This window comes from Salvelinus namaycush, chromosome 2 (assembly GCF_016432855.1).
Source record: "Salvelinus namaycush isolate Seneca chromosome 2, SaNama_1.0, whole genome shotgun sequence".
Taxonomy (NCBI): Eukaryota; Metazoa; Chordata; class Actinopteri; order Salmoniformes; family Salmonidae; genus Salvelinus; species Salvelinus namaycush.
This window is the reverse complement of record NC_052308.1, coordinates 18298591-18370679: the sequence shown is the minus strand read 5'-3', so window position 1 is coordinate 18370679 and position 72089 is coordinate 18298591. Positions and strand designations below refer to the sequence as shown.

The following is a 72089-nucleotide window of genomic DNA, read 5'->3' as shown; positions in this document are numbered from 1 at the left end:
GTTTGGAGTTTGGTATGAAGAAAAACATGCCAGCATTTAGGGAAAATGTGCAAGTTCATCACAAGTCCAGCTGTGATTGCAATAGTGGTGGGGTGAACAGAAAAGTGTGGTTCAACTTTACACTGCTGCTAAGCTATGGCAAAACAAGTCAGTGTTCATATACAGTTCATATTTGTGTTAACACCCAAAGTTTTAACCAATCCAAGACTCAGTTGTTATTCTTTTACCCCTACGAATGTGAAAAAAATGCCATTCTAAATAAATACTGCACAGACAGTGTATGGCATATGAAATAGCAACTACCCAAACAGAGCAGTTCTTTCTCTCCATTGAAGCCTGTCGTCTGTCGCTCTTGATCAACATCTCTTTAATTAGCAGGACCATTAGAAGCCAATTGTTGCTAGGTGACAGCCCACCACGATCCTGTCCCTATCGCTGAGTTGTTGGGATCTGGGCAAATCCCCATGGCTCCAGTACTCCAACCCTCCATGAGGTGACAGTGGGAACTCAGACCCTTAAGAGAGTGGGCAACAGAGGACCGTTTATGCCCCTCCAGCCCTGCTGTTTCACTGCCATTGAAGAGTAGGCCCATAGAAAACCAGGCTCTGGAAGTAAAAATGACATTCTTCTAGTGTTCTTCTTGTTTGTGTCATTATGCAGTTCTCCAAAACGCAAGAAAAATGTCATTGTAGAATGCCGTAGAATGCCACAGAATGTCAAAGATTGCCATAGCGCGGAAACCCAATTTCCAGGAATATGGAATGCAGTATACAACAGACAAATATCTCCCTTATCTGCTCTGAACTTCCCTTTCTGTAATCTCTCTACGGTACGATAATTTCCCAACTTATCTGTGTGGTGTGTCTGACCTGTATCTGAACTTGTTTACTCTGTAGCATTGGTCAGTTAATCATTCAGGCGCTAAATAGGTTATAATGACAATATCCTGCAGGAGATTCAGACCAATCAGTCATAACCCACTAGTCTACTAATAAATAATTATTTGTGAAGCAAATCTGGTAGAAAAGGACATGCATGTCACGTCTGCTGTCTGTCTATCTTCTAGTAATTTGACTCTTATAGAATATATCCACATCCTAGTATTGATCTGACAGAGAGAAAGACACAGTACACTAAAACCTGGAGTGTAATTAGTGTGAGAAATGGGAAGAATATAAAACATAAATGTTAATAGATAAATATAGCAGAACATTCAAGTCTAATTTACAGTATCCAATATCTTCCCACATAACAAATACTACAGTTTACTATAGAATACTATAGTACTAAATTTAGAATTCTATAGAATTCTGTAGTAAAACTGTAGTACACCGTAGAATCCTATACTCCACACTGTAGTATCCCTCAAACATGTAGTGCATACTACAGACTTTTGTAGTATTCTGTAGTGTACTATACTACACACTCTAGTATCCCTCGATCATGTAGTGCTGCTTACTTTAGAATTTTGTAGAATACTTTATTACACGCTGTAGTATCCCTCGATTGTGTGGTGCTTACTATAGAATTTAGTAGTATACTGGAGAATACTATACACTGTAGTATCCCTATACTACATTGTAGTATCCCCCTCGATTGTGTAGTGCTTAATATAGAATGTTTTAGTATACTGTAGAATACTATACTACACACTGTGGTATCCCTTGATCACGTAGTGCTTACTTTAGAATGTTTTGATCGATTGGACTGCTAGCCAGCTTTACTGCTAGCTGCTAGCCAGAGGTGGTTACATGTACTTAAGTACATTCTTGGAGGATCTAGTACTTTTCTAGTTACTCTCTGTGGGCTGCACTTGCACTCTTACTCAAGTAATTTCTGAAGGAAGTAATTTACTTTTTACTCCGTTACATTTTACCAAATCACTTCCGTTATATAGATTTATATTATGATATAGTCGCTGTCGGATGAAAAGCTCGTAACTTCAAATTTGGTGATTTACATTCATATTATTTTTTACATGAATCGATACTATTGGTTCCCCTTTATGTCTTTATGAACGTTTCACGACCCCTTGACCAATGAAATGTATTCAAAATAGTCCATTGGCTTTCGAAGTTGTCTGTCAAACCACGTATCTCAACCACGGCTCTTGAAGTGAAGTGCACGTCTTCACTCTTGAGGAGATTTTTGTTCGTAGGTTCTTAGCCAGACACGATCAGAGGTAAGTTGCACTTTATTACCTTCGCCTTTGTAATATTATATATTTTTGGAGAAACATCAATATTTCTCAAATACACTGAAGAAAAATATAAACACAACTTGAAACAATTTCTAAGATTTTACTCAGTTACACTTCATATAAGTAAATAAGAGATTTTAAATAAATGAGGTGCTAATCTATGGATTTCACATGACTGGGAATACAGATATGTTGGTCACAGATACCTTAAAAAAAAGGTAGGGGCATGGATCAGAAAAGCAGTCAGTAGCTGGTGTGAAAACCATTTGCCTCATGCAGCGCGACACATCTACTTTAAAAACGATTTGATCAGGCTGTTGATTGTGGCCTGTGGAATGTTGTCCCGTGGAATGTTGTCCCATTCCTCTTCAGTGGCTGTGCGAAGTTGCTAGATATTGGCGGGAACTGGAACACGCTGTCATACACATCGATCCAGAGCATTCCAAACATGCTCAATGGGTGAAATGTCTGAGTTTGCAAGCCATGGAAGAACTGGGACATTTTCAGCTTCCAGGAATTGTATACTGATCCTTGTGACATGGGGCAGTGCAAACATGAGGAGATGGTGGCGGATGAATGGCACGGCAATGGTCCTCAGGACCTCGTCACGGTATCTCTGTGCATTCAAATTTCCATCGATAAAATGCAATTGTGTTCGTTGTCCGTAGCTTTTGCCTGCCCATACCATAACCCCACTGCCACCATGGGGCACTCTGTTCACAAGGTTGATATCAGCAAACTGCTCGCCTACACGAAGCCATACACACTATCTGCCATCTACCCGGTACAGTTGAAACCGTGATTCATCCATGAAGAGCACACTTTACTTGACCACTGAAGTCAGTTACGACGCCAAACTGCAGTCAGGTCAAGACCCTGGTGAGGACGACAAGCATGCAGATGAGCTTCCCTGAGACCGTTCCTGACAGTTTGTGCAGAAATTCTTCAGTTGTGCAAACCCACAGTTTCATCAGCTGTCCGGGTGGCTGGTCAAACAATCCCGCAGGTGAAGAAGCCGGATGTGGAGGTCCTGGGCTGGCGTGGTTACACGTGGTCTGTAGTTGTGAGGCCGGTTGGACGTACTGCCAAATTATGATTATTTATTTATTACTTACATGATTCTTATCGGAATACCTACCTTGATGTTTATTCCATGCTGAAAGGTGTCTGATTTGCATACTAGTAACATGATTGATAGTGACATTTCGATATTGTTATTTGACTGTTTTATCACTTACCTGATCCTCTTGATATTTCCTTCTGAGTTAAAAAATAATTAATCACACTTGGTGTAAATCTTTTTAGTATGCATTCACCATCACATGTACTTGAAATTATAGCGAAATTAATTTTCATTAATGTCATTCATTTACCTTTTTATGAAATTGAGCACATTGATAGATATTAAGTCAACATTGAATAGGACCGTAGTTTAAACTGTACAGCCTACACACACGCATTCACTTCTGCTTTTCTACAGGCAGGCAGGCAGATACTCAGAGGTAAGCTGGCAGGGTGTCATGCTTTCAAGAATCTTTTAAGAATGCTTTTAAGAATCTACATGTATCTGCTGGGCTTGGGTTGGCACTGCTAGTAGTGCTAAGAGGGGTATGGCTATGAGAGTCAAAGCCCAGAACAGGCAATCTGTGTTGGGCACCATGACAGAGAGAGAGACCTTACAGCGCTGGGAGATCAGCCACACCACTGTGATGGGAGTGCAGGTCATCAACTTGAACAGTCTTTCTCTCTCTTACTGAGTGGTCTCCATTTTCTCTGATTGCTGTTTCGCTACCTCTCTCGTTCACTCTCTCACTCTATATACATATTTTTTGTGTCATTGAGCATTGATGTCTGGATAGATGTAAGATGAAAGAGGGGAAAAAAGCATAGACCACAACACACAGAAAAAAACATGTTTTGTTTCAAATGTCAATGCCGTTCACAATGCTGTGTAGTAAGAAAGGACTGTCTATTGATTTTAGAGCAGTGAGAAGGTATAGAGGAGTCAGAGGTCCCAGAGTATGTCATGAATAGGCCTATGGATGACAGCAACCAGAAAGTAATATAGTGGACTCAAATATCAGCCCTTTCACTGTGCTATTCTTGTCCTGTGCTTGGCGATCAAACTATACCTTCTACAGATTTTTGGGGAATAGGGATTGTAGTCTATTGGTAGTGTGTTACTTTCATAAACTATCTACAGTACACAGGCTACTGCTATAAACTGTGTGTGTGTGTGTGTGTGTGTGTGTGTGTGTGTGTGTGTGTGTGTGTGTGTGTGTGTGTGTGTGTGTGTGTGTGTGTGTGTGTGTGTGTGTGTGTGTACACTGCTCTGACTTATTTGATGAGCAGAGACAAAATTAACAAAAACACTAATCACACCTCAATAGCAGCCCTCCATCTCTCTACCACCAAAAAAAATGGTGACTGCATCTCCCTAAGGGGGCCAAAGGCACTACATGAATTGAATTAGCAGTCTCAAAGAGGAGAGGTGAGAGGAGAGTTACAAAGAGAGCTCAACACTTTCTATCTTATCCTGAGTATAATGGCATTTCACTCTGAAGAGGTCTGATGTGGGATATTGGGGGGAGATATTGAATGAATTCTTTATGAGTTTTAGAGGCCATATGCTATGATTGAATAAACTCAAAGTTGATTAACAATTGAGAAGGATGGTTTTCTTCCTTTCTGATAAAACAAAACAAGGGTCCCACCACCAAACCTCAGCGGTGTGCTTCCTGCTGTCTTTTTCTGTCTAATAAGAAAACAGGCTCCTAATTAATCTGGCATCACCATAGAGATTCAGAGACAAACACCGGTCTGTGGATCACAAGTCCCGTAGCCCTTGTTAGGACTACAGGAGAATTTATGAGCAGGGAAAAAAGCTTTACTTCTATGCCATTGTTATTTGCAAAAATGCAACATAATCCTTTCACATTTTATTTTTGTCATATTAATGTAATTGAATCATGAAGAAAAAAACTATGGGTGAGCAGTGGTGTGTATTTATGGATGTCAAGGGGAGCCAGGATTCCCCAAAAATTGGACCAAGAAAAAAATATTTTAAAAAACATACACAATAATTTATTTAATCTCTGAGTTTGATAAATGTCCTTCAAATCGCAAGAGGCTAAATATACAGTATCTCACCGGAGAAAGCATCCGAACTAACAAAACAGCGCCCCCTCTGTCTCAGTATGTGTAGCCCATCTCGTTGACGCTGTCAGGTCAGAAAGGGTATGACACGGTTGTCAGCAAGCATTTGGCCTGCCTTGATAAAACATATATAAAATATAGCCAATCAGCGTTGAGCTAAACTGAGCGAGCTCAGCTGTGAATAGTCCTGGCACACCAAAAAAAAGGGAAGCCAGTTTGGATTTGGCTTCACACCAATCACATTACATCTGAAGCCAAACGTCATTGACAGAAAAAAAATTGAATTGTTGAGTCTCGTTGTGTTGCTGTCCTCAGGTGGCTAGCTAGCTAGCTAAAATCGGCCTTTTCTTAAATTAGCCAGGGATATATATAGGGATTTGGACTTGTGGTTTTACCTAATTCTCCATACTAGCCAATGATTTATAACGCAGATTCTGATCAAACCATAAATTCATACATTGTGCCCCTGGCCAGATAGGATGGAAGTGCAACATGTGGTTAGATGTAGTAGGCTAATGTTACGTAGCTGGGCTGGCGCATCGTTGCCCATGAAAGGCAGTTAGGCTAGCGAGCAAGCATAGGAAAACAAAAACTAAAAGTGTATAATGTGTGACAGAGTTATAGACCGTTTAGCAGTGGTGTAAAGTACTTAAGTTAAAATACTTTAAAGTACCACTTAAGTAGTTTTTTGGGGTATCTGTACTTTACTTTAATATTTATATTTATATTTTTGACAATTTTTACTTTTACTTCAATACATTTCTAAATAAAATAATGTACTTTTACTCCATTCAATTTCCCTGACACTCAAAAGAACTCGTTACATGTTCAATGCTTGGTAGGACAGGAAAATGGTCAAATTCACGCACTTATCAAGAGAACATCCCTGGTCATTCATATTGCCTCTGATCTGGCGTACTCACTAAACACAAATGCTTAGTTTGTAAATGATGTCTGAGTGTTGGAGTGTTTATTTACTGTCTATCTGTAAATAAATACAAAAATAAGAAAATGGTGCCGTCTGGTTTGCTTAACATAAGGAATTTGTAATGATTTATACCTTTACATTGACTTTTGACACTTATTTTAGCAATTACATTTACTTTTGATACTTAAGTATATTTAAAACCAAATACTTTTAGACTTTTACTCAAGTAGTATTTTACTGGGTGACTTTCACTTTTACTTGAGTCATTTTCTATTAAGATATCTTTACTTTTACTCAAGTATAACAATTGGGGACTTTTTCCACCACTGCCGTTTAGGCAACATAAAAGAGGAGGATGGCTTTGGAGTTTCTCTACAAGTAGGCTGAGTCAACATGTTTTTTCTTTGAGCGCACACACACACACACACACACACACACACACACACACACACACACACACACACACACACACACACACACACACACACACACACACACACACACACACACACACACACACACACACACACAGAGAAATCAGTAACATGAACAGCCACATCATATTTAGCTTACGTTGATTGGAGTAAATCGTTATTGGTATCTTTTAGCTGTAACTGTATTAGACTAAGCATAGGTGATTAGGTGATGTTAAAATGTTGTAATGGTGCTGGAAGAGTGGCTGCAGCGCCTGTTTTCTTTGCAACTTGCGGTTATAAATCAATAGTTATTTAGTAGTCCGAAAATGCCGTAAACATTAACTTGCTCGACCATGCTGTATGTCACGTAACTGTTTGTGGACTTCACCGGACATATGTTGCTCTCCGGTTTTGTGATGAAACAAAGGTGTGGTTGAATTTATTCTGCTCACTGTGTCTTCTTATTGTCTCAGCCTTAGGCCTATACAGTTGAAGTCGGAAGTTAACATACACATATGCTGGAGTCATTAAAACTTGTTTTTCAACCACTCCACAAATTTCTTGTTAACAAACTACAGTTTTGGCAAGTCGGTTGGGCATCTACTTTGTGCATGACACAAGTAATTTTTCCAACAATTGTTTACAGACAGATTATTTCACTTATAATGCACTGTATCACAATTCCAGTGGGTCAGAAGTTTACATACACTAAGTTGACTGTGCCTTTAAACAGCTTAGAAAACTCCAGAAAATGATGTCATGGCTTTAGAAGCTTCTGATAGGCTAGTTGACATCATTTGAGTCAATTGCAGGTGTACCTGTGGATGTATTTCAAGGCCTATTTGCTTGACATCATGAGAAAATTTAAAGAAATCAGCCAAGACCTCAGAAAAAAAATTGTACATCTCCACATGTCTGGTTCATCCTTGGAAGCAATTTCCAAACGCCTGAAGGTACCACGTTCATCTGTACAAACAATAGTACGCAAGTATAAACACCATGGGACCACGCAGCTGTCATTCCACTCAGGAAGGAGATGCGTTCCGTCTCCTAGAGATGCACGTACTTTGGTGCGAAAAGTGCAAATAAATCCCAGAACAACAGAAAAGGACCTTGTGAAGATGCTGGAGGAAACAGGTACAAAAGTATCTATATCTACAGTAAAACGAGTCCTATATCGACAACCTGAAAGGCCCAGCAAGAAAGAAGCCACTGTTCCAAAACCGCCATAAAAAAGCCAGACTACGGTTTGCAACTGCATATGGTGACAAAGATTGTACTTTTTGGAGAAATGTCTTCTGGTCTGATGAAACAAAAATAGTACTGTTTGGCCATAATGACAATCGTTATGTTTGGAGGAGAAAGGGGGAGGCTTGCAAGCCGAAGAACACCATCCCAACTGTGAAGCACGGGGGTGGCAGCATCATGTTGTGGGGGTGCTTTGCTGCAGGAGGGACTGGTGCACTTCACAAAATAGATGGCATCATGAGGGAGGAAAATTAGGTGGATATATTGAAGCAACATCTCAAGACACCAGTCAGGAAGTTAAAGCTTGGTCGCAAATGGGTCTTCCAAATGGACAATGACCCCAAATATACTTCCAAAGTTGTGGCAAAATGGCTTAAGGACAACAAAGTTAAGGTATTGGAGTGGCCATCACAAAGCCCTGACCTTAATCCCATAGAAAATGTGTGGGTAGAACTGAAAAGGCGTATGCGAGCAAGGAGGCCTACAAACCTGATCCAGTTACGCCTGCTCTGTCAAGAGGAATGGGCCAAAATTCACCCAAATTATTGTGGGAAGCTTGTGGAAGGCTACCCGAAACTTTTGACCCAAGTTAAACTATTTAAAGGCATTGCTACCAAATACTAATTGAGTGTATGTAAACTTCTTACCCACTGGGAATGTGATGAAAGAAATAAAAGCTGAAATAAATAATTCTCTCTACTATTTTTCTGACATTTCACATTCTTAAAATAAATTGGTCATCCTAACTTACCTAAAATAGGGGATTTTTTACTAGGATTAAATGTCAGGAATTGTGAAAAACTGAGTTTAAATGTATTTGGCTAATGTATCCGACTTCAACTGTATATCAGGTTGTCAAGCAATATGAACTAACAGGATACAGCAAACAATGCAATTATCACAACACATAGGTTATAATAAGACTTTTTTTCCTGACTTGTCTTCCCCAGTGATTTTACCCACACACCACTGCTTTGGGTGAGGAAAGGATATTGTATGAGAGCAAAATCAGAACATAGCATTTAGCATGATTAGAGTTCCCTCTGCTGGAGACAAGAGGAAAGCATTGAAGTTAAATTAAAATGCAGATGACCTTAGTAAATACCTTCTCTCTCTCGGTCTCTTAGGAGTGGCGGTGTTGGGATGGAGTCTAAGCCGGAGCTGCAGCGTGTCTTGGATGCCAGGAAGAGGGAACAGATCATCAAGCAGAGGAAGGAGGAAGATGAGGCCAGAAAGAAAATCTCCCCTCTGGAACAAGAGCTCCTCAAGAGGAAGGAGAAGCTAGAAGAGGTAGGAGAGATCATCAATCGGTCAATACAATTATATTGCTATAGAGCTTTTTACAATTTAATCTAATCGAAATTGATTGAATAAACTCCCTTTTGTTTCTGATTCAGCTGGAGAAGGAGCAGGGAAAAAAACAGGAGACCGTGAGAGCCCCAGAGTTTGTCAAGGTCAAGGAGAACTTGAGACGGACGTCCTTTCACAATAATGGAGAGAAAGAGGTGTAGGGACAAACCGGTCCAAGTATACCGTTGAGTTAGAATCTGCTGGAGTTTGTACACTTGTGTGTATTATGCGCGTGAGTGGACACAGAACTGCTGTGTTGTGTTGCTCTGACTGCACAACTCAAGACAACAGCAAGGAACTTCTACCTACAAGGACTGGTTGGCAAGCCATGACACAATGCCTTCACTAACCCACTCAGAGCGGAGACACAGCGGGAGAGACAGAGAGAGACAGAGAAGGAAGGTTGACTCTGCAATGGGCTACTGTTACAGGGATAGGTCAAACTGTGTCTGTGATATCTCAATCCAGAGTAACTGACATGAGAGTGTTAGGGTCAAAAAGGACAACATGGACTCGGGGGTAGACGTAACATAGTAAACGTAATTCCGGGGCACTCCAAATAGTATGATATGTTACGTTTCGTATGGTATGAATTAATTTGTGGATGTCCATCATCCATTTCGTATGATTATTACGAATGACAATTCATACGATATGTTACGGATTGCAATTTGTACAATATGCTAAGAATTTGCTAAACATATGACATGATACGAATTCCAATTTGTTGTCGCTAACGTTAGCTAGGTGGCTAGCGTTAACTAGACTAACGGTTAGGGTTAGGGGTTAAGGATAAGCTTAGGAGTTAGGTTAAAGGGTTAGGGGAAGGGTTAGCTAACATGCTAAGTAGTTGCAAAGTAGCTAAAAAGTAGTAAATAGTTGCAAAGTTGTTCATTAGCTAAAATGCTAAATGTTGCCCGTGATGAGATTTGAATACACAACCTTTGGGTTGCTAGACATTCGTGTTATAGGCCTACTCATGCATCCCGACCAACCACCCTACTTTTGTTTTTACCTTAAGTAACCTTCTGTCTTATGTAACCATACCAAACATAACATATCATACTAGTGTCAAATTTACGTTTACTATGTTACTTTTAGTCTATAAGACCAGGCTGAAGAAGAGGGGAGAAGCTATTCACTAGTGGATGTAGTGTTCCGTACTGCAATGACTCTAGAAACAAGGACACGTAAGATGTTAAGAGACAAATCCAAAGTTGGTTGTTTATCTCAAGTGTGTCACAAAGCAGTGGTTACTTTTCATCTTAGGCTGTGTATATCCAATAGCAATTCTCTAGGTTACAGTATAAGAAGCACACTGTACCTGCACACACAATCAGTACAGATTGTTAATAACAGTAAACAATCAAATGTTCCTCCTACTAATGGCATTTATCTGCAATTCAAGGTCACATGTCTCAAAGTGAAATCTCTCACTGAGAAAGCACCTATCCCTAACAGTGCCTTCCTAGCTCTAGCTGCATGTCATCCTAATCAAAAAGTTCAAACCAAGGAACGCTATCTTTATGAAATGGTGGTGCGTGTAACGCTTATACCAACGGTATACTATCAAACCACATGATCTGAGGAATCAGATAGAGTATTTGTACAGTATGTAGGTGAGTGTGAGTGGTTGTGTGAATGCATGTTGCAGACATGTAGCTCAGTTGGTAGAGTATGGCGCTTGTAACGCCAGGGTAGTTTGATTCCTGGGACCACCCATACGTAAAATGTATGTGCGTGTGAGATTGTATAAAAGCATCTGCTATCTGTAGCATACGTTATATTATAGATATAGATGTTTCTCTAACCCCATTTCACAATTTTTTTGTAACATATACATGTTTTGAAAAGGGATATTTATGTTTTGTGCTTAAGGTCTGAGACCAGGTAGATATTCTCACATTTGTAATTGTATCACAGCGCTTTTTAAATAGTATTATGTAGCGATACAAAATAAAATGCAATCATTTGAATGTTATTTCAATAAGGCACTTTAGAACATTGAAATTATGTATCTGAACATTTATTTTACCGATCAATTATGCATTTGTCAATTTTTAAATGTCTTTAATATGTTTTTATCCTGATTGCATATACAGTGGGGCAAAAAAGTATTTAGTCAGCCACCAATTGTGCAAGTTCTCCCACTTAAAAAGATCAGAGAGGCCTGTAATTTTCATCATAGGTACACTTCAACTATGACAGACAAAATGAGAAAAAAAATTCCAGAAAATCACATTGTAGGATTTTTAATGAATTTATTTGCAAATTATGGTGGAAAATAAGTATTTGGTCAATAACAAAAGTTTATCTCAATACTTTGTTATATACCCTTTGTTGGCAATGACAGAGGTCAAACATTTTCTGTAAGTCTTCACAAGGTTTTCACACACTGTTGCTGGTATTTTGGCCCATTCCTCCATGCAGATCTCCTCTAGAGCAGTGATGTTTTGGGGCTGTTGCTGGGCAACACAGACTTTCAACTCCCTCCAAAGATTTTCTATGGGGTTGAGATCTGGAGACTGGCTAGGCCACTCCAGGACCTTGAAATGCTTCTTACGAAGCCACTCCTTCGTTGCCCGGGCGGTGTGTTTGGGATCATTGTCATGCTGAAAGACCCAGCCACGTTTCATCTTCAATGCCCTTGCTGATGGAAGGAGGTTTTCACTCAAAATCTCACGATACATGGCCCCATTCATTCTTTCCTTTACACGGATCAGTCGTCCTGGTCCCTTTGCAGAAAAACATCCCCAAAGCATGATGTTTCCACCCCCATGCTTCACAGTAGGTATGGTGTTCTTTGGATGCAACTCAGCATTCTTTGTCCTCCAAACACGACGAGTTGAGTTTTTACCAAAAAGTTATATTTTGGTTTCATCTGATCATATGACATTCTCCCAATCTTCTTCTGGATCATCCAAATGCTCTCTAGCAAACTTCAGACGGGTCTGGACATGTACTGGCTTAAGCAGGGGGACACGTCTGGCACTGCAAGATTTGAGTCCCTGGCGGCGTAGTGTGTTACTGATGGTAGGCTTTGTTACTTTGGTCCCAGCTCTCTGCAGGTCATTCACTAGGTCCCCCCGTGTGGTTCTGGGATTTTTGCTCACCGTTCTTGTGATCATTTTGACCCCACGGGGTGAGATCTTGCGTGGAGCCCCAGATCGAGGGAGATTATCAGTGGTCTTGTATGTCTTCCATTTCCTAATAATTGCTCCCACAGTTGATTTCTTCAAACCAAGCTGCTTACCTATTGCAGATTCAGTCTTCCCAGCCTGGTGCAGGTCTACAATTTTGTTTCTGGTGTCCTTTGACAGCTCTTTTGTCTTGGCCATAGTGGAGTTTGGAGTGTGACTGTTTGAGGTTGTGGACAGGTGTCTTTTATACTGATAACAAGTTCAAACAGGTGCCATTAATACAGGTAACGAGTGGAGGACAGAGGAGCCTCTTAAAGAAGAAGTTACAGGTCTGTGAGAGCCAGAAATCTTGCTTGTTTGTAGGTGACCAAATACTTATTTTCCACCATAATTTGCAAATAAATTCATTAAAAATCCTACAATGTGATTTTCTGGATTGTTTTTTCTCATTTTGTCTGTCATAGTTGAACTGTACCTATGATGAAAATTACAGGCCTCTCTCATCTTTTTAAGTGGGAGAACTTGCACAATTGGTGGCTGACTAAATACTTTTTTGCCCCACTGTAGATGGCCATTTGTATTTTGGTGTTTTTTCGCCAAATATTGTTCTACTTGTATGAAATATCTGCCTTTACTGACTCCTGCAGCCACTTAAGATGTTTAATATTATAAAACTGTACATGTTATAAACATGAATACATTCTTTCTCATTTCTATTTCAGTCTCTTCATTGCATAGAAGCACGAATATATTAATGTATGAATATTTCAATAGCTTTCACAATGACAGAATGATTGTTATGAATAACAAAGGTTTGTACTTCAAATTACTATGGTACATGTTTGAGAAGAGAGGTACAAAGAGCTGGAGAAAATTGTATTCCTTTCTAAGAAAATAAATAAAGGACAAACACTGCATTGATAGTTGCACTGTGACCTTTCATTTGGTCTGATAATGTCTGGATCATTCCACAAAAATAGTGGCTTTCCTGTCGCCCGCCTTAACCACCTGGAAAATCACTTAAAAAGGTCAGATAATGTCACGACTTCGACCGAGGCAGGCTCTCCTTCCCGTTCGGGTGGCGCTCGGCGGTCGTCGTCACCGGCCTATTAGCTGCCACTGATCCTTTTCTCCCCCTCCCTATGTGTTTATTGGGTTCACCTGTTTTGTATTAGGGTGTAATTAGTTGGGCTTATTAGTCAGCCGGCCCGCACGTTTCTTTGTGCGGGATTGTTTGTTAGTAAGAGTGGTGTTTGTTTCGTTCTTCGTGTTTACTGGACTGTGTTCGTTTCCCCCGTGTCTGGGGTTGTTTGAGGAGTACACCCAGTGTGTTAGTAGGGTGGCCTGGTTTCTCCGTGTTCATTAAAGAACAGTTGTTATTGCACCTGCTGTTTCCCTGCGCTTGACTACGCACTCCGACACCCAGGCCTTACAGATAATAACACAAAATATATGTTTTTGTTTTAATTTAAGTGTATTATTGTTAATAAAACATATGTAAGACAGTTAAATTGCAAAATATTATTGTATACATCGTAGAACAGGGTTTCCCAAGCTCGGTCCTGGGCCCCGCCTGGGTGTACGTCTGTTTTGGTTTTTGCCCCAGCACTACACAGCTGATTAAAATAATCTAAGCTTGATAATTCGTTGGTTATTTGAATCAGCCGTGTAGTGATAGGGCAAAACCAAAATGTACACCCTGGTGGGGCCCCAGGACAGCGTTTGGGAAACCCTGTCGTAGAACACGGTCAGTATCATGAAAATGGCTTGTCCCTCGGGTCATGAGTCGTGGTTTAGTGACATATTATTGAGTTAAAATGAATTGTTTTATGTCATAATACAAAGGAAAGTATTACAGTTATTTAGTAGATTACCTGAAAAACGAAAAGATCAACTAAATATTGTAAATAATTTACAGGGAATACCTGTCCCTCAATTTCATGCCACTGGTGTTACCCCCATTATAAAAACAGCCATTTAAAAAAAAATGTAACATCCTTTCCAACTAATTCCTGGGTCAAAGGTTAATTGAAGGTGGGGCTGTTATGAAAAGCACATGGTGAGTCTGCACTCTCTCTTCATATGTTAGCAACTTGATTATTAATTTGGTAATTCCATGCGAAGCATTAAGATGTGTCACTGGTGTTACACAGTTTATACTAAAGGGAACAGGAAATTTGATTAAAATATATTATCAAATCACATGATTAAGTCATTTATTTACAATTTAAGAAGTGCGGTTTGAACAACTGTGGCCGCCATCTTAGATATTCTATATTTTCTGCAGATTTGTCACTGGTGTTACCATCACTGGTGTTACTGTTCCTGCTGGATGTAATAGAATAGTCTGAAGATACTGTCAATGGTGCTATTATAGAAAAATGTGTTTTGTTTAAAGTAAATTATTACTAATTTTTAAAAAATCTCAATATTATCAATGACGTTTTCTGTCTTAATTATATATGCAAAGTAAATAGTCAAATTACTTTCTGGAAAGCCTGAATTGTCATTAAAATATACAGTAGGTAACACAAGGCAACACAATCAAAATATTAAAACTTCTTGGGGATAGGGTGCAGAGTTTTCACTTATGGAAAAATAGCGTGCCCAATTTCAACTTCGTTCTACTCATCCCCAGAATATAAGATATGCATATTATTAGTAGATTTGGATAGAAAACACTCTGAAGTTTCTAAAACTGTTGGAATCATATCTGTAAGTATAACAGAACTTATATAGCAGTCAAAACCCTGAGGACCAACTTTTTTTTTTTTAAGTCACTGTGTGTTCAAGGAGTTATTATAGGCAGGCCAGAATTCTAATCACTTTAGTCGCAGTTCCTACTGCTTCCACTGGATGTCGCCAGTGTATGGAAAAAGATTAAGGTTAATCATTTGAGCACGGAAAAACACCAGGAAGTAGAGTGTCTGGTGTTTTTGTTTGATTGTTGCGCAAGACTTGAAAAGTACCGTGAGTTTGTTTATCTCCTATATTGAAAACAGATTGACCCGTCTTCAATTTGATCGATTATTAACGTTTACAAATACCTTAGGTTGTATTACAAAAGTACTTTGAAATGTTTTGGCAAAGTTTAGAGGTAATTTTTTTGATATTTTGTCATGACTTTCTGCAACTGGAACGCTGTTTTTTTCTGGTACAACGGCGCAAAATAAATGGACAATTTGGATATATATGGACGGAATTAATCGAACAAAAGGACCATTTGTGATGTTTATGGGACATATTGGAGTGCCAACAAAAGAATCTCGTCAAAGGTAATGCATGTTTTATATTTTATATCTGCGTTTTGAGTAGCGCCGGCATGGTTGAATAGGCTACACTCTCTTGTTGACATTTTGCTATCATCAGATAATAATAGCATCTTATGCTTTCGCCGAAAAGCCTTTTTGAAATCTGACATGTTGGCTGGATTCACAACTAGTGTAGCTTTAATTTGGTATCTTATATGTGTGATTTAATCAAGTTTAATTGTATATAATTTTTTTGAATCTGGCGCTCTACATTTTAACATGGCTGTTGGGACGCAAGCGTCCCACCTATCCCAGAGAGGTTTTAAGGGGCTAATTATTATCTAAGTCAAAATAAATCAATAATAATAGAACAACCCGTCTATAATCATCGATTGTTTATTGAATGATGTTGAACAGGAGATGAATAATATTATTTGGTGAGCTAAGTTACAGAGACAAACACACAAAGTTCTAGCAAACAACGTTCCATCAGTATGCATCATCAGTGAGTTTGCAACAGTGTATTGAGTTTAGCGTCCCTATTGGGTCCATTTAGGGAGAGCCAGGGAGCTGTCTCTTTTGCCAAACAACCTGAACACAGTGCACTCATTCCACTTCCTATATAATGTTACAAACCAGAAAATGAGACGTGAGCAGCAGTGTCGAGGCTGGAATTCTGAACTGGTAACACCTGAACAGGTAACAAACCAAAGCCTGGGAGAGTGAGTGGCAATATGTAGCCTCTCCAACTCCGCTAAGCCTTCATTAAGATTGGGAGATGGTGGCAGTACAAAATATATTGTCACCAAAATTCCATAAACGTGTCTGTCGTGACATTTTTTGGGGGGGAGTTGTGCCTTCAGTTTAATATCCCAACTTTGACCAACTTGCAAATTCTCCAAGGTATCCAATGGAATGATTTCATGGGAATAGGATAGTCAACTGCACAATATAATGATTCAGACTCAGACCCTGACCTAAGAATAATTGATTGCTATGAGTAAAACAGAGAGAATATCTTGTTTGAATATCTTGCTCAGGCAGAAGAGACAATTGCAGAAAGCTTTTGTTAAGCATTGGGAGACACCATTAGACATAGTCCTCTGTGCCCTCACTAACTTCTTTGGCCACTTAATTATTGGGGTAGAGTAACGTGACACTCTGCATCACAAGAAGACTCTTTGTCCTCAAACCACTATCACCCTCCTGTGTGCTTAATCCTAAAGAATCTTCAGGATCCGATTTGTACTACTCCGCTACACAGGAGCCAAATTGTTTCAACTAGCCTTGGTGACAACCTGGTCTCAGAGCATTTCATATTATTCTGTACGTAAATCCAAGACACTCCATTTAGTATGTTATGTATTAATGTGTGAATGTCCATCACCGATTTTGTATGATAACTTGCTCTTCTCTACAGCAGTGGAAGTAACCTATTTTATATTAGACTGTAGAAACCAATAACTAACGACAAGCTAAGCCAGATTTGCAAGTTAAAAGGCAAAGACAGAAATGTGTTACTTACAACTAGCCTGTAGCATAACTGTTATGATGATGAAGATATTAATACACACCATGTTACATTCGTGTCTGCACTTCAGTTTGTCTATTGAAGTATTGTGTGATTTTCTATAATTTTTTACTTATTGAAAAAAATCGAATCACTTATACAAAGTGATATGAAGCTGCACATGGCGCATTCACAGGTTTTTCATGTTTTGTACACTCAGTGTATATGTGTGTTTGTCTGTGTGGGTGTGTGCATGACTGAGTGCATGTGTGCTAAACAAGAGGAACAGGGCCAAAGAGGGTGCTCTATTTCTAAGCACTGTCCTCCATTTATCCATTCCTAATATTGAGTTGCACCCCCCTATTGCCCATTCACCCTCTGAATAGCACACATACACAATCAATGTCTCAACTGTCTCAAGGCTTAAAAATCCTTCGTTAACCTGTCTCCACCCATTCATCTACATTGAGGTGGATTTAACAAGTGACATCAATAAGGGATCATAGCTTTCACCTGGATTCACCTGGTCAGTCTATGTCATAGAAAGAGGTGCTCTTAATGCTTTGTACACTCAGCATAGATTCATGCTACACACACTACACAACTGATCCTACCAGACTCTTATTATACTGCTCAATTTATACACCCATCCCCCCTTCCCCAATACACATGTAAATATTGGACTATAAGCCTTCCTGTATTATACTTATGCTAAAATGTTTATTTTATTCTACTGCCATTTACATTATGTTCATATTCATATTTTTTTAATATCTTAATGTTGTTGCATTGTCGAGAAGGAACCTGCAAGTAAGCATTTTGTTGGACAATGTATACTACATAGTGCATTCGGAAAGTATTCAGACCTCTTGACTTTTTCCACATTTTGTTACGTTACAGCATTATTCTAAAATGGATAAATAAAACAATTTCCTCATCAATCTACACACAATGCCACATAATGACAAGGTTTTTAGAAATGTTTGCAAATTTATATTAAAAAATACCTCATTTACATAAGAACTCAGACGCTTTGCTATATGCTGTTTCCATTGATCCTTGAGAGGTTTTTACAACTTGATTGGAGTCCACCTGTGGTCAATTAAATTGATTGGACATGATTTGGAAAGGCACACACCTGTCTATATAAGGTCCCACAGTTGACAGTACATGTTAGAGCAAAACCAAGCCATGAGGTCGAAGGAATTGTCCATAGAGCTCCGAGACAGGATTGTGTCGAGGCACAGATATGGGGAAGGGTACCAAAGAAAATTCTGCAGCATTGAAGTTCCCCAAGAACACAGTGGACTCCAACATTTTTAGATGGAAGAAGTTTGGAACCCCCAAAACTCTTCCTAAAGCTGGCCAATTGGCCAAACTGAGCAATCAGGGGAGAAAGGCCTTGGTAAGGGAGGTAGCCAAGAAACCAAAGCTCACTCTGTGGAGATGGGAGAACCTTCAAAGAACGACAACCATCTCTGCAGCCCTCCGCCAATCAGGCCTTTATGATAGAGTGGCCAGACGGAAGCCACTCCTCAGTAAAAGGCCGCTTGGAGTTTGCCAAAAGGCACCTAAAGGGATCTCAGACCATGAGAGAGAGAGACTTTTGAAAAAAAGCTGTGGAGTAAAATCGATACAATTTTACTTAGTTCTATCACTATCAATAGTGGACTTGTTATTTGTTGTCATCGGATAATACATTTGACATTTGATAGTTAAGTAACTTAATACATTATTCCTACATAAACTCAGCAAAAAAAGAAACGTCCCTTTTTCAGGACCCTGTCTTTCAAAGAACTTCACAGATCTTCATTGTAAAGCGTTTAAACACTGTTTCCCATGCTTGTTCAATGAACCATAAACAATTAACGAACATGCACCTGTGGAACGGTCGTTAAGACACTAAAAGCTTGCAGACGGTAGGCAATTATGGTCACAGTTAGGACACTAAAGAGGCCTTTCTACTGACTCTGAAAAACACCAAAAGAAAGATGCCCAGGGTCCCTGCTCGGATTCACGTTTATCGTCGAAGGAATGAGCGTTACACCAAGGCCTGTACTCTGGAGCAGGATCGATTTGGAGGTGGAGGGTCCGTCATGGTCTGGGTCGGTGTGTCACAGCATCATCGGACTGAGCTTGTTGTCATTGCAGGCAATCTCAACGCTGTGCGTTACAGGGAAGACATCCTCCTCCCTCATGTGGTACCCTTCCTGCAGGCTCATCCTGACATGAACCTCCAGCATGACAATGCCACCAGCCATAATGCTCGTTCTGTGCGTGATTTCCTGCAAGACAGAAATGTCAGTGTTCTGCCATGGTCAGCGAAGAGCCTGAATCTCAATCTCATTGAGCACATCTGGAACCTGTTGGATAGGAGAGTGAGGGCTAGGGCCCCCCAGAAATGTCCGGGAATTTGCAGGTGCCTTGGTGGAAGAGTGGGGTAACATCTCACAGCAAGAACTGGCAAATCTGGTGCAGTCCATGAGGAGGAGATGCACTGCAGTGCTTAATGCAGCTGGTGGCCACACCAGATACTGACTGTTACTTTTGATTTTGACCCCCCTTTGTTCAGGGACACATTATTCAATTTCAGTTAGTCACATGTCTGTGGAACTTGTTCAGTTTATGTCTCAGTTGTTGAATCTTATGTTCATACAAATATTTACACTCGTTAAGTTTTCTGAAAATAAACGCAGTTGACAGTGAGAGGACGTTTCTTTTTTTGCTGAGTTTATATTAAGTACTGTGTTATTGCAAATATTCCTCTGTGTTTTTCTTTTTGTTAGCTCTGCTGAGGAAATCCACAGATGCTGACTTCCTGAGACCAGTGAGAGAAAAGTGTTTTGCAGGGTGTTTCCCTGCACGCTACAGTATGGGGGACAGTGACGCTGAGGAGCTAGTGGAGGCCAACTTCGTGAGTTCAGGCTGGCAGACACACGTTGAAGTATAGACAGTACATATGGGTCACTCAATATCATAGTATTACTCAAATTACAAAATACTGCACCTGAGACCAGCATGCTATGGTGTTCCTCCTTTTAGAATGGCTTAGTTAAAGCTAGAACTAATCAAATCTGTTTCAGCTAACTGGGTCTCTCCTGAAAAATAGATGTTTATCTCTGTAACTATATTGGCCATAAACACTGCAACGTGGACTCAAGGACACACAAATGAGCGTAATATGTTACATTTGGTATAGTATGTATTAATTTGTGGATATCCATCATCCATTTTTTTTATTTTTTTTATTTAACCTTTATTTAACTAGGCATGTCAGTTAAGAACAAATTCTTATTTACAATGACGGCCTACCCCAGCCAAACCCTAACCCAGACAATGCTGGGCCAATTGTGTGGTGCCCTATGGGACTCCCAATCAAGGCCAGTTGTGATATAGCCTAGAATCGAACCAGGGTCTGTAGTGACGCCTCTAGCACTGAGGTGCAGTGCCTTAGACTGCTGCGCCACTCGAGAGCACAATCCATATGATATGTTACGGATTACAATATGTTCCAAATTTGCAATTTGTTGTGGCTAATGTTAGCTAGGTGGCTAACGCTAGCTGGTTGGCTAACATTAGTTAGACTAGGGGTAAGGGTTAGGGTTAGGAGTTAGGTTAAATGTCTAGAGTTAAGGGAAGGGTTAGCTAACATGCTAAGTAGTTGCAAAGTAACAAAAAAAGTAGTAAGTAGTTGCAAAGTTGCTAATTAGCTAAAATGCTAAAGTTGTACGTGAAGAGATTTGATCACGCAACCTTTGGGTTACTAGCAGTTTGCATTATAGCCCACCCATCCACACCAACCAACTACCCTCCCTCCTTTTGTTTTTGCGTTAAGTAACCTTTTGTCTTATGTAACCACACCTAACATAACATATCATACTAATTTGAGTGTACCGGATTTTCGTTTACTATGTTATGTCTAGTCTATGATGTCAAGCTAGACTGACAAACATTGCTCTGTAAGTTGATCCTCCAGGGCAGTGGTGCAGCTCCCACTACCATGCTCTGACATACAGGGGAACAAAGACAGCTCAGGACATTGACCCTGACATTGTTACAATCTGTTTCATTTGCACCAGCCTCAAATATCACATTTGATTTCTAGTATGAGAATCGTTACTAGTCCTGAACTTGAACAACTGTGGCTAACTCAACAGACAGTAGTAATATGGAGTACTTCATATTCTGTAATACAGTAAAGCCTGCTATGTGTAACACAATTTGTGAGGATTACATTACTTTTTCAATTCACAGGAGGACAGTTCAAAGATGCTGTTGAATGGCGATACTGTGGCATTGGTGAAATCGGTAAGTTCCATGTTTTTCAAACTTTTGATCGAAAAGAAGGTGCCAGTCCATAATTTTGTTTTCTGTGTCTTTTTTTCAGAGCCCTAGCAGTGGGGCTATGCTGGAAGGCTCGGAGATGTAGCCCTGGGGTGTAATGTAGCATCAGGCCAGGCCAAGGCCAGGAGAGCTGGAGCGGAGAGAGAGAGGAGAAGCATGGGTCTTATCTATAACGAATGATACAATGCAAGGCCAAATATTCCACTTTATTCATCATTATCTCTTGGGGTGGGAGGAATCATTAAACAAATATTTTTCTCTTTGAAAGTTAAGTGGTAAAACGTGATCTACGAGAGGCAACTTGAAGTGCAATAATAATATTATGTGGTGCAATGGAAAATGTCGTTTTTGCAAAACATTTTTTGAAGAGTAATGTTTTGGAATGAGCCAACTCCCAAGTAAAATTGTTTACTTATGGGAATTTATAATGTACAATTAAATTCACCCTAGGCCGTATTACCTGTACTTAAATATCCAGCTTACTGATTTACAAATAAATAGGCAGGCCTACCTTGATATGTCTGTGTCAGTATCTCAATAAATGAATATTTTAACCAATTGTTGTCATTTGTATGTGGTGTCTAAGATAATTAGTTATGTAGATTGGGGGAATGCTATTAAGTGTAAGGCAATATTATTTCACATGAAGAGAGCAATGGAAAGAGCTATGTAAGCTTGTAAAGAGGAAAACACAATATCTGCAATATAGAATGAAACATCAGTACCTCGGAAGGCAAATTGCCTTTTTGAGAAATCAGTAAATCAGAAAAATATGTGTAAATCTAAACTCTGCTGCCATCATCAGGCAAAAGATGAAACCATTCTTAGAACCATGACCCAGAAAGGAACCTCCCAGATTTCTGAAAAGATAGAATAACTACCCTAAACAATACATAATTCATTCTCACTGGAAATTCCTTTTCCTACCAGGAGAGAGAAACCACATGTGAATCTAACCTACCTGCATCTGTCCATTGTTGTCCCCAGCTCAGTGAATGAGATTATGTACATTATGTATTTTATTTGTTTTGTTTCCTGTTTGGACCACAGGAAGAGTAGCCATCAGCTAATTGAGGATCCCAATAAAATACTAAATACAAAAAATACTAAAGCATGTTGACAGGGGGGCTTGCAGGTCCAGACAAGGATATCAGGGAGAACTACAGTATAGACACCTGACACTGTGTTCTGACAATGTTCCTACCTGTTGCTGGTGAGATGTTTCTAGGAGAACCCAGCCAGGAAAGTATGGAGGCTTGTCAGCTATACCGTGGGAGAAGAAACGCTCTAGAGAGCTGGGAAAGGGACCAAGTCTGGAGTTGGGCTGGGCTGGGAATGGGAGAGGAGTTTTAAGGATGGAGGTCTGAGCAGTGGCGGTTCTAGACCATTTCAACTGGGGGGGCCAAGCTGGGGCCAGTTGTACTGTTAGAGGGGCCAGTTACATTAGACGTTATTGTTGTCATATCGTTTTCTTCACTGCATTGCAGGCATTAGCAGGCAAAAGACCATGTTCATAATCATCATCGTTGCCACTGTCTAATAACGGATGTAAAAAAAGAACGATAGCAAAAATTAGCTATGTAAAAATTATTTCATACTCCACATTTAGGGGGGCCACAAGGGGGTCCACAATTTTTGTCACAGGGGCACTGGCCCCCCCTGCCCCCCAAGAACCGCTAGTGGGTCTGAGAAATAGGAACACCACAAAAACAAACAGGAAGCACAAAAGGTACTTTGATTTTCTAGAATGTAAACTGCTGGCGCCATTGTTAGCCCTCTGTTTTATTGAGTTAGGGTGTTAGTCCCATGAGATAAACATGTAAAACAGTACTATGGACCAGAACACTCAAAGGGATGTTGTACATTCATTTTCATTTTATCCAATTATTCTGCAGGAAGTCTTTTCATGCTCAGTGCCATAAAGGATTAGCAAACTTTCTTTCTGTTATTGCTCCAGAAAAACCAATGGGTCAATGTGACCGACTGGGTCCAAACCAAGGTCTCCTACAAACCTGTATTAGACCGCTGAGCAAACGTTAAGGTCTATCTGTCCGTCCGTCTGTCGGTTGGAAAAAACATATAACACGGTTGGCTGCCGCTGACTATCTACTACGCTACTGCCACAAGAGGGCAGAAACGCGCTGTAAGTATTTGCCGCTATAATTGCTCTCAACTCTCAAATTATGTGTTTATAGATGTTGCTGTCTAATAATGGAACAGTGAAGTGTAGGGTTGAATTCCTGCCAGACTAGATGTGCACGCATTGTATCGTATGTATGGAACGCCGTTTGTGCTCTTGTGTGTCAAAAAAGATACGACACGTCAAATAACACTATTCTATTATAGAATGTTGTGTATGCTGAATTTGCACGTGCAAGCGCCACCACTATGATCACTGTCAAATATGTACAATACTGCGGTTGGTAATAAAGTATTTGTTCGACCGAATGGGGAAACGTCTGTGTGAGCTTTGAAAATAGATCAAGATTAGAGGTCGACTGATTAATCGGAATGGCCGATAAATTAGGGCCGATTTCAAGTTTCATAACAATCGGAAATTGGTAATTATGGACGCCGATTTTGCAGATTTTATTTTTTATTTTTTACACCTTTATTTAACTAGGCAAGTCAGTTGAGAACACATTCTTATTTTCAATGACGGCCTAGGAACGGTGGGTTTAACTGCCTTGTTCAGGGGCAGAACGACAGATTTTTACCTTGTCAGCTCAGGGATTCAATCTTGCAACCTTACAGTTAACTAGTCCAACGCTCTAACCACCTGCCTCACGAGGAGCCCGCCTGTTACCCGAATGCAGTAAGAAGCCAAGGTAAGTTGCTAGCTAGCATTAAACTTATCTTATAAAAAACAATCAATCAATCAATCATAATCACTAGTTATAACTACACATGGTTGATAATATTACTAGTTTATCTAGCGTGTCCTGCGTTGCATATAATCGATGCAGTGCGCATTCGCGAAAAAGGACTGTCGTTGCTCCAACGTGTACCTAACCATAAACATCAATGCCTTTCTTAAAATTTTTAAACCTGCATATTTAGCTAAAAGAAATCCAGGTTAGCAGGCAATATTAACCAGGTGAAATTGTGTCACTTCTCTTGCGTTCATTGCGCGCAGAGTCAGGGTATATGCAACAGTTTGGGCCGCCTGGCTCATTGCGAACTAATTTGCCAGTTTTTTACGTAATTATGACATAACATTGAAGGTTGTGCAATGTAACCGGAATATTTAGACTGATGGATGCCACCCGTTAGATAAAATACGTAACGGTTCCGTATTTCACTGAAAGAATACATTTTTTGTTTTCGAGATGATAGTTTCCCGATTTGACCATATTAATGACCTAAGGCTCATATTTCTGTGTGTTATTATGTTATAATTAAGTCTATGATTTGATAGAGCAGTCTGACTGAGCGATGGTGGGCACCAGCATGCTCGTAAGCATTCATTCAAACAGCACTTTTGTGCGTTTTGCCAGCAGCTCTGCTGTTTTTGAATTAAAGCCTATCAACCCCCGAGATTAGGCTGGTGTAACTGATGTGAAATGGCTAGCTAGTTAGCGGGGTGCGCGCTAATAGCGTTTCAAACGTCACTTGCTCTGAGACTTGGAGTAGTTGTTCCCCTTGCTCTGCATGGGTAACGCTGCTTCGAGGGTGGCTGTTGTCGATGTGTTCCTGGTTCGAGCCCAGGTAGCGGCGAGGAGAGGGATGGAAGCTATACTGTTACACTGGCAATACTAAAGTGCCTATAAGAACATCCAATAGTCAAAGGTATATGAAATACAAATCGTATAGAGAGAAATAGTCCTATAATTCCTATAATAACTACAACCTAAAACTTCTTACCTGGGAATATTGAAGACTCATGTTAAAAGGAACCACCAGCTTTCATATGTTCTCATGTTCTGAGCAAGGAACTTAAACGTTAGCTTTCTTACATGGCACATATTGCACTTTTACTTTCTTCTCCAACACTTTGTTTTTGCATTATTTAAACCAAATTGAACATGTTTCAATATTTATTTGAGGCTAAATTGATTTTATTGATGTATTATATTAAGTTAAAATAAGTGTTCATTCAGTATTGTTGTAATTGTCATTATTACAAATAAATAAATAAAAATCGGCCGATTAATCTGTATCGGCTTTTTTTGGCCCTCCAATAATCGGTGTCGGTATCGGCATTGAAAAATCATAATCGGTCGACCTCTAATCAGGATCAAACATTTTTGATACATATGTTATTAGCAACTTCTGGGTTAGCTAGCTAGTTTTAGCGTGGTACCTAGCTAGCACCAATGCAACCAGTCTGAAAACAATGACCAATAAAAACTGCAGTAATTTTCAATATTCTTAGCATTGGTTTAGGAATCCATGTGAGTACGTAATAGCTAGGTAGCCACTTGTTGTTCTCCTATTGAAATAACTAGCTATGCCATCTACTTAACCCTATTGCCCAAAACTAACGTTATAAACAGCCAGCTAGCTTCATCTGGCTAGTATGGTTGACCGGGCCGGGTTATGTGTTGTGAAACTAGCCACAATAGTGGAATTAGCGTTTTGCCTTCAAAGTAAAAGTCCATATTTAAAGTGATGCCGTATGTTACAATTGGTGAAATCATGCCATATTTAGACTAAATATTCTTAAACAAGTATGAGTCTACTCGGTGACGCCCGGTCACTGTTCCCCGGGCGCCGAAGACGTAGATGTCGATTATGGCAGCCCCCCGCACCTCTGATTCAGAAGGGTTGGGTTAAATGCGGAAGACACATTTCAGTTGAATGCATTCAGTTGTACAACTGACTAGGTATCCCCCTTTCCCCACCCACAGAACACAACTGTGAAGAGTTTACGCACATATTAGCGTCATAGTAGCTCTTATTTTGGGACTTTGACTGTGGCAAATCACCTCCCCAGTCAGCCTATTGTTTGTATTGACATGTATATTGCACTGGACAGCCTTACCCCATTTCATTGATCCCCAATCCTTAGGTATCAGTCTACTCAGTACCCAAGTGCGTTTTTCCCCAAAGTCCTCCTCAAGAGTTATCAGGTTCCCAAACATCCAGGTTGTATTGTTTTTCCTCTGGAATAGTGTTCAATACCCATAGTAGGTTGACTGGTACAATCAATGTGGCTCAATTCACAGTGGATTCAGAGTCCCGCAATAAGAGCTACGACACTAATGTCCTCTGGGTGTCACTGAGTAGACTGATACCCCATCCACAATCCATAGGTAAGGCTGTACAGTGAAATAAAGTATGTCCCCAATGCAATTCTAAAATCTAATACATCCAGTGTGATTAACAGATTTTTTTCATATTAACAAATTATTGTGTTTTGTTGAATTTATAGAAGAACATTCCAACCTCGTTTAGCATGATTTATTCCATTCTCCATTATGGCATGATTCCACTATTTGTATTCATTTGCATCACTTTCAATGAGACTTATTTTGAAGGTGAACCGCAAATTCCACTATTATGGATACTCCTTATTGTGGCTAGCTTCACATAGGTGGGTCTGATCACTATTAATCAAATAAGGACTGTCTTATAAAGTAAGGGTATTTTAGATGATGACGCCTAGCTAGATAGTTAGCTAGCTAGCTAACTATAGCTACTGAAAGAGATTGTCGTTTTGCTATGTTTTTGGGGAAGAACATTGTTTGCATCCATCAACTAGCTAGTTTAGTTATAACCAGCACTGTCCAGAGCTTTGGGATGTGTTTGCATGAAATACGAGTGATGGTATAATCAATATGTAATATTACGTAAAAAATTCATGGACGTGTTAAATTATTACGTGAATTGCAGTCATATTCAGGTCCTGATTGGTCAACAAGCTTATTTGACGGGTCAAATAGTGTTATTTGACGGGTCAAATAGTGATATTTGACTTGTATATTTTTTGACATGCAAAGACTCAAACGGTGTTCCATATGTATCAACCAAAGGTTGCGTACCACGTCATCAAATTGCTATACACCTATCCTGCGATTATGAGATCTGGAAAGCGTCTGCAATATTTTCGGGCCACTGGCATACCACTCACCCCACAGACCCGGCAAGGGTCCATGGGCTCCAAAGCCCCTGGACGTAGGTTTACCTCAATTCAAACTCAAAAGTTGTTAACCTGCTCAGACATTGCATGCATTAACCAATGGTTGTGTGACATATCATTGACTGTGCCGTCGGGCACCAGATTGCTATAACGTACTGTATGATGTGGTTAGCTGATGCATAAAATACCTATTCAGGTGTTGTAAAATCTGGCACGCGTCAGCAACATCTGAGCAGAGGAACACAACCAAAAATGCCATGTGACATTATTGACAGCCAATGACCTAACCTGTTGGCCTAGGCCTAGACAACACCATCCACATAAATATAAATTTGCTGAATCTAAATAAAATATATGTTTTACACTAGGCTAGACTACTCACCAAGAAAGGAGAGATTTGAACTTTTATTTTAGTGGCTCCATGAAATGCTACTGTTGACAACTTGACACTCTATAGCAGTGTCTCCCAACTCCAGTCCGAAAGTACCAACAGGACACGTTTTTGTTGTAGTCCCGGTGGTTTGGAGTTGGGAAACACTGCACTATAGCACTGGTATTTAAATCTTACCCTGAAGAGCCGAAGTAACTTACTCCTGGTTTTCTGTTTTACCTGATAATTAATTGCACCCATCTGTTGTCAGGTCTAAATCAGCCCTAAATTAAAGCAGAAAAAAAGCAGTGGAACTGGCTTTGAGGTCCAGATTTTAATTTGAGAGTACTGAAATATACTGAAATAATTTAGCCTGAAATATGCCAAGGGCTAGGTTAGATAGTCCTACAGTACATATTAGGTTACGTAGGCTTAATAAACCTTACATGGACATAGGGCTAATAAACCTCCCCTTAAAGGGATAGTGCGAGATTTTGGCAAACATTTGTAGAAACAGGAGTCTCATAAAATGTGTCCAGTTGCAGGGGGTCAGAATTGAATTTAGAAAATGCTCAGTTATTAAAATAAATACTTTTTTGTAGAAAGATGTCACTTCCTGACCTTAGAGATCCTTTTTATGTCTCTGTTTTGGCTGGTCAGGGCGTGAGTTTGGGTGGGCACTCTATGTCTGGTGTTCTATGTTGTCCTTGTGTTGTATTTCTGTGTGTTTGGCCTGATATGGTTCTCAATCAGAGGCAGCTGTCTATCATTGTCTCTGATTGAGAATCATATTTAGGTAACCTGTTCCCACCTGTGTTTGTGGGTGGTTGTTTCCGGTTTAGTGTTTGTGTCACCTTTCAGGACTGTGCGTTTGTCGTGTTTGTTGTTTTTGTTTAGTGTTGCATATTTTATTAAATGATATGAACACTTACTACGCTGCGCTTTGGTCCTCACCTCATTCCAACGGCGAGCGTTACAGAACCACCCACCACCAAAGGACCAAGCAGCGTGGTAGAATGGACTCCTGGACATGGGAGGAAATCTTGGACGGCAAAGGACCATGGGCACAGCCGGGAGAGTATCGCCGTCCGAAAGAGGACCTGGAGGCAGCTAAAGCGGAGCGGCGACCCTATGAGGAATTGGCGCGAGGTCAGGTAGGAGACCTGAGCCAACTCCTCGTGCTTACCGTGGCGAGAGAGTGACTGGGCAGGCACCATGTTATGCGGTGAAGCGCACGGTGTCCCCAGTACGCAGGCATAGCCCGGTGCGTTACATCGCAGCTCCTCGAATCGGCCGGGCTAGAGTGGGCATCGAGCCAGGAGGGATGATGCCGGCTCAGCGCATCTGGTCTCCAGTGCGTCTCCTCGGCCCGGGGTATACTGCACCAGCCCTACGCACGGTGTCTCCTATTCCAACTCCCCGCACTTGCCGGGCTACAGGGGGGATCCAGCCAGGACAGTGGTGCTAGCTCTGCGCTCGAGACCGCCACTGCGCCACCACGGTCCAGTGCATCCAGTGCCTCGGTCAAGGACAAGGCCTCCTGCATGTCTCCCCAGCCTGGTGAGTTCTGTGCCTGTGCTAAGCACTAACCCTCCTGCAAGTCTCCCCAGCCTGGTGAGTCCTGTGCCTTCTCCCAGAGCCAGGCCTCCTGTGTGTCTCTCCACTCCAGTGACAATCCATGGTAAGAAGCCTCCAGTGATAATCCATGGCACGAAGCCTCCAGTGATAATCCATGGCAAGAAGGCTCCAGTGATAATCCATGGCACGAAGCCTCCAGTGATGATCAATGGCACGAAGCCTCCAGTGATGATCAATGGCAAGAAGCCTCCAGTGATGATCCATGGCACGAAGCCTCCAGTGATGATCCATGGCAAGAAGCCTCCAGTGGTGATCCATGTCTCTAGTCTATTATACCATTACCTTATGGGATACAATTATTTCCTTATGGAGTTATCAAGAGTTGTAATTCTAATTTGATTTGTTATTCTAATTTGTTTATTTTTGATTTAACAGGCGGTGTTGTTGTTTTTAATTACCGTCCCCTGGGGCCTTTGGTAAATATGCAAATTTGTTTCTTCACATGTCTGCCTATGAAAAGAAGAAATGTTTTTCCCACCTCTAGTTTAATATGAATAAGTGTATTGCTCTTGCTGTGTTGTTTGTTGTTGTCTTGCTTCCATAACAAATCTCATCAATTTGGGTCTGCTGTATGGTCGGGATGACTCCTTAAGGATTGGCCCTCAAACTCCCTGACCCTGTGACTTTGCAGTGAGATCGCCAAGATGATAGAGGAGTATAAGCCAATTTGGGGGGAAATTGTTTAAACTGTGTATTCTTATTCTCTTTGACATTTGTTTTAGAAATCTGTATTAAGAATATTGCTAGTAGTAATAATTTCTCATGCAGAAATAATTGGATTTCTATCCTCTTTCGAGGTTATGGCAAATGTGACCACAGATGGTGTCTAGATGCTTGGAAGGGATAAATAGATAGTACCAAGAACAGTGTGAACCTCAACCCTCCCTAACTGGCTGAAGCAATGGCGACAATGGCATTCAGTATGGTCCTGCGCCACTCCTACTGTGAAACCGAGCCAGCAACCTTTACACAGCATCCAGTCAAAGCTATCATCTGCCTTTTCTCTCATGCTTTTTCTCTCAGGAGTGCAACATGAGTCCACATGGAGTGAGCATGGAGAGAGATCCTGTAAACTTCTTTCATGCTGCTGGTGTACTGGTAGCAAAATGGACATGACATAATGGACTGTAAAGGACAGTGGCGGCTTAGGTGCGAAGCATTATCAAGTGCCATCCACTTTGAACATGTGCCATTGGAAGGATGAACTGAAACACTATCTGAAGAAGAACATGAAGACACACCAGAAGGAGAAGTGCCGGGAGGAGGGTGGGGGTGGTCAACCGTGCCCGTAATTGTTTATTTGGGGTATCAGGTTGATTGTGGAGGTCTGCACACTGCAAAATGTATAGTAATTTAGACTAAGAATGCATTGAGCTACCAATCTGTCAGTAACATGCCACTAACGACAGTGTAAGACAGGGATAGACGGGGGCTGTAATGAGAAAAGTTAATAATGGTAATAAGTAGTACAAACTGTATGGTCCCCTGTTTGTAAATACACATTCTAACTGTGTTGGTGTTGAATTTGAGTGATAGACTCAACATGGAGCGTTGAACACTGTCATTGATATTAAGGGTTTTGTTTTACCATCAGAATTCCAATGTTAAATCGTATCAATAGATATGGCTTTCTGGATGATACAGTACAATTGACTTGAGCATGTTTTAGTATGTTAATAACTATGTAAGTGGACTAGCAGTAGTGACTAACGTGTTATGGGTGGTAGAATGATTAATTGTGCAAAATGTATTTGTAGCCGGAGGCTAAGTGCATACGGGGACAGAATGTTTGCATAAGAGTGTGCCAAATGATAGGTGACCATTGCTGTACATTCATACCCCAGGGTGAGGGTAACTTTACTATTGTAGTGGAACATCTGAAAAAGCTTAGTGGTGATCTCGCAAAAGAACACCGACCAGACAACGATTGGAATCCATTTGGATGGGTTCAGTAATTATTTTGTGTTATGGGAGCTGCAATATATAATTGGTTGATTTATGGCTTAGTTATTTTTTTTACAATAATGTTTATTATAACTTGTGTTAAGGAATTGTGCAGCCATGCCATTACTGACCCCTGAGGGAGACGCCTCAGAACCATATTTACCTGATTTATTTCCTATGTCTGATTACATGTCTGATGAAGACGATGATAATCCATAACACCAAGATAAAAACATTGAGTTAATGGTGCAGCATGTCCATAGGAAATGCTCACGGCGAGGGTTATGTGTCTAGGAGTTAACCTGTCTAGGACTCGCCAACAGCCAATGAAATTGCAGGGCGCCAAATTCAATCAACAGAAATCTCATAATTACATTTTCTCAAACATACAAGTATTAGACACCATTTTAAAGATAAAATTCTCGTTAATCCAACCACAGAGTCCGATTTCAAAAAAGCTTTTCGGCGAAAGCAGAACATATCATTATGTTAGGTCAGCAACTAGTCACAGAAAGCATACAGCGATTTTCCAACCAAAGAGAGGAATCACAAAAAGCAGAAATATTGATACAATTAATCACTAACCTTTGATATTCTTCATCAGATGACACTCCCGGGACAACATGTTACACAATACATGTATGTTTTGTTCGATCAAGTTCATATTTATATCCATTTGGCTTTGCCTCCAAAACATCCCGTGAATTTGCACAGAGCCACATGAAATACTCATAATAAACATTGATAAAAGATACAAGTGTTGTTCACAGATTTAAAGATATACTTCTCCTTAATGCAACCGCTGTGTCAGATTTCAAAAAAACTTTACGGAAAAAGCAAACCATGCAATAACCTGAGTACGGCGCTCAGACGACAAATCAACCAAAAGAGATATCCGCCATGTTGGAGTCAACATAAGTCAGAAATAGCATTATAAATATTCACTTACCTTTGATGATCTTCATCAGAATGCACTCCCAGGAATCCCAGTTCCACAATAAATGTTTGATTTGTTCCTAAAGTCCATCATTTATGTCCAAATTACTCCTTTTGGTTTGCGCGTTCAGTATGCAATCTAAACTCACAATGCGCGGGCAGGTCCAGGCAAAAGTTCAGACGAAAAGTCATATTACAGTCCGTAGAAACATGTCAAACGAAGTATAGAATCAATCTTTAGGATGTTTTTAACATAAATCTTCAAAAATGTTCCAACCGGAGAATTCCTTTGTCGTCAGAAAAGCAATGGAACAGAACTCGCTCTCACGTGAACGAGCGTCACGAGCTCCTGGCATTCTGCCAGAGCCCTGACTCATTCCCCTCTCATTTGGCCCCACTTCACAGTGGGGCCAAATGCATCAAACATCAAACAAGTTTCTAAAGACTGTTGACATCTAGTGGAAGCCTTAGGAAGTGCAAAAGGACCCCATAGACATTGTGTATTCGATAGGCCAAGAGTTGAAAACCTACAAACCTCAGATTTCCCACTTCCTGGTTGGATTTTTCTCAGGTTTTCGCCTGCCATATGAGTTCTGTTATACTCACTGACATCATTCAAACAGTTTTAGAGTGTTCAGAGGGTTTTCTATCCAAATCTACTAATAATATGCATATATTAGCAACTGGGACTGAGTAGCAGGCAGTTTACTCTGGGCATGCTTTTCATCCAAACGTGAAAATGCTGCCCCCTATCCAAGTTAACTTCTTGCCGCACGTATCCCTTTAGCGGGATCATTTTCGTAAACAACCGCTGAATTGCAGAGCGCCAAATTAAAAAAAAAATATACTAAAAATATTTATAATCATGAAATCACAAGTGAAATATACCAAAACACAGTTTAGCTTGTTGTTAATCCACCTATCGTGTCAGATTTTGAAAATATGCTTTACAGCGAAAGCAATCCAAGCGTTTGTGAGTTTATCAATCACTAGACAAAACAGTAAGAACAGCTAGCCTCAAATTAGCTTGGTCACGAAAGTCAGAAAAGCAATAAAATTAATCACTTACCTTTGATAATCTTCGGATGTTTGCACTCACGAGACTCCTAGTTACACAATAAATGCTATTTTTGTTCGATAAAGATTAGTTTTATAACCAAAAACCGCCATTTGGTTTGCGCGTTATGTTCAGAAAACCACAGGCTCGTTCCGGTCCTGAAAGGCAGACGAAAATTCCAAAAAGTATCCGTAATGTTCGTAGAAACATGTCAAACGTTTTTTATAATCAATCCTCAGGTTGTTTTAAACATACATAATCGATAATATTTCAACCGGACGGTAACCTATTCAATACTACAGAGAAATAAAATGTCGAGCTACATCTCTCGCGCGCAGGAACTAATCAAAGGACACCTGACGCGTTTTGAAAAATCTCGCTCATTTTTCAAAATAAAAGCTTGAAACTATGTCTAAAGCCTGGTCACAGCCTGAGGAAGCCATTGGAAAAGGAATCTGGTTAAAACCCCTTTAAATGGAGGAGGGGCAGGCAACGGAACAGGGTTTTTTCCAAATAAAAGGCACTTCCGGGTTGGATTTCCTCAGGTTTTCGCCTGCAAAAAGTTCTGTTATACTCACAGACAATATTTTGACAGTTTTGGAAACTTTAGAGTGTTTTCTATCATAATCTGTCAATTATATGCATATTCTAGCATCTGGACCTGAGAAATAGTCTGTTTACCTTGGGAACGTTATTTTTCCAAACATAAAAATTCTGCCCCCTAGCTGAAAGAAGTTAAAGATATGACAGATAGGAGTGGCCATAGAGTTAGCTATCATCCTCAGTAGCGTTCCATCTAAGTTGTCAATGCCAGGAGGTTTGTTATTATTGATCGATAACAATAATTTCCCCACCTGTTCCTCACTAACTTTACAAAATTCAAACTTACGATGCTTTTCTTTCATTATTCGTTTTTTTATGCATGAATACGATGGATCACTGTTCGTTGTTGCCATTTACTGCATGTAGGTGGTAAAGTGAATTTGCATAGATAACAGTTTTTTAATTCCTCATCAATCCATGGAGCCTTAACAGTTCTAACAGTCAGTTTCTAAACAGGTGTTCTGTCCTGTCGATGCACGGAAAACCCAGCCAACTGTATATTATCCGTGTCGTCATTCAGTCACGACTCGGTGAAAAATAAGATATTACAGTTTTTAATGCTCCGTTGGTAGGATAGTCTCGAACGGAGATCATCCAGTTTATTTTCCAGTGATTGCACGTTGGGCAATAGAACGGATGGTAGAGGCGGGTTACCCAGTCGCCGACGAATTCTGTGAAAAATAAGATATTACAGTTTTTAATGTCCCGTTGGTAGGATAGTCTTAAACGGAGCTCCTCAGACTCCGTCCAGGTCTCATGTGGAGATTCTGCAATTCTGTCTACAATGATGTTGTTCCGCCTTGATTGTCCCTCGAGATAATCTGAGATCTCTGTCATTGTTATCATGGATTCACATACAGAACTAATGTCCTCTTTCAATGACTTACAGATTGTTGTCATCCTGCTGTTTTCCTGTTTAAACTCATTGTGCTGACCCTGGGAGAAATGCAAACTGTTCTTCAGGTCCTGGACTTCCTGGACTCTTGTCAGTTCGTCCATTATTTTATTAGTTACTCCACAAGTATTTGGACACAACAGTTTAAGTTTTTTGTGGTTGTTGTAAGAACTGCTTGTAGAATGATTTTTGTTTGTTTCAAAGGTTTTTGTTTGTTTCAAAGGCCAAAAAGATTACCAAGGACATCAACCACCCGAGCCACAGCCTGTTCATCCCGCTATCATCTAGAAGGCGAGGTCAGTACAGGTGCATCAAAGCTGGGACCGAGAGTAACTCATCATCAGACCCTCTATTGACAGGATCCCTGGACAGATAGCAGAGGTCCCAGCAACTGATGGCAACCGCGTCGTGTGATCTAAAATCAAAATATAGCTAGCTAGTAACCAAACTTTTCTAATAGAATTTTTTTTCAAACACTTTTAAAATTTTCTAAACCAACAAACCGAGCGCTGCCTCATTCCTCATTCAACAGGAAGTGATGTTGTGTAGGAGGGAAGGAGGGAGGGAGAATAATGTTGATGTTTATGACAAAAACTTGTTGTGTTTAATATAGTAATGGCTATATGCCGTGGCAGAGCCAGGGTGAAATTCCCCTTTAAGAAAATATTGTGATGGTGGAATTCTCCAGTGTAAGAAGGTGCATAGGAATTTTTCCCTAAGCCTACCGGTACTCTGGTTTCATCTCTCTATTGTTTTTGTCTTAAGTAAGCTACTGTCATACCAAACGTAACATATCATACTAATTTCAGTGTCCTGGATTTAAGTCGGCCAAATGTTACCAGAAAAGTAACATATCGTACTAAATGGAGTGGCACGGATTTTAGTAAAATATCATATGTTTTGTTTTCAGACGAGGCTGATCATTGTTGTCTGTTTTTGACTGCTGATTGAACAGATGGAGCCACGTGGCTGATCAAACGGCTCTCTTTTTGTGTCACTCGACATTAAAAGCGACAGGAATCCACATGCTTATTTTGGCTTGATTGTGGAGGATTAGAGAGGAAGAGTGGACTCACTGATGTCCACGCTCCTATATCAACACCAAAAAGCCTGAGGTATAAACCGGGTAATGCATGTTGAAAATATAAACCCTTTGTCAAATTACACAACAGTAGGACAGGCTCTAGTGTAATCTTAAAAACATGGCCTAGGCCTATTGGTGTAAAGGCTTCCTCAGGCATTAGATCTGCCAAAAGGAAAAATGTAGAACCTTTGAGCCATCTTCGCCTAGGCCTACTATTTTTCTGCATGGTTGGCATGGGTTAATTCATCACTCACCTCTAATGAGGTAATCTTGTACCCGGAAAGGGGGATACCTAGTCAGCTGCACAACTGAATGCATTCAACCGAAATGTGTCTTCCGCATTTAACCCGAACCCTCTGAATCAGAGAGGTGTGTGGGGCTGTCTTAATAAATGTCCACGTCGTCGGCGCCCAGGGAGCAGTTGTTGTTGGAGGTTAATTGCCTTGCTCAAGGGCAAAACGGTTGATTTTTCCACCTGGGATCCAGATCAGCAACCTTTACTGTCCCAACGCACTTAACCGCTAGGCTACCTGCCACCTCTTGGAAGAGATTACTAAAGAGGAGACAACTGGGGAGCTGTTCTGCTGGGAAGGACATTCCCATGATCAGTGTTGTAAAGTAACTAAGCGCTTCTTTTACAATTTGCGTAAAACATACCGTTGGCTACACATATTACATATTATAAATGTAAACTTGAATAGGCTGCTTGCTACGTCTTAACCACTACCTCCAGAGGTAGCGCACGACACTCGCCTGACAGTTGCCCCCCTTGAAGCAGTGCAGCGTAAACAGAATTGACATGTTGAGCCAACACTAAAGTATAAATGGTACTAACAGTTTTTGAAACAGCTGAAATGTATGGACTTTTTCCTAATATTTGAGACTTGTTTTATTGAGTTTTTACCTGAAATTGCAGTAACAGCCTGTTGTCGCTGGCTGCACTGAGCCATGTAAAACTATGGAAGCCTATCCCCACCACCAAAAACTTCTAAAATGTAGATCATACAAATGGGATATGTTTTTTTAAATGTATAACATTGTGTGGTGATTACAGAGGTGGCACCACAGGTCCCAGAGTTGTGGGGGTTCATTTGTTTTAACAGGGCTGAGCTTGTTGTATGCATGGTTGCATCATGCAGGCCTTTGCATCTGTAATTAAAAAGATACCCGTACTGTATGTCATCACTATTGTGTTGATTGATTAATTCCAGTCAATAATTGTGGATTAAAAAGGCCTATGTATCTTAGCCACCCGAAGTTTGAATATAAAACAAATTTGATAACATTCACATTTCTCAGAACACAAATATTTTAGGCTATGAATACATAGCTTTCGCTATAAAAACATTACGTTTCCCCTGGCCAGGCCCAGATGGGATCAGAGCACATAGGCTTCTCTAAGCTACCTGCAGCTGTGGTTGTTATCAGTAGGCTACAGTTGATCAGACTGAAGCACGGACTAATTGTGGTTGGCTATGGGTTTCCATATAACAGCTACTCGCAGTGAATTCACTTATACCCATGTTTTCAGTCAAATTTGATATTGATATTTAAAACACGAAGTGTGGTTTCTTGTAATGTTGTCAGGTCGGCCTACTGTACTTATCTTAGTATGAGAGGATTCATTGTAAATTTTTGATAGGCTCATGTTACTTGATGAAGACATGCTGTTAGTAACTCTGTGATTTTGTCTTGAAGCTAAAATGTAATGAGTGTAGCCTATAGCCAAGAAAATAAACCCTTTAATTTTCTCCACATGCTTGTGAATTGTTGCATTATTCAAGAGTGCAATATGTTTTGGTCGCATTATTCAATAGTGTAATATTTTAGAAGAAAAGTTTCTGTCATAGATACGTTAAAGAGGTCAATCGAACTCGACCAAAACAATAGAATTGCCATGGAAACGCGTAGGGGAAAGGGCCATGGGGCAAAGATCCCGAGTCTCCTCATTGCCCCCCAGCAAAATGTGCCTACATTTAGATTTATGTTTATGTGTATTTCACACTATGTTGAGGTAAAAATGTGAGTATAATGCTTGTATGAATGTCAATCCTAACACATGTTCTTGTCATTGTTACAAATCAACTGCATTATAGTTAAAAAAACTACTTTGATTACCACCAATGACTTCTGTATGCTACTGTAGCTATGCTAACCCGCTTATACAAACAGGAGTCAGCATTTAGCAGTAAAATCTTATAAACCTGAAAAGGGACTTCTACATATTATGCAGCGAAAACAGCCAAACAAACTCAGCAAAAAAAGAAACGTCCTCTCATTGTCCACTGCGTTTATTTTCAGCAAACTTAACATGTGTAAATATTTGAATGAACATAACAAGATTCAACAACTGAGACATGAACTGAACAAGTTCCACAGACATGTGACTAACAGAAATTGAATAATGTGTCCCTGAACAAAGGGGGTTCAAAATCAAAAGTAACAGTCAGTATCTGGTGTGGCCACCAGCTGCATTAAGTACTGCAGTGCATCTCCTCCTCATGGACTGCACCAAATTTGACGGTTCTTGCTGTGAGATGTTACCCCACTCTTCCACCAAGGCACCTGCAAGTTCCTTAACATTTCTGGGGGGAATGGCCCTAGCCCGCACCCTCCGATCCAACAGGTCCCAGACGTGCTCAATGGGATTGAGATCCAGGCTCTTCGCTGGCCATGGCAGAACACTGACATTCCTGTCTTGCAGGAAATCACGCACAGAACGAGCAGTATGGCTGGTGGCATTGTCATGCTGGAGGGTCATGTCAGGATGAACCTGCAGGAAGGGTATAACATGAGGGTGGAAGATGTCTTCCCTGTAACGCACAGCGTTGAGATTGCCTGCAATGACAACAAGCTCAGTCCGATGATGCACCGCCCCAGACCATGATGGCCCCAGACCATGACGGCCCCAGACCATGACAGACCCTCCACCTCCAAATCAATCCCGCTCCAGAGTACAGGCCTCGGTGTAACACTCATTCCTTCGACGATAAACGCAAATCCGACCATCACCCCTGGTGAGACAAAACCGCAACTCGCCAGTGAAGAGCACTTTTTGCCAGTCCTGTCTGGTCCAGTGACGGTGGGTTTGTGCCCATAGGCGACATTGTTGCCAGTGATGTCTGGTGAGGACCTGCCTTACAGCAGGCCTACAAGCCATCAGTCTAGCCTCTCTCAGCCTATTGAGGACAGTCTGAGCACTGATGGAAGGATTGTGCATTCCTGGTGTAACTCGGGCAGTTGTTGTTGCCATCCTGTACCTGTCCCGCAGGTGTGATGTCCGGATGTACCAATCCTGTGCAGGTGTTGTTACATGTGGTCTGCCACTGCGAGGCCGATCAGCTGTCCGTCCTTTCTCCCTGTAGCACTGTCTTAGGCGGTTCACAGTACGGACGTTGCAATTTATTGCCCTGGCCACATTTGCAGTCCTCATGCCTCCTTGCAGCATTCATAAAGCACGTTCACGCAGATGAGCAGGGACCCTGGGCATCTTTCTTTTGGTGTTTTTCAGAGTCAATAGAAAGGCCTCTTTAGTGTCCTAAGTTTTCATAACTGTGACCTTAATTGCCTACCGTCTGTAAGCTGTTAGTGTCTTAACAACTGTTGCACAGGTGCATGTTCATTAATTGTTTATGGTTCATTGAACAAGCATTAAACAGTGTTTAAACCCTTTACAATGAAGATCTGTGAAGTTATTTTGATTTTTACAAATTATCTTTGAATGACAGGGTCCTGAAAAAGGGACGTTTATATCCAAATCGGACTTAAGTAACCACATTGTCGGACTGTTACAATACATAAATCATGAGGGATTTGACGAGTATCCACTTTGTTAGATCAGATTTGAATGTACAGTAATCCCTCGTTTATCGCGGGGGTTACGTTCCGAAAATGACCCGCGATAAGTGAAATCCGCGAAATAGAAAACTTTTTTTTTTTTTACAATTAGCAACTATTACATGTATACAAATACAGTGACTCACGTGTAGGCCGTTTCGTCGACATTATGGGTTTAGGAGATGTTCGAAATTACAAGATAATTTGGCCAACTTAATGTAAATTTGCCAAGCTGTTTTATGTACGTACACATAACTGCACGAGACGACAAAATGATAGCACAATTCGTAGCATGTTTTGATACAAGAAGCGGGAGTGAGTTTTTAGCGAATCAGAATGCAGAGCACAATGCACCAAAAAAAAAAAAAAATGCATTATGAAAATCCGCGAAATAGCGAATCCGCGATAAGTGAACCGCGAAGTGGCGAGGGATCACTGTACACCAATCTGAACAATGGGATGGTCTGCGTTCCATTGACCCCTGAACCGCATCTATTGTTGAATAGTTTGTGCTTACTGGCTGGTGGCTACTGTGATATTTACTGTAAATTTGAACTGCCGACCAAGAATGCCACGTTGCCAGACACGACGAAAGGTAAGGCAAAGATTTAATGGAAATTTAAAGTAGAATTCTCTTTTGCTCATCAGACTCTCCTTCAAATCAAATCAAATTGTATTTGTCACATGCGCCGAATACAACAGGTGTAGACCTTACAGTGAAATGCTTACTTACAAGTCCTTAACCAACAATGCAGTTTTAAGAAAAATAAGTGTTAGGTAAAAAATAGATAAGTAATAAATTAAAAATTAAAGTAACAAATAATTAAAGAGCAGCAGTAAAATAACAGTAGCGAGGCTATATACAGGGGGTACTGGTACAGAGTCAATGTGCGGGGGCACCGGTTAGTCGAGGTAATTGAGGTAATATGTAGATGTAGGTAGAGTTAACGTGATTATTCATAGATAATGAACAGAGAGTGTAAAAGGGTGTAAAAGGGAATACAGCCTAAGTAAAAATACTTTGAAGTACTAGTTTTTTGGAGTATCTGTATTTTTGACAACTTTAACTCCACTACATTTGTAAAGACAATATGGACTTTTTACTCCCATACATATTCCCTGACACCCAAAAGTACATGTTACATTTCGAATGCTCAGGGAGGACAGCAAAATGGTCAAATTCCCACCGGGGGCATCATTTCAGCTAAACCTAAGGTATAGCAAAGTGGATTTTTATTTTATCAAATTGAAGCTCATTTACTGCATTTTTACAGAATTTTACAACTCCAAAATGCAATTTGAAGAACAGCAACAACAAAATAAATTCACTGCAGCCATTATCACTTTGTGTTGCTGTAGCTTCATTCACTTCAGTCAATATGGGACTTAACATTCTACAAACACATGTTAAACAAGAATTAGCTGGTATGTGTCATGTCATGTCAAACAGCAGTTACCTAGCCAACGCCATCTAATACAGCCATCTTTACCTCTGCACTGTTTTTGAGAAAAAGTTGCACTATTCCCTGCATCTGCATCATGAGCTCTCCATAAAGCCAGCCAGCCATACAAACAGCCTTCCCTCCTGCTCCCAGGTGTATGCATGGTCCTAAAGTCAGCCTTTTATTACTGCTGAACTGCATTTGCCTTTTAATCAGAATTGGAATCATTTCAGTACCCTATTTCAAATTGTTGGTGGATCCCCAATTGATTTTACGTGGCCCACCAAGGTAACTTTTATTTTTTGGGGGGACATAAAAGGCTATAAAAACGCCAGCAAATCAGCTCTACAGTAAGTGATTTTAATTTCAGAAATCTTTTCCGAAGTATTCCCACACATAATAAAGAGATATAGGTGATCGTATAGCAAGGTTTGAAATCATAATTTTTTCGTCACATATTTTATCTGTTTGGGCTTCTTGCGGTCAATTTGCAGTCTATAAATGATTTGTTATTATGTTCTGGCCCCCTGACCATCCGCTCAAGAAAGAATTTGGCCTGCGACTGAATCTAGTTGATGATCCCTGAGCTAAGGTAATGGCGCCTGCTCAAATACTGTGTTCGTAAATTATGTCTGAGTGTTGGAGTGTGCCCCTGGCTGTCCGTAAATAAATTAGATAAACAAGAAAATTGTGCCTTCTGATTTGATGTATGGCATTTACTTTTACTCAAGTATGACAATTGAGTACTTTTCCCACCACTGTACTTAAAACCCGATACTTTTTGACTTTTCCTCAAGTAGTATTTTAATGGGTGACTCACTTTTACTTGAGTCATTTTCTGTTAAGGTATCTTTACTTTTACTCAAGTATGACAATTGAGTATTATTTTTACATCACTGCCTATGACAGATGTGCAATGCTGGGATAAAGGCATGATGTTACATGTCATTGTAGCAGGCCTACTGTTCAGCCTAGGGTCTCTTGAGCCTGAGACATTTAGGAAATTTATTATTGAACTCTGACCTAATGTTAGCAGCAACTCATCTATCTTTCAGACACCAGAGTGATTAGAAAGTGGTCAAATATTGTATTTCTATCAGCTTCTGGTGGTGTAATTTGTGGGCCACTTCCCACCTCCTTATGTCTCAGAAGTCATATCCCCAGGGGGACATCGTTTGTCTCTGTGAGAAGGACAAGGTAGCTGTTGCAGGATTTGCTGATAATTAAGTTGTAAATTGCAGGTGCTTATTACCAAAGAAATATAAGAGGAATATATAAATACACCCAATATTATGTAACATTGGAGATTTGGAGGATTGTAAATGGGCATACCATTTTTTTATAGGGTCTCAGTTTTTAAACATGATGACACTGTAGATAACGCCTGATGACCCCCTGGATGTCTGATCGAGAGAGGTTAAGTAATATAAAGTGTTAGGTAATAGACAAAGTGGAGAATGTTCTCTATGGAAGCTGTCAGAATAGTGCACCCTTAGCGGAGTTGCCAACAAACGGATGCATCCGGTTTTCAGGCATACATCCACTTCGACCTAGCTTCCTCTTCAGCAGGAAACCAGATGTGGGCCCTCCGTTCAGACGTCTTTTTACGCCTGCTACGTTAGGTTAGAATAGAGTGTCAGATATAAAGCGCACTGAGCGCCTCTGAGCGCCTCATTCTATTCTACAGGATACAGCGGAGCTGCGCGTAATATTAGATCATCACTCACAGAGTGTAGCCTAGCGTGCAGTAGGGGATGAGGGAGGACAGTGGGGTTTGCATGAGAGAACTGAATCAATAAACTGCTGCGGAGCTATTATATTTGACTGCAACAACTGAGTGACTATATGTCACATTGGTGCTGCGCATTTGCACACAAGCCCATGGAATACAGTCCTGTCGGACAGTTTGATGAGAAGTCACTGGTCCTGTAGCGCTCACCCATCACTGCCACAAAATTACGTTTCATAGAGGCTGCAATCGAGACCCGCAGTTGGCTGCCATGGGTGCTATTTTGGCGTTGATTCTGGCGACCTGTTTCAGCGGAGTTTGGGGATGCCAGTTGCCCCATGACTGGAGACCACAGACGGAGGCGTGCCGCGCGGAGCTCGCGGAGATTATCGTTTTCGCCAAGGTGCTTGCGCTGCACAAGGACTCATACAGTGTGTACAACTACTTGCCTTGGCAGTATGACACGGACCTCTTCTTCTCTGCCGAGATCGAGCTGCAATGCGACCAGGCGTGGGGCAGCATGCTGGAGGTCCCTGCTGGTTCCCGGTTCAATGTCACCGGGCTGGGATATTTCCCCTGTTACTCCTACAGCGCAGTGGAGAACAACTCTTACTATTTCTTTTTGAGGTAAGATACATTGACATCCTGGTGTTGGGGGTGCCTTTATCACTGTCAAGCAAGTGTGGCGGTTTTGTAAGTCAGAAATGACACAATCATAATTCAACAGAAAATAGGCATACGTGATTTGGTTATGTAATTGCCTGAACTTGTGTCTAGATACAATATAACCCTTACATTTCCAGCTGTTATTCTTTTTTACAGTCACAATGAGAAACTTGTGTTTGATGAATACTTGGTGAAATAGAGTTGAGAGTGATGGTCTGGCCCTTAGGATTGTCTTGGGATGCAAACACAGCAAGAATAATAACCCAAACCTGCTGTTTGTGTGTGTGTGTCTGTGTGTCTGTGTGTGTGTGTATGATATGAAGCGTGTTATATGGAGTAGCTAGATTGTGAGATAAAAAGCAACAGATTGAAAAGAGGATCAGGTACCAGTCATTCTGAAGTTACGCCTGTAATGATACTACAATGTCTACCATGGACAGATGCATGATGCACATTTGCTCAGATGTCACACCTGTCACAGGTCCTAATGTGGGGGGGGGGGGGCCCAACACGTTTGACCCAAAGTTAACTTTGTCTCACATATTATAGGTAAAACATCTGTGCTACTTTGTGATAGTTAAAATGCCTTACACAATTTACAGCATATCAGTAGATTTGTTTCCACAAAGGCAGGTTTCATAATGTGAGATGATTGACACCTTAATACTTATCTCCCTTGGTTTTAGAGTGGAACAACGCATCAGTCTTTGACAAAGTGCCCATGGCATTCCAGCTTCTATAATTACAGAGTCTGACAGTTCCCAACTGCTTAGGGGAGACCCTTAAAGCTGGAAGTTTAGGCTGAGGGTATTATCTCCACACCAACCACAGGCTGGCTGGGAAGTCCTTTGTATCCCAAACACAGAACAACCCTGATGAATGACACCAAGCCTTCTGTTCTGAGAGATGAACTTGTGCAGACAGGTTTAACATGTCTCATGTCCTGTGTTTCTTTCATTCTCAGCACCTAGAACATATAAGTGCACATTCTATCAAAGAGTATTTCAAAGGCATTCCAGTGTGGAGTATTCAGCTATTTCGTATGGAGGTTCACGGCCAAGTACAGTAATGACTGTGTGTTTACATAGTCAGGGGGAGAGTGTGTGTACATGTGTGTGTTTTGTTGATGAGTTGGATGGCCAGCTACATTTTGTATTGTTTTTTTGAAGACCCCAGGTTCATAGGCACCCTGCTGCCAGTCAATACACACACACACACACACACACACACACACACACACACACACACACACACACACACACACACACACACACACACAGGAACTTGTGTGTTCTGCTTGAGAGGAAAGGTTGATGGTGTCACTATGTAGCCGTTCTCCATCACTGGGAAACCCATAAGGCCTTGAGGTTTTTGCTGATCTGAAAGTCTCCTCATCCTGAAACTACAAACTATAGGGATTAGCCCTGCAATCAGCCAGGGGACCATGGAAGGAAACAACCTAATAAGGATCACAATAAGACACAGACATACAGGTCCAAGGATTCAGTGTGCTACGAAAACTAGAATAAAAAATCCTACGTATACATGAAAAGTGCTGTGTTAAACTGTCACTCAAAGTTACATAAAAAGCCTATATTAGAATATGCCTCCTCTGATGCATCTCTGGACTACCTCCCTCCATTAGGATGCTGGGATTGAGGGGGGGGGGGGGGTCTGCCTGAGCCCCTAGTGTTGCTCTGCAGCTTCTCAGCTAATCTCAGACATCCGTCGTAAACATTTAACAGAGGAGTCTCCAGTTCCAGAAAGCATTGTTCTCGTTGTTCTGCAACGCTGGCTCTCTCAGGCGCTGAATCAGCAAGCTAGTGCTGAAAAGTTTCCATCAGAGTCTCCAGTGAGCTCCCATTTCCTGTTAAAGCCCCCCAAACGACACAGTCTGAAACAGCCTCCCCAATCAATCACGACTATGACTGCTCAGGACAGGACAAAGGGGAGTTTAGTATATGAAGAAATGCAACAAGGAGTCTCCCACAGGACCGAAACTGTAGACTTGTTGATTGGTCTGCCTGTCTGTGCCAAATGTAGTCATCTCAATCCCATAACATTGTTGCTTGTCTGCTGTTAAACAAAGTGAAGGACAGATTATTATTCTTGGTGATTCTGTGAGTATAATTTGTGGGTTAAGGCTTTACAGTTCATGTCTCGGTTATGACTTAATAGTTCATCACTTGCTTTCATCTAGCCAAATGGAGTGAAGGGGTCATGACAGCCCTTAATTCTGAACTCTCAAGGATGTCTCCACAAGTTCAGTCAATAAATCTCAATGCAGTGGTGGTGCTCTGGCGAGCTTTAAGCCTCAAGACACTCAGCTGCCTGCCCCTAGAGAGGGCTACTGTAGTTTGGAAGAAGCCTCCTTCCCTATGTTTTAATTCCAAGAATCACCAATCTGAAAAGATAGAATAGGTGAAAGTACTGAGAACAATAAACAATAGCTATAATCTCTCCATTGTGTTCAGTTCACGTATGTACTGTAAGCAGGACAAGAAAGGATGCTTGCTTGAAGAACTGAGAGACACAGCATAGTGCTACTGGGGGAATTGACTCCAGGGTGTCTGCCTTAGTCTCCATTACCATGGAGAGGGCTTGGTATTTGGCTCAGGTATATTGCACATCCCAGCGGTTCCCCTTTTGTTTACTTCCTCCTTTGACTCTTTGGTGTGTGGCTGAACCATGAACCAACCAGCCAGCTGGTTCCATTTTGACAGGGCAAAACTCACCAGTCAAACCGTCAGAGAAAAGCAAAGAAATAGGAGAAAGGCTGCATGGAAACATTAATTAAACCAACATGCTCTTGACTAAACAATGTTAAGACTAGATGACAAGCTTCCCTAGGGAGGACCAGGTTTTTTTGTGTGGAAAAATGGGAGAGAGAGGGAAGTGAGCTCTGTTTAAAGTTGGGGAATTTGATGAGAGTGGATTTGAAAAAGGGTCTGAGAACCAGCAGACGCGTACGCTCTCTGGAAGCCATTAGGGTTTGAAACACAGGATAATCCCTATAACTGCTGTCCCATTGACTGTACTGTATGCAGTCGATACCTTATGCTGAGAGTGTAATGGAGACAATACGTTGGTTTGGCAGAACTTTGACAATATAGCTGGCTAATACAGACACAGCATCCAGGATGGCTAAACCAGTAGAGACATTTTTTTTCTTAAGATAGCGTTTTTTTCTACAACCATTGACTGCGGAACTGTTTGGGAATGTATACGTCAAGTGGTTAGGACATAATTATGTGTCTGCTAAGTGCCATGGAATTTGTAGAAGCTGAGAAGAAATTGAAACCAGTGGAAACATTGGCCATTAAACTGCATTTACTAGTGCTGGTTGACATTACTGCGCCATCTGGGAGTATTTGGTTGGTTTATACATCGAGTTGTAATCCTATAGGGACCAAATGTCTCAAAACTTACATGCTAGACTTGTGAAGTAGGGGAAACACTGGCCACAACCCTCAACATGCAACAGAGCAGAGAGAGACAGAGAGTGAGAGAGGAAGGGATGGAGGGAGGGCGAGAACGATTGAGTGAGGGATGGAGGAAGGTAGAGAAAAAGAAAGAGGGACAAAACATACAGTTTATGAAATATATAAAACAATCCACAAAGCCATGCTTGTCAGGATGGGGAAGGATTCATGTCTCGGGAGCATGGAATTAATTAAAACCAGCATCAGTTATTGTTTTGAGGAAGATATTGGTTCCAATGTCCCTCAAAATGTGCAGTGAAATTAATTTCAAAGCCATTGAAATGAACACACACACAGCCATTATCAGTGGTCATGTCCATTGTGAGTATGTTCTTGTGTCTGTGCTAAATAGTCTGGTAATTAGAACCATGCGCATTTTTGGGGCCAACAGTACAACACAGAGTGTTATTCCCTCCGGATCCTCTCTCCCCATCCACATAATTCTCAGGGTTGACCTTGTGTTGCCCCTGCTTACATTCCAGTGCCGCAGTAGTTCATCATTATCATCATTATGAGTGACCCCCACTGTAGGGACAAAACATCAGGCTGTCTGGGTCAAACAAAAACATACACTGTAAAAAATTACTCTTTGGATCAACCAAAAAACATTTCAAGTTGCAACCTATTTCTTTCAAAACTCAACTTACTTTTCCCCTTTGGTAAAACCTAATAAATAACCTAAATCCAAACTAATATTTAATGTAAATACAACCAATTTTTTCATATTGTTCCAAGTAGATTTTTCCATTTGATATTACCAATACAAATTGGCTTACAAGCAATTAAATACATTTCCTGTATCAATAAATTCAGTTGGTACAATAACATGAAATCATTACTCATATCACATTCTTTACATAGACTTTCACATTTATTGACTTCAATAGTGTAATCAAATGGTAACTAGCTTACCAATGAAAACTTTACCAAGCTCTTTAGTATCATTGCAAGCAAGTATCATTACAGATTCAGTGCTGGAAGTGCATATGTTCTACTTTGTGTCGTGTCATTACTATCATTACATGTGAAGACTGTTATTTTATCAAATCAATTCTCTATGTATAATTATTATTACGTGATTAAACGAATCAGGTAAACTTTAATCAACTAGGAAGTCGGGGCACCACGGGAAAATGTTTATAGTCTCTACTTCCCAAATTGACTCTTCATGTAATGAGTGCGCTGAGAGTCGGGAAGCAAGTTCAGGGAGTGAGTGTTTTAATAAATAAAATAAACAATGAACACAAAACATAAACAACGCACCGACATGAAAACAGAGTCAATAACACCTGAGGAAAGAACCAAGGGGAGGGACAGATATAGGGAAGATAATCAAGGAGATGATGGAGTCCAGGTGAGTGTCATGAGGTGCAGGTGCGCGAGACGATGGTGACAGGTGTGCGGGATAATCAGCCGCCTGACGACCTAGAGGCTGGAGAGGGAGTATACGTGACACTTCAGATATTTTCATTTCTCATCGAGTACAGTCTTCTATTAATGATTATTAATCTTTACCTTCCGTCAGTCTCATTCCAAACTTTGTAAAATTATTGGTTATCTGCACGAACCCTAGCATAAATTATGAATCTGCAACATATGTACAAATTGGCTTAATTATTTATTTACTAACTAACTAAATAATCACAGAAATACAAAACAAACAAACACTAGATATTGGTTAATAACAATGATGGAAAAGTCCCTAGTGGGCTAAGCTGATATGACAGCTTGGTAGACAAAAGGAAAGGGGTGGGACTGAGAAAGAGTGGGAAAGACAAAATGGATTCATTACACACAGTCTATAATTATATTAATTGAAATGCTAATCCTTTGCACATGAACGGCCGCTCATTCAAGAATAATTGCAATGTATACATATTTACGCCCGTATGTCGTTGTTGTCTTCTCTGTTGGAATCCTCGATCATCCTGTAGGGTTATTCAGAGTCTCTGCTTTTTATGGTTGTAGATGGTTAGAATGATACTTCAGAGTATCATTCAGAAATGTTGTCATAGAATAGATGCTTCGGCAGTTGTCAGTATTCTCATTCTAGATTTACGTAATTTCTAGCTGCAGACTAGTAATTATACGTCTAAGATTTGCTCTTATTCTGTGGGGATCGATAATCTCAGAGTTGAACCATTTCCAGCCGTGTAGCCAATGATCCACGTATAGTCTTGTCCTTTGGTAGAGTTGTAGTTTAAACCATTTCACACACCAGCGTCACCCAGCATGTTTTGGTCTTAGAAATTCAACCATTTGCAACCTTAGCTTACACCGCGGTTTGATACGTTTCAGTAGAAAAGGGTGGTTCCATGACGCCAACGTAATGTCTATGCTCACGTGGGACATTCACATAGAGAATACAACATAACAGATTCATTTAAATGACATTCACTCTCACGGGTGTCCGAAAAGAACAGCCTGATAGCCACGCCCCCAATAAGCCACACCCCCAACTCTTCTGATAGGCTGCTGCTGCAACATTGCTGCCATCGCTATGCAATGTGTATCTGTATGAGGTGTTGAAAGCAATTTAGAAGCAATCATTCTATTTAAAAAATCACATCGATCTGTCAAATGTATTATTTTTACATTTTTTTATTTTTTATTTCACCTTTATTTAACCAGGTAGGCTAGTTGAGAACAAGTTCTCATTTACAACTGCGACCTGGCCAAGATAAAGCAAAGCAGTGCGACGAAAACAACAACACAAAGTTACGCATAAACAAACGTACAGTCAATAACACAATAGAAAAGAAAAAAAGAATATATTTTTTTATTTTATTTTATTCCAGACAAATTAAATAGAATAGGTTGAATGAACCAAAACGTCATTTTAGATCATACCAATCAGTAAAAGCCATCCCACTTTTTACAGTGTAGAGCTGACAACACACAAACACTCATGAGGTACCTTTTTATTTTGTATTTTTGTGCCATCCTCGATTTTCATTCATCACCCCCAAAACCCCAAGTATGCAAACACGTATGCAGCCACTGACCGATGTTTTGATGGACAGAGAAACAATAAGCAAGCTTTTGATGTCCCACAAGGGAGACTAGATGGAGTCCAGATGTATGGACTGCCTGCTGTCGAGTGTCAACCTCCAAGCTAACACTTCCGCCTCAGTCTGACACACTTCTAATAGCTGGAGAAAATGTGACCCGTGTGGATTGAAGGTCCATTCCAGTTTTACTCTAACAACATTAAAAATAACAGCTATAAGACTGCATAACCAGGCCACAGTATCTATGGACTCAAAGCTATTTTTTGGGTGGGGTCATGGAAACTGTTGACTGAAGAAGATACTGTTAGGTATACTGTTACGTGAGATACATCACTGGTTCAAGCGTCTGTCAGAGGTTGATTCTTTTTTAATAATTTGGATAACACAGCTGGATAACACAGCTGTTTAACTCCTGATAATCAGATCCTTTCAAATTCAAAATCATGTCATTCCAGCGGTGTTAACATTTTCCTGCCTTAAGAAACTATTAATGGAACACACTTCTCCTTCCTTCACCACTTATGGGCTTGATGATTGCTTTTCAACTCTGCAGGCCATTATGTGATCTATTCTCTGTAATCGAGTAGCACAAACATAAATGGGAAATAAAGGTCAACTTTTCCTCAGGCTTGGCCTTGGAAAGCAACCAAAGCTCACAGTAAAGAAAGGAGCAATGCCCTTAACGAGAGGCAGACCAAACCTAATTTCCTGTTAATTTATGCCATGTTGTTGTATTAATATTTCTCTTGCCACCCTGAGATGTGATAACGGACTTCCTTCATTTCCGTCCTGATGTGGTGTGTGTGTGTGTGTTTCAAGTTTCAAGGATATGAGATAAACAGAGTAGCAGCAGCTTGTATGTGAGTAGGTGTGCGTGTGTGTAGTCAGTATAAATGTATGTGCATATTATGTGTGAGTGAGCAAATGATGGAGTGAGTGTTTGTGTGTGTTGGAGTGACAGTGTGTGTGAGTGTGTATGGCCATGTGAGTGTGCATAGAGACAGTGAAAATATTGAAATTAAAGGTCAATAAAGATACAAGGTAAACTCGGTCCGTGTAGCTATTTTGTTAGCTATGTATCAGTGTGTGTGTGTGTGTGTGTGTGTGTGTGTGTGTGTGTGTGTGTGTGTGTGTGTGTGTGTGTGTGTGTGTGTGTGTGTGTGTGTGTGTGTGTGTGTGTGTGTGTGTGTGTGTGTGTGTGTGTGTGTGTGTGTGTGTGTGTGTGTGTGCAAGTGCGTGTGAATGTGTGCGATGTGCGCGTGTGTGCGTGCGCGTGTGAATGCATGTGGTTTGTGTGTGTGTTTTTGTGTGTGAAGGCAGATGTCTGCTGTGAGAGGTTAGCAGTGACATGGTTCAACACCATAATGAATGAAAACAAGAGAGGGGTAGAAAGGAGAAATAAGGGAGGAAGTTAGAGACATAGAGGGAATTGAGGAGAGTATGCCACTTTGTTTGGATGAGTTCAGATGTGAACATTAAATGTTTCGCCTGAAGGTTAATGTAATTGTGTTGCCAAATGCCTTTGTTATGCATAAGTGCTTTAGTGTAGCTGCTGAAGAAGTGTCATAATGTTGTACTGCAGGTGCTCTAACTGTGTGTTATGCAACGGGTATTCCCCTACTTGTCACACGATTGGAGGTTTTATTAGACAGATGTGGCCCAAGGCAGAGGTTTTAATCCAACCTTTTTATGCAAGTAAAGTACAGAACATTTTCCAGTAAACTTTCCAAATGTTGACAAAACAAAATACGCTAGACAAGGTGGGATCTTTTCGTGTCGATAATATTAATTATTCGAAAAATATTGGTGGAAACACTTTTATGCGCAAATACTGATATAATAACCATCATATCAAAGTAAACTTGGAGTCACGCGATGACATGTTCTGTGGTCCTCCCACTACTACTCATCGGGAAAGCATGCAGTTTATTAGGTTACAGATTAAATCAATTATGAAGAACTTTACAGGGTGGTGAAAGTGCAAGGTGATGAGCTTGATGCTCCTTTCCAATAAATATCAAGGGTCTTATTCTGGTAACATGATAATCAATGCTTGGCTGCCTTTGACAAATAAAAATAATCTTGTCTCCTTTGTCCATAATAGTATCCCATCATGTAGGCCATATGTGCTCTAGCATGTGCCGATACCAGAGTGAGCACACTCGCTATATAAAACAAAATCTTTTGTGAAAAATTCATCAGTAGAGTTGAAAATGAGATAGAAACCCATTTAACTTGTACTTTTTATTTGGTACATGGGAATTTAACCGCAAAAGGTATGTTATGTGCACTACGTCATCACGCACAGCCTTTGATGTAAACACATCTGGTGGCAAAATGTGCATATTGTTTTAATTTAATGCGGAATTTAGAATATTCGCAAGAAATCTGTCACCAATTGGATGGAAACCTAGCTACTAAGGAAGATAAAATACATGTTATTTTAATCCTTCCTGACACCAACGGCAGCATCACACAAGCTGCCATACCTCAGTCTCAGAGCCATACTGTATGAGGGTTTTCTGTGTGTGTGTGCGTGTGTGTGTGTGTGTGTGTGTGTGTGTGTGTGTGTGTGTGTGTGTGTGTGTGTGTGTGTGTGTGTGTGTGTGTGTGTGTGTGTGTGTGTGTGTGGAAATCAAATGCAATGCATCTTAATCTCCTGTCTATCTTTGTTCCCCAGGATGGATGAGAACTACAGCATTATCCCCCACGGGGTTAACTTCCAAGACCCAATCTTCCTAGACACACCAGAGAACCACCGCATGTTCGCCAGCCTCTTCCAGTTCTCCAACTGCACAGCCGGAACCATGGTCCACAACTACACCCCAGAGTGGGAGGCTCAGGAGGACAGCCGGGTACGAATTCAACTAATCTATCACTCCGGTTTTTATGTGCCGTTGTTAAGAAAGTCAGCAACAGCAACTCCTAAACAGCAGCTCCTATACCACCAAAGAGCAAGACTGGCAAAGAAAAACTGCCAAGGTTGGAAGAATCTCATCAAAACACATGCAGTAAACCTTTGACAGACACTCTAATAGACAGCTGATCAATTTTCCTTGCTATTCCCCCTTAATCCATTTTGGTCCCTCCATGGCTGAGGTAGCATTCAGCATACTATGTCCTAGCAAGTCTTCCAAGATCACTTGCACTTGAGAGCCCAGTAAGGATTAACTAAAGGGCAGTGCTGCAGAGTATTGTATGTTATGCTTAACCTACCCTTAACCCCCAATCAGGGAACTTTGCCTATCATGAAAGGGATCGCAATAGGAGCCCCCACTTCACAGGGGATGGAAATGCATGCTATCCAGAAATCATTCTGCTAATGGTGGCTTGTGGTTAGGGCTAACCACAGTCTTCAAAGGTCCAGTGAGGAAAGGCTTGTAAGTGTAATATGTTCTTGGTGTCTGGGAGACCAGAATTATTTGGGTGGTGGATGGAGGCCCTGCTCTGATCAGTAGTTGGTCCAGGCAGTCAGAATCCCCTTGGTTTGTGCTTCTCTTTCATGTGTGTCAATGTAGGGTAGAGTATGTTGGCTGTAGAGCAGGATGTGGGATGTGGCTGAGAGACAGGGAGCAGCAGGCTTTTTAACCATCTATGGGGTTTTCTACTATGAGCACAGAACTTACATTCATTAGACTGTACTGCCTGTACCTGAGCCTTTCATACCAATGTTATGGTAGGTGGGCAGCCATCAGTTTAGTGATGACTGTTTATATAGGTAGAAATTATTGGATCAGTTTCAAAGCCCTGTCTCGTGGTCGGCGGGACATTGTTGCTCATATAATCCAGATTGAAGTAGTTTGTGGGGAAAGTCTGCCTCATACACATTGTAAAATACCTAAATGCTAATTAACATACCGATGAGTATGACGTCTACACATTTCTGCATAACATATTCATGGCTCAACTCAACATTTCAGTGTCAATTTGCAAGATCAACACTCGTGATCACGTCATAGTGTCATGCATAGTCCCTCAATAGTAACTAATAATCTGGCATTTCAACGTCTCTGGATTCCGTTCATTGAACTCCAATCATGTGCTGACTACACATAAAAGCCTTCTGTCTCTCTGACAGAATAAGAATGGGCTTATGTTTCCATTAACGACCACAGCTCAGCTCAAATCTGTAATCAGAGGCAAAGCCAAGGTAATGCACAAAGTAATTTGTATGATTACACTCTTATAACTAAATATCTGAATGGAATGGCTCATAATGAATTATATTCCCACTGGGATACTCTTAACTGGGGCACACAGCTGTTTTCCCTCAAAAACCTTGAATATGTCCCTCTGCTAACGTGGGAAAATGTCCCAGTAAGACTGGAAATATATTTCTTACTAAAATTCTTACTGGATGAGTGTCAAAATTGCATGTAATGTCTATGTTTCTGTTGAGTCTAGGTCTCTACCATTATGACCACAGTGGTAAATCTTCCATCTGCCACTTGAGATTAGTTTGTTGGTTTGGTTGTGTAAACAGTTGAATGTATTACTATTTTTAAAACTGGGTTGTCTGCCATGGGAAAGATATGATAGGGATAGCATTCAGGCTTTGGAAGCAAGCACCCCAACTCTGTAGCTGCTGTGCAGGTGTGGACCATACGTGGGAGGTAGATGCTCAGATCACAGTCCAGATATATTCAAGACTCCAGACATGTTCAAGGGCAATTAAATAGGTATGTGTCCACAATGGAGCTTGGTTTAGGAAACCATGGACTGTCCCATAACAATGGTAGGGAGATGTGGAGATAGGGACTTTACTATAGGTACCTCTGGTCTGAGTGAAACACACACCCAGTTAAAAAAACAGCTCCACCTCTCCTTCCATCTAATTTTGTTACCTGGAATTTGTTGTTTAGGGTTATCTGCTGAGTGGCCTGGTTGGTCTTGAGGTAATGCCGTAGCCGCCGACACACATACTGTATCTACAGTGTCGGCATAGGTTTGAATCCGACTTACTGCTCTTTCACACAACCTCTCTCTATCTTTCCCCACGGCCATCCTCTCCCTCTATATGTTCAATAAAGTCAGAAAATACCTTAAAAATATTTTTACAAAATGGTTACCTGCTGAGCCTCTACAACCTTTTCTGAGTCAATATCACTATCGCAATCTAACGCTCAGATTATTTTTTAAACATGACAATAACCTAAAAAAAATTAACATTAACATAATGAAAACAGTTCTTTAGGAGTGAGATTTGTGAAGTTGGCCTAATACATTAAATCAAATAAAATCAAATTGTATTTGTTACATGCGCCGAATACAACAGGTGTAGACTTTACCGTGAAATGCTTACTTACAAGCCCTTAACCAACAATGCAGTTCAAGAAATAGAGTTAAGAAAATATTTACTAAATAAACTAAAGCAAAAAATGTAATTAAAAGCAACACAATAAAATAACAATAACAAGGCTATATATAGGTGGTACCAGTACAGAATCAATATGTGGGGATACAGGTTAGTTGAGGTAATTTGTACATGTAGGTAGGGGTAAAGTGACTATGCATAGATAATAAACAGCGAGTAGCAGCAGTGTAAAAATAAAGGGAGGGGAGGGGGTGTCAATGTAAATAGTCCGAGTGGCCATTTGAATAATTGTTCAGCAGTCTTATGGCTTGGTGGTAGAAGCTGTTAGGGAGCCTTTTGTACCTTGACTTGGCGCTCCGGGACTGCTTGCCGTGCGGAAGGAGAGAGAACAGTCTATGACTTGGTGGGCTGGAGTCTTTGACAATTTTTTGGGCCTTCCTGGATGGCAGGAAGCTTGGACCCAGTGATGTAATGGGCCGTACGCACAACCATCTGTAGAGTCTTACGGTCGGATGCCGAGCAGTTGCCATACCAGGCGGTGATGCATCCGGTCGATGTAGCAGCTGTAGAACATTTTGAGGATTTGGGGACCTTTTCAGTCTCCTGAGGGGAAAAAGGTGTTGTCATGCCCTCTTCACGGCTGTCTTGGTGTGTTTGGACCATGATAGTTTGTTGGTGATGTGAACACCAAGGAACTTTAAACTCTCGACCTGCTCCACTACAGCCCCGTCGATGTGAATCGGGACATTCTCGGCCCTCCTTTTCCTGTAGTCCACGATCAGCTTTTCCTGTAGTCCACCTTTGTCTTGCTCATGTTGAGGGAGGGGTTGTTGTCCTGGCATCACACTGCCGGGTCTCTGACCTCCTCCCTAGAGGCTATCTCGTCGTTGTCGGTGATCAGGCCTACCACGGTTGTGTCGTCAGCAAACTTAATGAAGGTGTTGGAGTCGTGCTTAGCCACGCAGTCATGGGTGAACAGGGAGTACAGGAGGGGACTAAGCACGCACCCCTGAGGTGCCCCCGTGTTGAGGATCAGTGTGGCGATGTGGTGTTGCCTACCCTTACCACCTGGGAGCTGCCCGTCAGGAAGTCCAGGATCCAGTTGCAGAGGGAGGTGTTTAGTCCCAGGGTCCTTAGCTTAGTGATGAGCTTTGTGGGTACTACGGTGTTGAACACTGAGCTGTAGTCAGTGAACAGCATTCTCACGTAGGTGTTCCTTTTGTCCAGGTGGAAAAGTGCAGTGTGGAGTGTGATTGAGATTGTATCATCTGTGGATCTGTTGGGGCGGTATGCAAATTGGAGTGGATCTAGGGTTTCTGGGAGTATGGTGTTGATGTGAGCCATGACCAGCCTTTCAAAGCATTTCATGGCTACCGACGTGAGTGCTACCAGGTGGTAGTCATTTAGGCAGGTTACCTTCGCTTTCTTGGGCACAGGGACTATGGTGTTCTGCTTGAAACATGTAGATATTGCAGACTCGTTCATGGAGAGGTTGAAAATGTCAGTGAAGACACTTGCCAGTTGGTCCACTTTCATGCTCTGAGTACACATCCTGGTAATCCGTCTGGCCCCGCGGCCTTGTGAATGTTGCCCTGTTTAAAGGTCTTGCTCACATCAGCTACGGAGAGCGTGATCACACAGTTGTCCGGAAGAGCTGGTGCTCTCATGCATGCTTCAGAGTTACATGCCTCGAAGCGAGCATAAAAGGCATTTAGCTCGTCTGATAGGCTCGCATCACTGGGCAACTTGCGGCTGGGTTTCCCTTTGTAGGCCATAATAGTTTGCTTGCCCTGCCACATATGACGAGGGTCTGAGCCGGTGTAGTAGGATTCAATCTTAGTCCTGTATTGACGCTTTGCCTGTTTGATGGTTTGTCTGAGGGCATATCAGGATTTCTTATAAGCGTCCGCATTAGTGTCCCACTCTTTGAAGCGGCAGCTCTAGCATTTAGCTTGTTGTGGATGTTGCCTGTAGTCCATGGCTTTTGGTTGGGATATGTGTGTATGGTAACTGTGGGGACGACGTCGTCGATGCACTTGTTGCTGAAGCCGGTGACTGAGGTGGTATACTCCTCAATGCCATTGGATGAATCCCGGAACATATTCCAGTCTGTGCTAGCAAAACAATCCTGTAGTTTAGCATCCGCGTCATCTGACCACTTCTGTATTGAGCGAGTCACTGGTACTTCCTCCTTTAGTTTTTGCTTGTAAGAAGGAATCAGGATGATAGAATTATGGTCAGATTTGCCAAATGGAGGGCGAGGGAGAGCTTTGTATGCGTCTCTTTGTGTGAAGTAAAAGTGGTCTTGAGGTTTTTTTTCTCTCTGGTTGCACATTTGACATGCAGGTAGAAATGAGGTAAAACTGAGTTAAGTTTGCCTGCATTAAAGTCCCCGGCCACTCAGAGCACCGCTTCTGGATTGGCATTTTCTTATTTGCTTATGGCCTTATACAGCTTGTTGAGTGCAGTCTTAGTGCCAGCATCGGTTTGAAGTGGTAAATATACGGATACGAAAAATATAAATAAAAACTCTCTTGGTAGATAGTGTGGTCTACAGTTTATCATGATGTACTCTTCCTCAGGCGAGCGATACCTCGAGATTTCCTTGATATTAGACATCGTGCTACAACTGTTATTGACAAGTAGACAAACACCCCCAACCCCCGTTTTACCAGACGTAGCTGTTCTGTCCTGCCAATGCACAGAAAACCCAGCTAAATGTATATTATCCATGTTGTCATTCAGCCACGACTTGGTGAAACATAGGTATTACAGTTTTTAATGTCCCGTTGGTAGGATAGTCTCAAACGGAGATCATCCAATATATTTTCCAGTGATTGCATGTTGGCAAATAGAACGGATGGTAGAGGCGGGTTGCCCACTCGCCGATGAATTCTAACATGGCACCCTGATCTCTGCCCCATGTATTTCTGTCTTTTCTTCACGTGAATGATGGGGATTTGGGCCTGGTCTCGGAGAAACAGTATATCCTTTGCGTCGGACTCATTAATTAAAGAAAAATCTTTATCCAGTTCGAGGTGAGTAATCACTGTTCTGATATCCAGAAGCTTTTTTCGGTCATAAGAAATGGTATCAGCAGCATTATGTACAAAATAAGTTACAAACAATGCAAAAAAACACACAAAATAGCATAGTTGGTTAGGAGCCCATAAAACGGCAGCCATCCCCCTAAAACAGCATATTTGGTATATACCTAGCCTGCCAATATTGTTCTTCTCAGACCATAATATATTTCAAATCTCGAGCTTTGATAACAAAATAGATCAGTTGGTTTTGCAAGGCACTGCTGAGCAGTATTTTACTGGACTGATGGTGCTTGCATCTGACGGTCATGGTGCTTACAAGACAACTGGGAACTCAAGGTCAAATCATGACGCCAGTGATCTTCAGGTTGGAACGTCTAAGTTTCCGACTTGGAATTCCAAGTAGGATGATCGTTCAAAAATGTTTCTAGTTGGATCTAGTTTTTTTCAGTTACCAGTTGTCTAGAATGCACTGAAGTCAGAAGTCTGAGATTTCTAAGTTCCCTGTTGTTTAGAACCCAGCATTAGTCTCAGTGGAGGGAGGGAGAGAACAGCAGAGGGTCCGCCTCTCACAGATCCTGCTCTCTCCTTCCTTTCCTCTGGTGAGACTGACCAGAAAAACAGGGGACATCGTCTTCCACCTCATGGCTAAACTCCAGTCACACCGCATCTGCCTCATGCACTAATTCATGATGTTCATATGACCAGAGAAAGTGCAATATTCCTTGATATTAAAATACACAACGAGCTGCTAATAATCATCAAAACGCAGGGCTATCGAAACACTTGGGTACTCATTCAATTCAGCTGCAGAGCGAGTGGAAGTAGGGAGAAGTGTGTTTTGTAATAGGGTTGAATAAAAACAGTGTGGACAGTGCTGAATAAAAACTTAAACATGAACTCACTCATAAAAAAACAGCTCTTTGCTGTATTCTTTGACAGTCTCTCTGTGGTCTTGGTTTTACAACAAACCTTGTTGTGTCCGGGTCGTGGAAGCTGGAGGTACGGCTATCCGATTGGCCAGCTCAGTAGGCACACTCGATTTAGCCCCAGATCTCCCGGTACGCAGGGTAGGCAGAGTTTGTCTTTTCAGACAAATCAAATGGTTCAAAATGGGAACACTTTCCTTACCCGATGTATAGGGCTTCTGAATCAAGTGCACCTACTGGAAACAGCGCAACATGCATAACAAAAGAAAAGGAGCGCAAGCCTTTATCCTTGGCTTTTCTACAGAAATGTCCGCTGATCGTCTAGGAATGCCTTGAAGATCGACCGGTTGAGGACCACTGCTCTACCGCCTGGGGCAATCTGCCTACAGTCTGCCTACCCTTTTTCTGTAACAAGATGGTGCCGACAGAGAAGGCTGCCTCGCTTCTGGTCCTTAGGAAAATGTGCATTATTTAGTTTTTTTTATGTATTATTTCTTACATTGTTAGCCCAAGTGATATTACATACAGCCGGGAAGAACTATTGGATATCAGAACGACGTCACCTAAAACCCTCACAAACTTTTACAGATGCACAATTGAGAGCATCCTGTCGGGCTGTAACACCGCCTGGTACGGCAACTGCACCGTCCACATCCTTTGTCCGAACCACCCAGGGCATTTGAACTGATTCCAGAGGCTGACCCAAAACAATGCCACCGGAGAAGAGGAAGACGCAGCGGTCTTCTGGTCAGACTTCGGAGGCGAGCACACCACCCACCGCTTCCGAGTATATTACTCGCTAATGTCCAGTCTCTATAGATAACAAGGTCGACAAAATCAGGGCAAGGGTTGCTTTCCAGAGAAACATCAGGGATTGTAACATACTCTATTTCACAGAAACATGGCTCTCTCGAAAGTTTTAAGTTCCTCCGCGTACACATCACGGACAATTTAAAATGGTCCACCCACACAGACAAATCAAATCAAATCAAATGTTATTAGTCACATGCTCTGAATACAACAGGTGTAGACCTTCCAGTGAAATGCTTACTTACGAGCCCCTAACCAACAGTGCATTTTCAAAAAATTTAATAAATAAAATTAAAATAAAGGGTGCCAGTGTGGTGAAGAAGGTGCAACAGCGCATCAAAGCCTCACACACTTTTACAGATGCACAATTGAGAGGATCCTGTCGGGCTGTATCACCGCCTGGTACGGCAACTGCACCGCCCACAACCACAGGACTCTCCAGAGGGTGGTGCGGTCTGCACAGCGCATCACCGGGGGCAAACTAACTGCCCTCCAGGACACCTACAGCACCCGATGTCACAGGAAGGCCCGAAAAGATCATCAAGGACAACAACCACTTGAGCCACCGCCTGTTCACCCCGTTCCCATCCAGAAGGTGAGGTCAGTACAGGTGCATCAAAGCTAGGACCGAGAGACTGAAAAACAGTTATTATCTCAAGACCATCAGACTGTTAAACAGCCATCACTAACACAAAGAGGCTGCTGCCTACATACAGACTTGAAATCATTGGCCACTTCAATAAATGGATCACTAGTCACTTTAATAATGCCACTTTAATAATGTTTACATATCTTGCATTACTCATCTCATATGTGTATACTGTATTTTATACCATCTATTGCATCTTGCCTATGCCACTCTGTCATTGCTCATCCATATATTTATATGTATATATTCTTATTGCATTCCTTATCTTAGATTTGCGTGTATTAGGTAGTAGTTGTGGAATTGTTAGATTACTTGTTAGATATTGCTGCACTGTCATAACTAGAAGCACAAGCATTTCGCTACTAACAATAACATCTGCTAACCATGTGTATGTGACCAATAACATTTGATTTGATTTGGGGCCCGAACAGCTGATAGAATGCCCTGTGGCAGAGCTGCAGAAGAAACCACACTGGATACAAATGTAGGCAAATATAACATAAAGTGACACACTAATTGGTGATGCAGGATGGCAGCAGCCACCAAATTTTTTGAATTTCATAAAACCCCTTCCACACAGTCCTATCAGAGATGGTAGTGCATTTACGTCAATGTTTTACTCAGCTCCATGTGTAAGCATTAGGATCGGAGCAGGGAATCAATGTTTTAGGAGATGGACACGCATTGAAGCTCACCTATGGCTGATTTAAGGCTGTTGTTGATGTACAGTGCCTTGCAAAAGTATTCACCCCCAGTGGCATTTTCCCCATTTTGTTGCATTACAACCTGTAATTGAAATGTATTTTTATTTTTATTTCATGTAATGGACATACACGAAATAGTCCAAATTGGTGAAGTGAAATGAAAAAAATTACTTGTTTCAAAAAACTCAAAAAAATTCTAAACTGAAAAGTGGTGGGTGCATATGTATTCACTCCCTTTGCTATGAAGCCCATAAATAAGATCTGGTGCAACCAATTACCTTCAGAAGTCACATAGTTAGTTAAATAAAGTCCACCTGTGTGCAATCTAAGTGTTACATGATCTGTCACATGATCTCAGTATATATACACCTGTTCTGAAAGGCCCCAGAGACTGCAACGCCACTAAGCAAGGGGCACCACCAAGCAAGCAGCACTATGAAGATCAAGGAGCTCTCCAAACAGGTCAGGGACAAAGTTGTGGTTCAGATCAGGGTTGGGTTATAAAGAAATATCTGAAACTTTGAATATCCCACGGAGCACCATTAAATCCATTATTAAAAAATGGAAAGAATATGGCACCACGGCAAACCTACAAAGAGAGGGCCGCCCACCAAAACTCACAGACCAGGCAAGGAGGGCATTAATCTGAGAGGCAACAAAGAGACCAAATATAACCCTGAAGGAGCTGCAAAGATTGGAGTATCTGTCCATGGGACCACTTTAAAGCCGTACACTCCACAGAGCTGGGCTTTGCGGTAGAGTGGCCAGAAAAAGCCATTGCTTAAAGAAAAAAGAAGCCAACACGTTTGGTGTTCACCAAAAGGCATGTGGGAGACTCCCCAAGCATATGGAAGAAGGTACTCCGGTCAGATGAGACTAAAATTGAGCTTTTTGGCCAGCAAGGAAAACACTATGTCTGGCTCAAACCCAACACCTCACATCACCCTGAGAGCATCATCCCCACAGTGAAGCATTGTGGTGGAGGCATCATGCTGTGGGGATGTTTTTCATCAGCAGGGACTGGGAAACTGGTCAGAATTGAAGGAATGATGGATGGTGCTAAATACAGGGAAATTATTGAGTCAAACCTGTTTCAGTCTTCCAGAGATTTGAGACTGGGACGGAGGTTCACCTTCCAGCAGGACAATGACCCTAAGCATACTGCTAAAGCAACACTCGAGTGGTTTAAGGGGAAACATTTAAATGTCTTTGAATGGCCTAGTCAAAGCCCAGACCTCAATTCAATTGAGAATCTGTGGTATGACTTAAAGATTGCTGTACACCAGCCGAACCCATCCAACTTGAAGGAGCTGGAGCAGTTTTGCCTTGAAGAATGGGCAAAAATATCAGCAGCTAGATGTGCCAAGCTTATAGAGACATACCTCAAGAGACTTGCAGCTGTAATTGCTGCAAACGGTGGCTCTACAAAGTAATTACTTTGGGGGTGAATAGTTATGCACGCTCAAGTTTTCTGTTTTCTTGTCTTATTTCTTGTTTGTTCCACAAGAAAAATATTTTGCATCTTCAAAGTGGTAGGCATGTTGTGTAAATCAAATGATACAAACTCCCCCAAATATCAATTTTAATTCCAGGTTGTAAGGCAACAAAATAGGAAAAATGCCAAGGGTGTGAATACCTTCGCAAGCCACTGTATGCTTCTCCCAGGAAAGACCCTGGTAGCACTTTATATGGATAGCTCATCTGTAGATGCTTTATCAGTAACATTTCATCTAACTATCTACTAACCCTAATCCTAACCCTAAACTTAAACCTTACCCTAACCCTAACCTTAACCCTTTTCCTAACCCTAAACTTAAACATTACCCTAACATTAAACCTTATCCTAACCCTGAACATTACCCTTACCCTAATCCTAACCTTAACCCTTATCCTAACCCTTATTCTAAACCTAACCCTAACCGTAACCTTAGCAAGCAGTTGCTTATCTACAGAAAGTTTGTTGATAGCATGATCATCTGTAGAGCATCTACAGATGGATTATCCGGACTATCCAAATAAAGTGTGACCAAGACCCCAGCATTAATAGCCTAGTTAAATAAAGGTTAAATAAATAAAAATATATCATTTTTTTCGTTAACACTGTTTGGTTTCAGCTCTGTGTTGGAGGCTGCTACTTAGGACCATAAGGGGCAGCTCACCCACCACTCTGACCACATTTCTAATGCACAAGGCATTTGCCATGCATCTTTCTACCAACCACTTTCATATTTCCACATGTCCTTAGGCCGCTCCCTGGAGAGAACCCCCCACCCCCCCATCAGATTAGTTCTGTTTAAATTACATGTTTTCTATTTTTCCTTTTCTTTCCTTCTCTGTATTAGTTCTCTGGCCACAGGCACGCCTGCTGCTAACGAAAAAAATCCAACCTCTTGTGGCTCACTCATAATAAAAGCCCAGAATATGCTGAAAGACATATATATGAGCTGTTGTTTCTGCTGGACAGGCCAAGGAATGCTACGTTCCACAACTCCTGCCCGTTAAACAAAGCCCCTGTACATGGGGTTCCATCACTTATCAAAAACAGCAGGACTGAAAATCACACAGGATATAACAAATGGTTTTAAACTCTTTCAAAAGGGAAAGAGATTAATGAAATCACAGAAGACTGCTGAGGGGAGGACGGCTCATAATAATGGCTGGAATGGAGTAAATGGAATGGTATCAACCACAATGAAACCACGTCTTTGATGTGTTTGATACCATTCCATGTATTCCGTTCCAGCCTTTACTATGAGCCCGTCCTCCCCAAATAAGGTGCCACAAGCCGCCTGTGAATGAAATACAAGTAGACTTAGCTGTTTGTCTTAGATGATTTAACACAATCAACATGCTAGGTTACTCTCCTCAGTGCTACCACTGTTAAATGATGACACATGTTATCATTCTGAACACATTACCTTGTGTTTATTGTTAATCATTGAAGTTGTGCGACATACTTATTTGAATGAAGGGAATATTCCTTATTTGGGTTGATGATGTGTATACTAAATGGCAGTTGGCTAGTATGTTGGACATAGAGGTTTCTCACTCAGTCTCTTTGAGATGTACACTATCGTTCAAAAGTTTGGGATCACTTAGAAATGTCCTTGTTTTTGAAAGAAAAGCACATTTTTTGTCCATTAAAATAACATCAAATTGATCAGAAATACAGTGTAGACATTGTTAATGTCGTAAATGACTATTGTAGCTGGAAACTGCAATTTTTTATGGAATATCTTCATAGGCGTACAAAGAACCATTATCAGCAACTATCACTCCTGTGTTCCAATGGCACGTTGTGTTAGCTAATCCAAGTTTATTATTTTAAAAGGCTAATTGATCATTAGAAAACCCTTTTGCAATTATGTTAGCACAGCTGAAAACTGTTGTTCTGATTAAAGAAGCAATAAAACTGTCCTTCTTTAGACTAGTTGAGTATCTGGAGCGTCAGCATTTGTGGGTTCGATTACAGGCTCAAAATGGCCCGAAACAAAGCACTTTCTTCTGAAACTCGTCAGTCTATTCTTGTTCCGAGAAATTTCTCGCTATTCCATGCGAGAAATTGCCAAGAAACTGAAGATCTCATACAGGGTACTATTTAATGAAGCTGCCAGTTGAGGACTTGTGAGGCGTCTGTTTCCCAAACTGGACACTCTAATGTACTTGTCCTCTTGCTCAGTTGTGCACCGGGGCCTCCCACTCCTCTTTCTTTTCTGGTTAGAGCCAGTTTGCGCTGTTCTGTGAAGGGAGTAGTACACAGCGTTGTACAAGATCTTCAGTTTCTTGGCAATTTCACAAATGGAATTGCCTTCATTTCTCAGAGCAAGAATAGACTGACAAGTTTCAGAAGAAAGTGCTTTGTTTCTGGCCATTTTGAGCCTGTAATCGAACCCACAAATGCTGATGCTCCAGATACTCAAATAGTCTAAAGAAGGCCCATTTTATTGCTTCTTTAATCAAAACAACAGTTTTCAGCTGTGCTAACATAATTGCAAAAGAGTTTTCTAATGATCAATTAGCCTTTTAAAATGATAAACTTGGATTAGCTAACACAAAATGACATTGGAACGTAGGAGGGATGGTTGCTGATAATGATCCTCTGTACGCCTATGTAGATATTCCATAAATAATCTGCAGTTTCCAGCTACAATAGTCATTTACGACATTAACAATGTCTACACTGTATTTCTGATCAATTTGATGTTATTTTAATGGACAAAAAATGTGCTTTTCTTTCAAAAACAAGGACATTTCTAAGTGATCCCAAACTTTTGAACGGTAGTGTGCTTTATCTCCTAGCAACCTGAAAAAGATGTTTGAACAAATAAAAATAGAATTTTGCATACAAGTAAAAACACATGGACAGTAAATTAGCCGATGTCTTTCCTCCTTAATCTCAATGTATTATCTTTCAAAGGATTTAGGTCTAATTCGTGACATATGATAGAAGTTAAAACAACATTTTTTGAATCTGTCTCAGACTTTCCATCACTGAAGTGGAACAGTTTCTAAACTTGTTTTATTTTATTTTTTTATCTCTATTAATAAATTAATGTGGATTGACATCATTACCATTTTAGCATATTCACACAAGGCAAGCATTTGTTTTCTGAAATGTGTTTTTTTTAAAGAGGTTTTGAGATTAATATCTTTGCCTTTTGAAGTAAATTATAGATTTCCAAACATTAAGACTGGATCAGGAACTTGAGTAACCAGATGATCCAAAGAATCAGGGCTGAATTAGTGTAACAACTTGGGGTTTGTGTAATGGATCATCAAAAGTCTAAAATAAGGATGTGGTCATCATGTTAAACAACAGCCTGAGACTTTATTCTCTGAACTCACTCATCATCTGAATCAATTAACAATTCTCAACCTCAATCTGTGGTGTACATTAGCATTTGTCTCACTTCCTGTTGACTAACATCCTTTTTCCTCCAGCTGCTGTGTTCAACGGTGCAGAAGGCCCTGTTTGAGGAGGAGGAGAGGGTGAAGACTCTCTCCCAGAAGGTGCGATCTTTGGAGAAGGCCAACAGCCACCTGCGGGACAAGGTGAAGAACATGAAGCGCCTCCTACGCCAGGCCAAACGAGACACTAAGGACCAGCAGACCCTCCCCCTGAAACAGCTGCACCACGCCAAGCCCTCCCACCCACACCAAGACACCACACAGGACCAGAAGAGACCCGCACTCAAAAAGATCCTCACCAAGATGATTAAAAACTGAACCCCAACCAGCCGCCACCACCACCTGTTGCACTGCAGACATGAACAGGTTGTATAAAAGGACATAAGGATTGTATAGTATGTGACATCAGGGGAAAGATAGGTATGCTAAAGATAGGTACTGTATATAATACTGTATCATGTCACAAGTTAAGGAGATAGAGGAATTGCATACCCTTAATGTGATGCAGACTAGTCACACCTTTAGAAGAAAGTGCTTTCAGCAAATCAAAAATGTTTTGTATTCTTCAGAATTTTCTTATTTTTCCCTACATTAATATAATGCTATGGAATAGCCTTCAACATTTCTAAATATGAATGCAGTCATTTCACACCTATTTCACACACATACACTTTGTTTAGATCTATGTGAAATGCCTACACTACAATGTGATAAGCATTTCTTGTCATAGCAATCACATTGTGTCACTGTTCTTACCACAGAAAGAGTAGCAGGACAATTTGAGGGGAACGTTGGCTTGGATCAAATGTGATTTCCAACCACAGACTAAGACAGCTCTCATGCTTCATTATGACTCACTGGTTATACAACTGCTTCCTTACAAAAATGCATGCTAGGGGATATATGGTAATCACAAAGTCCCCATCTCATCCCACCGGGCCTTCCTAACCCCATATCTAATCCCAACCTCGCTCCCATATCCCCCCTTTCCTAGTTCCCCTCACCTCAATACCATACAGTAGAGATCAGTGCTGCTCTGTGAAGTCTTATCCTGTGAGGATATAATATTGACAACTGAACAAATTGTAAATAGCTCAACGCTGGTCCCAGCTCAATAAGGTCAATAAAGTCTCACCCTGTCATTTCTACCCACCTCGCACATCCCAAACATGCCCAGGCCTTCCTGCTGGCAGGTTTTTCCCCAGAGTGGAGTTCCATGCCATTTCAATGCCAGGTGAGATGCTGCCGTAGTAGCTGACACCTTTTGGAGAACTAGTGAGAAAGTCAAGACAAGGGCTACATGTGTGATGCCAATACCATGCCAGGGACCTCACACTGCTGACTTGAGGATGCTGAACTTAAACCAGTCATAGGCCTGCTGGCTAAGAACACCTGCATTGTGTTACATGTAAAAGGTTAAATTCTGTCCTTAACAACTGATGATGGATCAGATCCAGAGTCACAGAGTACTAGCCTCGTAAATACCAGACTGATATCCATACAGCAACATTTGTGTGAGCTCACAGGATCAGGCGGCTTTGCGAGGCTAACAGAGTACAGGGAGTTTGATTTAATGACAACACAGGCAATAATCTGCTGAACTCTTAATATCTATGGCTCTGATCAGCTCTCCCTTCCCTCAGCAGTCCCAGCCATTACCATTTCACACCAAACAACAAGAGCTGCCTTGGACCAGTTAGGACAGAATGTACGGAACCCTCCCTTTTTAACACAGCACACCCAACACCGTCACTGCACTTACAGTAAACCAATTTTCAGGCCCGAGGATTGTAAACACAGGGATAGTGTATGGTTGGCCATAAGAACAGGTAAACACACTCCTCATGGTATATTAAATAATATTAATATGATATTAACAAACATGCCCAGACTCTTATTAGCAAGGATACCTAGGGGTTTTAAATTCAGTTGAAACCCCCCAAATTCTGTTAAAATTCAGCTATTTTTATATGGGCATTATTAACCAAGAACAACTATCCCAAGGACTTCCACATTTATTATTAATTTGTTTAAGATTCCAGCTTTTTGTGGATAGTTTTATACAGTTACAGTATACTGAGGGAAAATGTTGTTTTTATGTTGGAAAACAGGGTGCTGAGCACTCAATAAATACAACCACTAGCCAATGAGGCATGATGTGGTACCGTAAAATCTTTTCCTGTGTCAGAACTGAGAGGCATCCCTAGTCTCCTATTATGTGTTGTACTTGGCTTGTATGTTTATGTCCTTTTCAAACAATAAGCATCTGGTTGCCTTTAACCTTTAATTCATGTATGATAGCAAATAATGGCAAAAATAAACTTTCATTTTTACAAAGTTTGTTTCGTCATCTTGCAATTTCTCAAAAGTAGGAACTTTCAGCATATTATTAGCAAAACTGTTGTGATTACCTTCCATAGATGCAGGTGTAGCACCGCAAAGATCAACACTGACCATTCCACAATCTGAACCTTGTCAGAATCTCATTATAGACCAGCACTCATTAGCAACATCCAGGTCACTGGTGTGAAGCTCTGCATCCCGATGGAACAAGATCTTCATATTCTAGCAAAGTAGTCTGCTGAACATAAGTATTTGGCACCGTTCAGATCAATGTCACTTTACATTATGTTCTGTGTTTTGTAGGCCAAACCTGCAGTTTTCTCACATGTGGTTTGGAAGGCGAGACAGTTAGAACAAATATTATAGAGAAGTTACCAGATAAATCTACAGATTACCACCTCCTTTTCCCAGAGAGTTACATGGGACAGGGCTGATATACAGATAACCCAGTCAGCCAAAGAGCTTTCAGCACAGAGATCAACTGAAATTAGTTCCACATTAGGCTGAGGTGTGAAAGCAGTTTCGTCCCTCTACTCCCCCACCACTTGGAGTAGATTTGTGTTGTACAGTATACCCTAGAAATAGACTGGAGGATCTTTGAATCCATGAGAGTTCCCAGAGCCATTGGTAAGATGTTGAGGAGAATTTGTTTGGGATTTAAAATTCCAAGGGGTGCCATATTAGCACCAAAGGTTACGAATCGATTACATTCAAATTGTCATGGAATGTTTGGTGCCATCAGGAATAGTTTGCCAAACTCTTTAGTTTACCAAACTCTTTTTATCTATGGCTCTGGTATTTCAACATAGATGAGTACAGCCAAATGTCAGAGCTACCACCGGGAGAATTTAGTTGCAAAGAGAGCATGCAGAACAGACTTGTTGTTTTCAAACAGGACTCAAATCAAAAACAGACAAGATGTTTCCTCTGTTCTCCTCTGTGACGGCATGTGATAGATTACTTCTGGCATTTATGGGATCTTCAATGTGATACAAAATGAATAAATCACTCTCTTCTCCATCAATATGAAGCAGGATTATAAATAGCCAGCCCATATTTTGACCTCTTCCCAAGAGCCTTTTGTACATAGTTGGGCATAGCGATGGGGAAAGGATAATTTCCAATCTGGAATACTCTTTCGGAACATTCTCAATTTTCTGTACGATTTCCAGGAGAGAACTGAACCCAAACTCTTCCATATGAGGCTATTTCATAAAAAATAAAGGGAAAAGGGGTAGTAAAACTCAGAAATGACCACATTTTACGGTGTGTAAGCCTCTTCCAGTCATGAAAAAGGAGACATATCACAGAGAATATGAGTATGGGTGAGTGTGAGGGACATTTACGAGCCTTGTCTCTGTGTTTGGGGCCTCTGGCAGGCTTTGGTTGACCTCCGAAGGGGAGACAGTTGCAGAATATAACTCTCTCCATCCCCCCTCTCCCAAAGCACTACATCAGACGGCTTTGCCTGCAGGAATCTGCCATAGCCCTGTGGAAGTGAGCCAAAAATGATATACTCACGCTGCCTTCTCAACATAAACCCTGCGCGCACCGACAAGCTGCAAAACAGATGTCAGATAATATGGCCGCATTTGTGGTGGTCCTCCCTGGTGCATTCAGTCTAATTATAGACCTGGTCTTATTTTATTTATGTGTTTTTGGATGTTGTTGTTTTCATATAATTTAAATGTTGGAATATTCTGATTGTTGGGATAATAAACGGTAAAGGGATTTTAGGAATATTCAACTGTCAGTTTTCCCTTGAAAATATTGCATTAATTATCTATGTAAAGTACTAAGGCCTGGATATACACTGTAGGGGTTATAAGCATTGCAGTTTTTAAAGGCTGGCTCAATCGGAAATTGCCTTTAAAACCTGAAATGTCTATAACCCGTGATTGGATTGAATCCCTGCCTAATTTCATGAAATATACAATTCCTTACACATACAGTTCATTATAAACCCATTAGGCTCTCAAACCACCATTGTATCACTCCTATGTATATTGTTCAATGTGGTAATCTCTCTCTAAGACTCTCTTTCTCTCTCTCTCTCTCTCTCTCTCTCTCTTGTTTCATCCCGTCATCTGTTTCTATCTCTACTCTACCTTGGTTTATTATACAGTTGATCAAAACAAATAATTCAAAAAAGTGGTGAACTCCAACAGGCATCCATATCTACAATGCTTTGTCTGTATATTTTTGAATTGTATTCACTGGGTATTCTTTTTAATTTAATTTTATTTCACCTTTATTTAACCAGGTAAACTAGTTGAGAACAAGTTCTCATTTACAACTGCGACCTGGCCAAGATAAAGCAAAGCAGTGCGACAGAAACAACACAGAGTTACACATGGAATAAACAAGCGTTCAGTCAATAACATAATATAAAAAAAATTGGGGAAAAGTCTATATACAGTGTGTGCAAACGGCATAAGGAGGTAAGGCAATAAATAGGCCATAGTAGCAAAGTAATTACAATTTACCAGATTAACACTGGAGTGATTGATGAGCAGATGATGGTGTGTAAGTAGTGATACTGGTGTGCAAAAGAGCAGCAAAGTAAATAAAAACAACATGGGGATGAGGTAGGTAGATTGGGTGGGCTATTTACAGATGGACTATGTACAGCTGCAGCGATTGGTTAGCTGCTCAGATAGCTGATGTTTAAAGTTAGTGAGGGAAATGTAAGTCTCCAGCTTCAGCGATTTTTGCAATTCGTTCCAGTCACTGGCAGCAGAGAACTGGAAGGAAAGGCGGCCAAATGAGGTGTTGGCTTTGGGGATGACCAGTGAGATATACCTGCTGGAGCGCGTGCTACGGGTGGGTGTTGTTATCGTGACCAGTGAGCTGCGATAAGGCGGAGCTTTACCTAGCATAGATAGCCTGGAGCCAGTGGGTCTGGCGACGAATATGTAGCGAGGGCCAGCCGACTAGAGCATACAGGTCACAGTGGTGTGTGGTATAAGGCGCTTTGGTAACAAAACGGATGGCACTGTGATAGACTAATCCAATTTGCTGAGTAGAGTATTGGAAGCTATTTTGTAGATGACATCGCCGAAGTCGAGG

The 72089-nt window shown here is 41.0% G+C and overlaps 2 protein-coding genes across 2 annotated transcripts in view; both read left to right on the top strand.

The window, feature by feature from the left end:
- The window catches only part of si:ch211-236d3.4 (protein FAM107B), a 26292-nt gene extending 16190 nt beyond the window's left edge, over nucleotides 1-10102 (top strand). Inside the window, exons 3-4 of the mRNA XM_039008855.1 lie at nucleotides 9076-9238; nucleotides 9346-10102. Coding sequence (XP_038864783.1) covers nucleotides 9076-9238; nucleotides 9346-9459 — 277 coding nt within the window. The 3' untranslated portion in view covers nucleotides 9460-10102. The remainder of the gene's footprint in view (nucleotides 1-9075; nucleotides 9239-9345) is intronic.
- Nucleotides 10103-43208: 33106 nt separating this feature from the next.
- Nucleotides 43209-68997, top strand: LOC120024754 (coiled-coil domain-containing protein 3-like). Its single transcript, XM_038969043.1, has 3 exons — nucleotides 43209-43787; nucleotides 53000-53174; nucleotides 66711-68997. Exons 1-3 carry the CDS (start codon nucleotides 43432-43434, stop codon nucleotides 66993-66995), a joined length of 816 nt encoding a protein of 271 aa, XP_038824971.1. The 5' UTR covers nucleotides 43209-43431; the 3' UTR covers nucleotides 66996-68997.
- Nucleotides 68998-72089: the final 3092 nt, after the last annotated feature.

What these genes read in the sequence shown, in the direction of transcription:
- LOC120024754 (XM_038969043.1), top strand. Translation starts at nt 43,432, where the DNA reads ATGGGTGCTATTTTGGCGTTGATTCTGGCGACCTGTTTCAGCGGAGTT. An exon ending in TCTTACTATTTCTTTTTGAG is followed by an intron (nt 43,788 to 52,999) that starts GTAAGATACATT and finishes TTTGTTCCCCAG; the next exon opens with GATGGATGAGAACTACAGCA. An exon ending in AGGCTCAGGAGGACAGCCGG is followed by an intron (nt 53,175 to 66,710) that starts GTACGAATTCAA and finishes TTTTTCCTCCAG; the next exon opens with CTGCTGTGTTCAACGGTGCA.